Source organism: Apostichopus japonicus, chromosome 6 (genome assembly GCF_037975245.1).
Source record: "Apostichopus japonicus isolate 1M-3 chromosome 6, ASM3797524v1, whole genome shotgun sequence".
Classification (NCBI taxonomy): domain Eukaryota; kingdom Metazoa; phylum Echinodermata; class Holothuroidea; order Aspidochirotida; family Stichopodidae; genus Apostichopus; species Apostichopus japonicus.
Window position 1 is genome coordinate 14,480,078 of NC_092566.1, and position 72,089 is coordinate 14,552,166.

The 72,089-nt window shown below is 37.5% G+C and overlaps 2 protein-coding genes and 1 long non-coding RNA gene across 8 annotated transcripts in view; 2 read left to right on the top strand and 1 right to left on the bottom strand.

Annotated features, from left to right (window-relative positions):
• The first annotated feature begins 2,241 nt into the window (after positions 1–2,241).
• LOC139969064 (alpha-N-acetylneuraminide alpha-2,8-sialyltransferase-like) lies at positions 2,242–28,933 on the top strand. 2 transcript variants are annotated; one of them, XM_071973812.1, is made up of 7 exons: positions 2,242–2,471; positions 4,664–4,777; positions 9,594–9,741; positions 14,917–15,023; positions 24,713–24,802; positions 27,781–28,016; positions 28,255–28,933. In XM_071973812.1, exons 1-7 carry the CDS (start codon positions 2,245–2,247, stop codon positions 28,494–28,496), a joined length of 1,164 nt encoding a protein of 387 aa, XP_071829913.1. In that variant the 5' UTR covers positions 2,242–2,244; the 3' UTR covers positions 28,497–28,933. The 2 variants fall into 2 exon arrangements, with proteins under 2 accessions (XP_071829913.1, XP_071829915.1); XM_071973814.1 differs by having other exon boundaries at positions 28,271–28,933.
• On the top strand, positions 18,796–22,127 carry LOC139969070 (uncharacterized). The gene is made up of 3 exons (XR_011793644.1): positions 18,796–19,456; positions 20,101–20,328; positions 21,011–22,127. It is a non-coding gene; the product is annotated as an uncharacterized lncRNA (long non-coding RNA).
• An 11,672-nt stretch (positions 28,934–40,605) lies between the features above and the next one.
• The window catches only part of LOC139969062 (uncharacterized), a 115,656-nt gene continuing 84,172 nt past the window's right edge, over positions 40,606–72,089 (bottom strand). For 4 of the 5 annotated variants that reach the window (XM_071973807.1, XM_071973805.1, XM_071973806.1 and 1 more), the window contains 23 exons: positions 71,308–71,526; positions 69,760–69,996; positions 69,016–69,258; positions 67,337–67,564; positions 65,767–65,920; positions 65,118–65,279; positions 64,290–64,651; positions 63,130–63,326; positions 61,741–61,885; positions 61,163–61,283; positions 60,304–60,437; positions 59,102–59,330; positions 57,917–58,110; positions 56,678–56,845; positions 55,335–55,562; positions 53,022–53,192; positions 51,917–52,120; positions 50,005–50,180; positions 48,987–49,107; positions 43,765–43,956; positions 42,770–42,943; positions 41,935–42,064; positions 40,606–40,924 (listed from right to left, as the gene is read on the bottom strand). In XM_071973807.1, the coding sequence (XP_071829908.1) occupies positions 40,876–40,924; positions 41,935–42,064; positions 42,770–42,943; positions 43,765–43,956; positions 48,987–49,107; positions 50,005–50,180; positions 51,917–52,120; positions 53,022–53,192; positions 55,335–55,562; positions 56,678–56,845; positions 57,917–58,110; positions 59,102–59,330; positions 60,304–60,437; positions 61,163–61,283; positions 61,741–61,885; positions 63,130–63,326; positions 64,290–64,651; positions 65,118–65,279; positions 65,767–65,920; positions 67,337–67,564; positions 69,016–69,258; positions 69,760–69,996; positions 71,308–71,526 (4,238 nt within the window). In that variant the 3' untranslated portion in view covers positions 40,606–40,875. Of the gene's footprint in view, positions 40,925–41,934; positions 42,065–42,769; positions 42,944–43,764; positions 43,957–48,483; positions 48,591–48,986; positions 49,108–50,004; positions 50,181–51,916; positions 52,121–53,021; positions 53,193–55,334; positions 55,563–56,677; positions 56,846–57,916; positions 58,111–59,101; positions 59,331–60,303; positions 60,438–61,162; positions 61,284–61,740; positions 61,886–63,129; positions 63,327–64,289; positions 64,652–65,117; positions 65,280–65,766; positions 65,921–67,336; positions 67,565–69,015; positions 69,259–69,759; positions 69,997–71,307; positions 71,527–72,089 lie in introns of those variants that run through there. The other variant, XM_071973808.1, reaches the window with a different exon arrangement.

The window sequence follows — 72,089 nt, forward strand, 5'->3', positions numbered from 1 at the left end:
TATATATATATATATATATATATATATATATATGTATATATATATATATATATGTATATATATATATATATATATATATATATATATATATATATATATATATATATATATATATATATATATATATATATATATATATATATATAGATGCATCTCTTCCTTTTTAACGATTGTGAATAGGAATATTGCAGACGTATCGACTTCAAACTTAAGAGACTGCCTAAAATATCAATCGATAAGAAATTTACAAAAACAAAATATGGATTTGCATTGCGAAGTAAATATCGTCTGGTCATATGTATGTATATATGTATTTGTTCATCGAAGTAGATTTCTTTTTCTTTCCTTTTTTTTGTGTACCGATTTTAATCATGAAATAAATGCAGATACTCAGTCATATCCTCTCTGTTTACTTTTATTCTTGTCGTTAACTGGCCATACAAACATGGCCACACAGATACTCGTGATACCCTCTTGTTACAACTGTCAAGGTGATATACCACTACCAAATTATTGAACTGCTTCTCGCTCTGTTGGATAACATCATGTGATCATGTACACTATATAGATCGCTCGACAACCTTACACCCGACCATGTGCAGTGTCTTTCCCATTTCCAAGGGATTCATGATACTCAATTGACGTAAACCCATATGATAATACAGTTACAGCCTAGATGGTAGGGGACTGAGGGTTGAGCTGAAGGTGGGTCTAGTCGTTCGGAATTTTCTTTTGAAAAAAATTGATAAAGGTTTTATGGAATTAAATCCGCTACACTTAAAAGCGCACGTTAGTTGTGATTATTTACATTCAATTTGCAAATCCCAAATTTGTCTAAAATGGAGAAAGTTGGTCTTGCCTCCAAAAAATTACAGAACATATTTATACATTGGTATTTTTACTTGTCATATACGATTCAGGTGGACCTGCACCGAGGAGCTGACGTCATCGTCAATTGAGCCTTAAAGGAGCCTTCTAAATATTTAACATAGTTTACAGCTGAATATCCTGAAGGACCGAATAGCTATATATGATTGAAATGTAATAAGTTTTCCCTTACTCCTTGAGATTTGACATATCAGGAATGAAGTTACGCCTTGTGTCATCCTTTTGTTTTAATGACATAGTCTACTTGGGTATATGTTTGATACTCAAATATGATAGCTATTGACTAAAATTCATTCAGTCTCTAAATGAAACTTCATGGAAGAGCATTTTGGATTGTTTCTAGTTATCATCATCAAAATAATGATCACTATTTTGTATTGTTTGTACTAGACATATTAACCTCTGAAAGACTCAAGTACCCTGAAGCAATGGTTTAGGAGCAATTAATCACTTAAAATAGCACATTTTTTAGTGAAAAGTACAAAAAATATTTTGACACATTTAAGTTGACCTAACTCCACAAGACAATGTTTTTGTAGCCTAATTTTTATATTCATGTTCTATGGGACTCTATATATATCTGTAATAGAAAGGTAGTAGGATGTTTAATTGCTGATAAATGAGACCTCAAAAGTCAAGAAAATGCCAAAATGCCACGGTGGCGACAAATTGCGGAATTTCAAAGTGTGATAAATCGGCCAATTGTGAAGCAATGCAACTGAAATTTTCAGAATATGCTTATTGCATGGTGTTCCAATTATACAATAAATTGGGTATTTTTCAAAGATGTCGAACTACAACATACTCTAAAATTTGATGATTTGATATGGAATGACCCAAAGGTCAAATGGTCCCTAATGATAGATTATAAATTTGGTCTTAACATCATACTAACACATTATCCGAGTTTCAAAAGGGAGATGTGATATCCCCTCAATCCCTCATACCCCCTCAATCCACTCCTGCCCGTTGAAAACTTTTCTTCCTATACCGTTAAGATACTTTAGCGAACTTGGAAAGTTAAAACTTTAAGTCAACGGTTGTGGTGCGACACTTATGTTTTTTTATATTTGTTTCGTTTATATTAGATAAGTGAAACACACAGTTAAACATAAACAATGGCCGTCCTGGCTTTCAATAATACAATTTGTGAGACTGAGTTACAATTAGTAGTGTATATCATTCTATACGAACCATTAGTACATCAGACAGACATATTTTGTTCTGAATGGCGACTACCTTCTGCTTCATGGCTCTAATGAGCTGCCGTAATATATTTACATGACCATTATGTCAAGAGTAAGTAAGTCGAATAACAGATAACTTCATGTATGCTGATCAAGCAAAGTCGTGCATATGGAACACTACGTCATTGGAAGCATAGCAAACATGGGACGGAATTTTCGAATGAAAGGTATGAGATTTTATCTGACACTATCTCTTATTTCGGTTGTAGTCATCGGTTGGTTGTCCGTCAAACTTTACGTACGACCTCGTGTAAGTCCAATTTATTCTGACGATATACACATCCTGAACTTCATAGAAGAAAGCAACTTTCAACGCCAACATGCAGGCGAGGAAAGGTAAGAAAGAATCATAACGATGCAGTAGTTATTTCTGTTTTCTTTTCTTTTTCCTTATTCTTTGTCTATCTGCTTATATATATTTCCAAAGGGTCCCAAGGGAATTTGAAAAGAAATTGGCATGAAGGTTGTTTTTCTTTCTATAGTGAAGGTTGAAACGTACAGAAATGAAATAAAACAGAAAGATTAATCATATTGGTGTTCGTACAAACAAAAACATCTTTTCGTTTTCCATTACTGGTTGAAAGCCGTCTCTATCGCAATTACTACTGGAGTTTCGGTAAATAGTTTAGCCCTGTTTTAGTTTGATTATAAACACGGCTACTTGATTGAAGAGCACGGCCTTTGTTACCATCAGTAACAAATCACTTTTTAAGGACACAACTGTAATTGGCAGGTGTAGTTGGCTCATACATATATATACATATATTCATCAACTGACAAGTTAGACAATATGAAGGCAGTTGCGTGCGCAGGATCTGAAAGCCTTGTCGAGGGGGAGGGGATTCTAACTTTCCCCTACTGAGGTAGGTAACAGCATGAACCTTTAGGGTCCTATATATATATGTGTGTGGCCGAATGCAGATCAAGGATTTAAACAGGAGGGGCGTAGCTCTGTCGGGATGGTTGAAGCGGTCTCATACGAAGAAGCGTATGAGGTTCCTTTCCCAAAGTTAGACGTAACATGGTGGCATTCTGAAGCAAATGTAGACTATTAATTAAATTCATAATATACGTTTTTATACTCGTATTTGCTAATAAATACACTAGAAGCTTTGTGTGAGGTTGAAGAAGAGGGTGTGCACAAGACTGAATGTTTTTCGGGCCGAAAAGGGCAATGGAGGTAGCGACCATGGTCCTAGATGCCCAACGCCGCTCCTCTTGCTCTACGGTCTACCCTCTCTCTTGGCGCAAGCTACTGTGTGAAGATGGTTGGTAGTTACCAAAGTAAACATTTTTAGCGATATCAAAAGAAAGGATCTTGCAACAATGATCTTCACAATCTATTATTTACACTACATTGATTTACATTAATGTTGATAACAAACACTGTCGTTGCATCCCTGTTTGTACGTGATAATGACACATATTTCGTACGCAATCTGCCTACAACATGTAACATATAATTATTTCTGTCAGAATTAAATGAAATCTCAAAATGCTTTGTGCTTTATTTTAAATGTCTTTTCTTGCCCTCTTATCTAACGTCATGATCAGGGCAATTATATGATATTGAACAATCTTTTATTCAAACAATGTGTAAAGGGAATTTATTGGTCCAATCCTAAGATAAAGAAGATATTTGGCTTGATTTATGTTAATAATAATGTTTATTTTAACATCGTTTCAAGATATATTTCATCACGTTATTCCAGCAAACACAACAACAGGAAAAACTGATCACTGTTTGGCTTATATATATTAAAATGTGTTAGAGTTTCTCAAAAGTGCAGTTTGACCTTTTTTATGGGTAAAAATTAAACGGCACAGTATTTATTAGCAAACCCTTACCTTTAAACCTAATTACAGACCTAGTTTATAGTCTAAACATGCTCCAGAATGCAACATCATTGACGTGTGATTTTTCATTTTTGTTCTAGCGGTCAACCTATGCTACAACGACCCCTAATCCGGGCTCTCTCCTCTAGTAAAATATCTTAGGTTTGCCTCTGGTCTTATAGTCATAAGGGTTCATGCTCGTACCTAAATTAGTCAGGTGAAACTTTGAACCCTCTTCCGACACAATTGAGTTTTCTTGAAGTTTATAAGTAAGTCTAACCACCGATTTTCCTGAGTATATAATACATATATATTTATATATATATATATTAATAGAGAAAACCAGATAAATAAGTTATCACTCATAATTGACAAATAAGGAGTAATGATTTAGAAAATACTCCTTATTTGTCAATTATGAGTCATATCTTATTTCCCTGGTTTTCTACATTAATATTTTCTTTATATATATCTATGAAATTTCTATATATATAAATTTCTATAATATAAATTATATATATATATATATATATATATATATATATATATATATATAATTTATATTATAGAAATTTATATATATAGAAATTTCATAGATATATATATATATATATATATATATATATATATATATATATGTATATATATATATGCGAGTGTGAATGTTTCTTACATTTATGATTTTATTGTAGCAACATCTCGCGAAGACTCGCGGTCTCGAGTGACCTGAACGAAAGTCTGTTGCTCTACGGAAAGCTTTTGCAACTTGAACACTCTTTCAACGCAACAAATGTGGAATCATTCAGGTCAGTTAAACATAACTTTTATATATAAACATTATGTCAAATAAGAGGAATTATACCGTAAAATAACGTCACCAAAGGCGAAAAAAATGGCGAACAGGTTGAAAGTTGTTTCACTGTTCCTGATTTTCCAACTCTCTACGATTTCAATTATATATTTATTCATTTGCCATTGACGTTTACCGCAATTTCATTAACAAAGTGTGTTCAAAGTATATCTTTCGAGATCCGGCTTTAGGAATCACAAATGATTTCGAGTTGATTAGCATCATGTTTGATCTCTAGAGTAAGGCAAATATGTGACCAAAATATAACTAGTATTGTTCGATACAGGTGACGGGCGCCTGCGGTGGAGTTGTGGCCTTCTTTGTCGGTTTTGGGCCTCTGGACGTACGGTCAGCGTCCATAGCCTAGTGGTTAGGGTGTCCGCATATATGTAGGGCGGGGGGCCGGATTCGAATCCCGGTTGAGGCTGGAAGATTTTTCACTTTTCTGGATTTTCCAACTCACTACGATTTCTTATATATATATATAATATCAGTGTTCGATTTTTCCGGTATCGCATCGCAAAATGCGATCCAATACGACAAACTTGCGAGACGTTTCCAAATCAGCATCGCACATTGTGCCGATTTGTGCGATACAAATTCCTAGTCAGATTTGGGAGCAAACACTCAAACCTTAACTTACGAACTGTCGATCACAATGTAGAAGTTATAATTTATTGAGTTTATACTCAATGTACAACTTATTCACTTGACCGTATAGCGAAAAAAAAACCTGAAAAAATAATATCCTACCATAGTTAAGTGTAAAGCAAATAGCCTAACCACCTCGGCGGTTACGGATCTCACGTAACTAAAAGGTTCCCTGGCAACGTGCCAAAAAAATGTTAACAAACAGGTGTTACACAGGGGATGAGCTCACAGTTGTTGGGAAGGTACCTGGGCAAATTCGCAGCACATGTACCGTGGTACAGTAGTTGGGTATAGGGTTAAACACTGCAGTTGTAAAAATGTACGCATAGTGCACGCTATTCATTGTTAGGCAGTCTAGAAACGGGGCTTTGCTGAACGTTGTTTGTTTCATAATATCGGAAGTTTTGTAAGTTGCACTTTTTAAAGACTGAAAGACAGATTAAATCTCTTTTCATTTTATAACATAATATAGCTACTTTAACTTGTCATTTTAAAATTTTCATCAGTTTCGTGACAATTTAAATAAAAAAAGTTGTCAGTATTTTGCATCCTCAACTGCGAATTTTTTCATCGCCAGACATCGCAAAAAATGACAACAATTTTCGGGGGCTTTCGCCCCCAGGATCCCCACGAGGGGTTCTACCCCATGACCCCACCATAGCCCTAAGACGGGCCCCTGGACACCACGCCTTTATGCTCGCACGTTACGCGTGCTAGGCAGGCGAACACCGGCGGGAAATCGGATGTTCGCGGGAAATTGAACAAGGTTTTCCAACACTGCTGAACTGTGCAGTTACTGTATGCATCATGTTCAAGGTTTTCACGGAGGCCTTTGAGGAAATGAATAGTTAGTACAGTGTATATATGCTGCACTAATGCTGTGTGTAGGCCAAGGTTCACGAAAGTCATTGGTTATATTCGCGCGCCGTAGACGTGTTTTTAGATGTTACGGAGAGTCAGGTTTCCATGGATATTAATCGAAAATGAATCTGAGTTTAACTGACGCTAAAGAAATGGATCGTCTTGGGCAGATTAACAAATCATTGCAAGTATAAATAAGTACAGGTAGCTCTGCTGTTAAAAAGAAAAGTTCAATATCGGTTGCTGTTATCGGCAATTAGGCAAAATTTTACCGATACCGATATGCTGCCGATATTGCAAATATCGGCCGATACCGATATTGAAAACGATTATCGTAGCAACACTAGTATAAATAATAATAATAAACAAACATTTTCTAGTTAATACATTGATCGCCAACATTTGGTCCGTGTTGTGGTAATTTCAAAACTGCTATTCAATATTGGGGAACTGCTATGCAACAAAAATATTGTATAGCAATTGTCGAAATTTGTTGCTATGCAATTTTTTGGCCAAAAGTCGAACACTGTATATATATATATACATATATATATACATATATATATACATATATATATATATACATATATATATATATATATATATATATATATTTATATATATATAAGTTAAGTTTGAAGGACTGAGATTTTTTCAACAAGTACAGCACTCAGTAGGAAGTATGTTCATCAGCCATTGCCATATGGGGTCAACCATGGAGTTTGAACCATGCACTCTATAACACTGAGCAGTTTCACAAAGGGGCTAAGTATTAAGAAGAGATGTTCACACTTGAATTGAAGAATTTTGAACGCAATCATAGAACTGATGCATATTGATATTACCCAATATAATAATATATTGGTTTGGTCATATTTTAACAAACAGTTAAACATATTGGCAACCGTCGGCCTCTCTGTTCACCTAATATTTTTTCTATATGTGAAACTTTAAAAATGACAAACTTGTTTTGGTAACAAATCTGTCACCAACAGATTTTAAACAGCTTCATGTAACATTTTCTAACCGAAACAAAAATGGAAATTCATGCTTTTATGTGTCTTCATGTTACTAACGATTAAGTTAGTTTGAACAGACGTGTCAAGAAGTGTTCAATGTTATTGTTACATCAAGAAACACTACTATGTTACACAATTAGGCAAACATGTTATTACTGACACCGTGACACTCTGACAAATAACAACCTCATTTCACCTACAATATTCAAGCTGTTGTCTGACATAATGTAATGCTACGCATGATCAATTAGCTCTCTATTCTATAATCTATTGATAGAAACTGATGCAAATTACTGTTCACGTGCTTGTGTTTAACTTTTTCATTAAAAAATGTTGCTATTTTTAGAAAGGATACATTGTCACTGATAAATCTGGTTTCTCTTTCTCTCTCTCCGCCTCTCTCTCCACCCACCTCTCTGGCTTCACCTCCCTCTCTTTCTATTCCATTGTTTTGTTTCGGTTTCGTGGGGAGAGGGGGGTCTAAGATATATGCGTTCAAACTTCAAAATAGTGTAAAAGTTTTACTTCCTTGTTTTTTTTACAAGATGCAAGACCTTAGTTTTATTGTTAACTTGTTTCACTCAAAGATGTCTATTAATGTTGGATATTTCAAACCGCTTCAAACCCTACAAAAATATAAATAAATTAAGCTTTTTTTGAAGAAGCCTAGACGTTATCCGACTTACCTCTTAAACAGAGAAAATAATTTGCGTATGATCAAGGAAATCCATTAATATTATATGGATTGGTTTGTTTATAATCATTGCAATAACAAGATACCAAATGTTATTTCTGCTGTTGTGAGCCATTCTAATGTTTTTAATTACTCCATCATAACTCGTTATAGGAATTTATTTAAAGTAGCGTATCATCACAATCAGCACGGTAAATTGCTTATTAACAAAAACATTTACAATCTATGGCAGTCTCTGTCTCAATGTGTTAAATCTGCTAAGTTTCTAAAGTCGTTTCCATGTAAAATCAAGGATGATCTTCTCAACAAGTACATGTAAAGATGTTGACTTTAAACTTTGTTCTTTAAATACCATACTCTTTTCTTTCCTCTCTGAAGTTTCTTTCCTCTCTGAACTAAATTTTAAGTGTTTCTTTGTTTTTTATATCTACTTGGTCACTAGCTGAGATGTTTTGCTATAGTCCTTAATATGTGAAAATAATTTGCGTATGATCAAGGAAATCCATTACTATTATATGGATTGGTTTGTTATAATCATTGCAATAGCAAGTCCTTCATAACATATACTGTATGCTAAGAATACTCTCAGATATACATTTGCGTAGGTGATTGTTGTACGTCACTAATTTATCTATATGAAAATATTTTAGAAACTTTTTCATACTATTTTTCGCTTTGAGATCCAGCTATTGTAAGGTATAATTCCCTGAACACTTGGTCTTTAGCATAACTGATGAGACATTCTAGTCCAATATAATGGACACAAACTCAACCGTGCCAAGAACTTGTACTTCGACCAGCAGGACTCTAACGTGTCAATACTTTGTAATAGGTAATGTAATGAATGTTGTAGATTATAATATACACTGCACGGTCCAAACGTCGGCTGTTAACATACATATAGCTATAGGGCGTTTCTGGTCCAGCCCTTTTCTCTGGAATGGTAAACAAATACGTATGAAATATTTCACATGCAGTTTTGGGAAGTTAAAAAAGTTAATCGATTGCATAAGGTACGGCATAATTACTGTTCGTCCAGGGGGCCAATCGAATCGAGTTAATGCTATCACCGAGACAAACCATTTGCTGAAGGCCAGGGCTTTTTCTTACCATAGAACCGTTTTGAATGAGCCTCGGGATAGTGTAATTAATCTAGTGTTAGGCATGGTCAATTATTTACCTCTTCAACTTTAAAACTAACATATGCCTGCTGTACAAAAAGTTCTGTTCTAATATAGTAAATGTATTTTCTTAGCATAACCACAGAAGCTCCATGAGATTCGATTCCATGCACATGGTGATTGTATAAAACCTGTCTTTTTTTAACGCCATTTAAATTTGCTATGTGCACGGTTATGGTTATAGGCCGGGGCACGTGGGGTCTCCCACTATCAACTTCCTTTCGTTGCGCCGCTGTGAGTCGTACGGTACAATAGTGAGATAAAACAGTCACAGAACAATGAAATGGAGTATTTTATTGTTTTTACAGTTTCTCTGGTTTCGGTTTGAGATCTAATTCAACTATTTTTTATGATTACCTTTAACAGAACCGAAATCTACAAGGAGTTGGGCACAAATGTAACCAAATTATTGTATTTGACCAAAGAAAATTCTCCAAAAGGTCGTAAATTGAGATATTACGTATCTACGAAGGGATCCTTTGATACATCGTCAGTGTACGATAAACTACCAAAGGTAAGAGAAATAGACTGAGAGAAAAGACCTGGAAAAATATGATCAACAATCAACCCCTTCCATAACCAACGTTTTTTACCATAAATAATAATCATATACCCATACATCATCAACAGGTAGTAACTAGTCGCAGATTGTGGTATTAATGATTTTTGCAACAGGATATTATACACGGGAGCTGCTATGACCTGGAAATTGTTCACAATTTAATAGGTGTGGTAGTATGCTAGACTATATATTTAATGTGACCCTTAGTGATCCTTAGAATATCAATCGATGGATAATCAATGTCTCTAACTGATGTCTTCATGGTCTGATAAATATTTCTTCCTCTGCAATACCCTGAAGTCGGGCATGGGTACAAAGGATCGACAGACCATAAAATGTATCCTCTAAATTTAACAGTGTATGGTAGTAGGCCTGTAACGTACAGTAATTGGTAGATATTGGTAGATGTGGGTTCTGGCCACTTTCAGAATTGAAGCACTGACAATTAAGTTCTGCACTTGCAATGTTACTAGCTATGATGAAGAAGTAACACACTAGTCTGTTCGTTTGACTATCAACTTTCTTGTCAATATAAGTGTCATATTATATACCTTTGTAATATTTCTTTAAATTATGTGCCTGGAAAGTAACTTATATGTAAACTATTGCTTGACTTCTGTGTTCCTCGATCCTGGTACTCGAGTCGTGTGTAGGAAACTTCGAAGAGGTTTTGTGTTTAAACATGGTCATACATGGTCATGAGTATACGAAACTACCAAAGGTAACAGAAATATTTAAGGGATAGTCTAAGTAGATTTTAAAATATCGACAATCGGTTAAAACGAAGATTATGCACAAAATGTGCTGCACTTAGTCAACATTGATTATAATTTGTGAAGACTCTTTGCCATCCAGAAGAAATAAAAACAAGAGCATCAATGATGCAGTATCTCAATACTGGAAGTTTTAATTTTGATTCCTAATTTCAAATCTTTGCTCTGTCTCTACAATTATCAATATCAATCATGGTACAACAAATATATAACTTGCATTTTTGCTACTTTGCCACGAACAGTCTCTGCAGGTTACACTTTATCCTGCTAGTCTTGCCTTTAGCGCTCATTGCCTGTTAGTCGAAAGAACGACGTTGCAAGGTTTAGTAATGTCATAGAATATTTAAGAACTTGTTTTTCATGTGGTATCCTTCATCTTAGGTCAGTCTCTGTTGGACTTTTTGGTCATATAGTTGATGTCAATGACAACAGCCAAATTAGAAGAGGCGAACAACTCGACCATATTCTTGATGCCTGCCTTGAGAGCTAGGCCTATTGACCTACTGTATGTTACTGTAGACTGTAGTGGTGACTACCATCAAAACTGTGTCCACTTCTAGATATCAAAACAACCCACGTTTTTCCATCTCAATTTTTCGGACATGAAGATTTCATGGATTTATGACTTGGAAAAAATAATGTAAAAGAAGATTACAAGTTTTTATATGCAAGTGATGGGTGGCCTCCTCTTCCCCTAATAGCCACCTCAGTTCCTCTCCATTTTGTTATTTTATTTTAATTCTTTGTACATTTGATGTCAAACAGTACAGGTTCAAAAGAAAGCTAAACATACTTCTTATAACCTTATACATCTTAGGCCTATATCCTTATAAATAAAACATAACCTTATACAATTTTTATAGTCTTATCAAAGTTGTGATGCTATGGCCGGCTCCTCTTTTATACGTACCCATCAAACAAACTTACCCTGGTCCTTCCTAGGAAAAGCTGTCTGAACACCAGTACAATGCTAATGTGGCTATCACTGAAAGCCTAATAGGCCTAGTGGCCTATATATATATATATATATATATATATTTTTAAATTGCACTAGGCCTACAGTAAGTAGCCTTCAGAAATACAAGAATGTGTATACGTAATTATACAAAATACATGAAGGGCAATCAAACAAACTTATCATGGCCCTTGCTCTGAAAAGCTACCTGAACACCATTATAGTGTTCAACCGATTATGCATAACAGAAAATACCGATTACTGATTATTTTTTTCATAATCGTACCGATTCCGATTATTTGAAAATGAGAAAATATCCCGTTTATACGAAATCGGCAATAAAGTTTGACAGAAACAATTATTGTTGTGATTTTCCCCAGTTTCCTTTTGCTTCGTTGTTATACAAGGCTCTAAGGTATCATTTTGTATGTACCAAATTACCTCTGGAGTTTCTCGGAAAGAATTTTTTTTTTTTTTAAATTTCCAAAATACGGAGATATGACATCCTACCTAGTCAGCACTGTGCTAAGCGAATGGCCTAACCACCTCGACGTGAATGTCACCTGTTAATGGCTTGAAATGGGCTACGAATAGTTACTCAAAATATCCATCTCAAAAAGTATCTCAGACAAACCATCCATCTGCAATCTTTACCAAAGTGTAAATTTTAATGACATATTGCCTTCATTCCGACATTATTTTGCACTTATTTTCAGTATTATACCGTTTATGAACAAATAGAAATGTTACGAACTTGAAGTTAAACATACCTATTCGTTACCTATATAACTCCATTCAGGTTCAATTAGAATGTGTAAGCTTAGGCCAATCAAACTGAAAAGCAAATTGTACCATCGTAACTTGTTTAAAATTACTCTAAAATGTAATACCAGATTGATGTAAAGAAATAATAACAACTAGAAACTACTCCAATATAAAATATAACATTCCCTCTATAAGACATATCACTTACATTACCTTCCAAACAAATGCCGATTTCCAGAAAATTGAAAGTTATAAACTAAGCTACGCAATTTTTTTTTTTTTTTTTTGCAAACCGATGGTTAGGCTACATTTCCCATTGACTTAGTGTGGTTGTTAGGCTAACATGTGGTCGAAGATTGCAGTTTCCGTGGATATTTTTAGTTTTTATTTGCGACACAACTAGAGCGAATAAACAGATGTCAAGTTTAGATTTCCATGCAGTTGATTTAGTGTGAAGTAAGGCTACTATGTGGTCGGAGATTTGTGAGGATTTTAGGTTATTTTCGCTGGTACTGCAGGCCGTAATTTACCACGGGAAGTTCCCGGTGATTGTGCGCGACCCTCTCGCACTGCTTCAAATTTTGATGCGGGGTGAGAAAACTGTTTGCGCGATTCGCGATGCAACTGCAATTCCTAGCTAAAGCAAACGCATGTCACAATTAATTTTACACAGACACCTGATATAAAGAGGGCGATTTTTTTATATTTCATTTTTCTTTTTCGCACTCGTAATTGTGCTTTAGGAGGGCTTTTTAGCACTTGCGAGGGCGAATCGCCCGTTGCCCCCGCTTATTTCCTACCCTGTCCAGCACATTCCTGAATTCGCGAAATTGCTATTGCTGCTATGCTTACTGTGCCAAGAAATATGCAGCCAATAACCACGAAGGAAGCAAAATCGGCGACCCTGGCAGCCTAATTTGATGAAAGTATACACTGTGAAAGACGTATAGGGGGTGCCTTTTTTTAATATTTCGTAGTAAAAGAACAAACCTAATTCATCAGTTGATATTTTCAACTTCCATATGTTTTTGAATAATGATATTTTCACCTTCCATATGTTTTTGAATAATCGGTATGACATAACTGGTATTCCACGTAATTTTTACCGATTCCGATTATGTACCGATTATGCAATATTCGTACCGATTCCGATTCCGATTAGGTTAATCGGTTGAACACTACACCAGTACTATCCTTAAATGGATGTTACGTAGAATTCAGCAGTACAGAATGTAATTAGCATGCAATACACTAACACCTCGCGTACCTAACTACAGAACAGAAAATTGTTCGCGAGGGTAGCCATTTTCGTATATCTAACATGTAGCTGTTATGAGTCATAGCCAATCTGCTACAAAACAGACTTGGGGGCGGGGCTTAATCATCAAAAACGGACCTTTTTACTAAAAGTAGGGGCGGCAGCTCAGTGTTGTTTTAAGAAAGAAAAATCATTTAAACATCAAATAAAGCAAATAAAAGCCATTAAATGTCATATACATGTAGTAAAATTCTTATTAATACCTACCTGTAAACAACAAATGGAAGTTTAAAATTTTAATAAAATATATAATACATAGGACCCTATCTTAGACGATACCACTGTTGAAAGACAGTTCTATTCTATTCTCTTTCATAAAACATAAGTTTTGGAGCGTGTGCAAAACAGGTCTGCCAAAGTGTACGTGTTTTCAGTCCAAATTGGCCCGATTTGGACATAAATCGGTGAAAAAGTCACAGAATGAGATACAATTCTGGAATAAAAAATAGTAACTTTTGTTGGTCTATATGATATATTCTTGCTCTGGAAATTCCAGAGTAAAAGAACTTTGTTTGAAGACGCTGAAAAATTTTTAAGAGAAGAGAAAGTCCCACTTACTGTTACAATATCTCTATACATGTAATGTATTGAGATAAAAATTAATACAGCTGAATGTAATCTCCAGGACGGTATCCTCATGTGTCCTGCAATGCAATCAATTCGGTTAAAAGCGCAAAAGTCAACCTTTCAACGTACAGAGTGAAAACATCACCTTCTTAGACCCATATTTGAGGTAAATAGCAATTAGCAAATGTAGCTCTTTGATTTTAAGGTTCATTGAAATCCATTGTATATGTTTGTGTGCCTTCATATGATCTTAGTCAGATCTGGTTTTCGGATAACATTTAGTAACAGAAGTAAAGCACTTTTAGGCAAGACTTTTGACAGTTTTCTTGTCACCAAAGTAATGACCCAATTATAGTTCGGAGCACTTTGAAAGCGATTTAAATACAGGCCGTTATAAATACGGCTTGTACTGGTTCGAAACCAGAACTTGTCATATGCCCGTCGAAAATGAATAGATAACAACTGCATTTTATATATATACAATGTCATGTGATGCATTTTAATATGACGTATAATTAAATACCTTCATCGATCTTCAATTTAGTTAGCCCATCTTAACTGCAAAAAAAATATTTATCCCCTAATTCTTGTTCCAAACACCATCCCGTTTTGAATTAGATGTGTGTGTGTGTGTAGCATGTCTACACCATAGAAAGCTTTCATATATTCTTAATTCAGTAACTCAATATTTTATACTGTTTTTTTTATTGCTTCCATATCTGTATTCATATTATCTTTTTCATGTTTAGAACTCTACATTTGATAGACTAAACCGGTGTCACGTGATAGGAAACAGTGGTTCTCTCCTACATTCTAATTGTGGCAAACAAATCGACGACGCTGATTTCGTGTACAGGTAAGGTAGTTGGTATATATCTATATAAGCTAATTGTCAGTAGTACTCAAATGTAGTGACTACTCTGTGACCATTTCGCTATTATTCACATTGCTGACATCGGCGCTTTGGCTCAGCTGATCTAAAGAAAAACAGATAACAAGATAAAAAGAACAATAAGGAAGTATGGCCACAAACAAAAGTTAAAAATGGGAAAATTAAAGGGAAATTCCCGTTCCATTTTTGTAGAGGGGGGGGGGGGGATAATTAAAACATCACAGCAATCAATATGACACAATAAAGTTTAATTAATAAAAATTTGAGAAAGGAATTAGCACAAATTAGCACTGTTAACGTTTTAATGATGAAAGACGTAGTGATATTTCTTTCGTCTTGCCTGACGTTAATGTGACTATACCCGAATGAGATGTCAGTGCTTTAAGAAGCAATTCATAAAAGTTAGAAAGGAAGTTGACTGTGGATCCGATAAAATTCCTCGTTGGGCATTTAAATATTCTTCCAATGATTTAGCACCCATTTACACGATCATTGTTCCAAAAACGTTCCAAATGTGATACCCTGTCTGTAGCAAACTGCTTTAACTTCTCAAATTCTAATATATTCAGATGACTGATGATTTAAGATCAAACGAACACGTTTCTGTCTCAAAGTACATACTGATGATACTGTCATAAAGTGGAAATTGCTAAACATGATAATAATGAATTGAATTGAATTGATAATAATGAATTGAATTATAGTTTCATAATTATAGTTTCATAATTATAGTTTCAGATTATGAGCAATGAAAAGAATTTAATATGTTACTTTATTTGATATATCTCTTCAGCTCCGTTAAGCTACTACCGTAGTGCTCCCTGTTTGGTTGCAAATAAGTTGAAGTCCGTCTGTCTTCTGAAGATTTTGTAAAATATCTTAATTTCAAAATGTAATATTTAAATTCGTGAAAAGAACCGCACTCACATCAGGCTAAATATGTTTACTGTAGATTAGTATTCGATATATGTATATATATGGAATATATATATATATTATATATATATATATATATATATATATATGTATATATATATATATGTATATATATATATATTTATATATATATATATATATATATATATATATATATATGCGTGTGTGTGTGTATAGATGTAACCACACACATATATACACAAATATGCATAAAATATATTTGGTTCATTTTCCATCTCATTTATTGCTTAATCTTTTGGTGTTTTACCTCGAGATATCAATCAATTGTCTGAATTGACAAATATACATAATATACAAATTAGAAACCTCAACACCTTCACAAATGAAAATTCAAGATTCTAAACTAAAGCATATTAAATTACACAGTGAATGAACATTTGCTGGAAAGGTAAACTACGGAAGTCATCGTTTCGTTTACATAGAATATGTATGTGCGTGTGTGTGTGTGTGAGTATGTATTTTAGATCCCTTCTATATATCGAAAAATGGATGCGACAGTAAATTGTATTACTTAGTTTCTATTTGAAACTAAAATAGTTTGCATACAGTATGAAAAAGTTCTAGTTCTTAGTTTCATATAAAATCCAAATTCACATATTACAAATTAAGGTCAAAGTTGTTTCTAAAACATGTTACAGAAGTGGTTTGCCAAAAGATCTGAGTAACTGGACAGGACCAAAATATGTTAGAGGGCCTCATCCTCGGGATAACAAAATGTACACACGGGTTGTCTTTTAGTTTAATTTTATGTAAATAAAAAAGAGTTGGTACCAATAGTTCTATGAATAAATATTAAATGGCTTTCGTATCGCTAACAGCAAAAGGAAGCATGAACACATTCTTTCAGTTGCCATTGAAATTACCAGTTTGTTTCCACTTATAGAGACAACTCTGTAGAGCATACGTTTTGGTTTAAGAAGGACGTTATAAGTAACGTTAATAGGGGTGAGTTAATTATAAAAACGTATCAAACGATAAACCTTATCAGAACAGCTTTATTATGCATTACATGGTTTCCACTCCCTGTGGATTGCCGCTAAAATTTCATAATTAAAAGTATAACGGGAATTTCAAACTTTGTAGTGAATGCAGTATAGGTAACGGTATTACCATTAAAGAAATACTATATATAAGCTTTCGACATTAAAATATATCAGAAAATTATATCGTTATTACTTTTTATATATGAACTGTTCACATCATATTGATGAGAATAATGATCTGGAGGCCGACCAAGTACAGGATACCTGATAACTAACAGGTGTTTGAAATGTCAACATCATATTTTGAGAATTTGAGCCCTTTGAAAAGAAATTTAACTCCATATCTTTTTAAGGGCTACGTTATAAAGTGTTTCCCTGCTTCCCAACCTCTCAACTAAATAAAGTTTTACCCATTTACATTTTAGACTTTTTGAAAAAATAACCCTATGTCGACCATATTAAGTCCTTTATTGCAATGTTGGTTCAATAACACCGATCTTTTAATTTTATGGGCTTAATTGACCAAATAAATTTGTAGAAAAGAGTATCTAACTATATAAAAAAGATTTTGGGGGTCAGGTAATAACGACAATTAATAGACTAGCTGAGAAACCTTATCGATCGGTGTCAGATTTTTGGGAAGATTGGAGATTCAAAACATTTTAATACGAGAAATTTTCGCTAAGTAATTTAACGTAAAAAAGTCTTCTTGATGATGCGTAAATAATATTTCCTAGGTACGTATTAGGACCATCACTAATCCTTAAAAGAAAATTGCGAAAATAAGTGACAGGATTAGGGAGAAGAGGACCTCATGGCAAATCATAAGACTTATCTAGATTAACTATCATACCTGAGACTTTTGAATACCTATTGAATACTGAAATAACTTCATTTATCGAGTTTTTGGAACCATCAGTAATCATAACAGTATCATCAACGTAATCAATAATCTTTAAGGTTCGATCACTGATTGTAATACCTTGGATTAGTAGATGATCTATAGGCTGATTCATTCCCTGGTTCCTCATTAAGATACTTTTAATTAACGTGACCTGTATATAACCTTAAGTTAAGTATCACTCGTAGTTACAGTAATTGATTTTACCGAAACAATTAAAACTGTACAGAATGGTTTAAAGGTAGGTGATTGAACGAGAATTATATTTGATATAAACATGAAACGACGCTATTTTTCCATTTATCTACCTGGGTACAGAAGTTAATTTCATAATTTTGCTGTTGCCATTCCGTAAAAGGAAAATTGGGAGCCTATCCCGGAACGAACATCTCAGGCTCATTTTTAAATTATTTGAAGAAGGGGAATTACCTCTCACAGACAAAAATGATTGGCTCTATTTTATTACGCACTACTGTGTGGTATACAGTAGTACCCAAAGGTTACAATGGAATGTGAGGTAGATAGTTTCGTTCAGTCACCTGTGGAGTCTCTAAAACCTTTAAAACGGTCTGAGCTTGTACAACTGTGAGAATACTTAACAATTAAAGTAAAATCAGCGGACCGTAAAGCTACTGTAAGGAGAGTGTTGATTGGAACTCTGATTGACAAACACAATTTTTGAGTAATTTCTTTAAGAAAGTGCTCAATCTCTTTGTCTTGCTCAGGTTAATGCCGACCAAGACATCAAATAAATCTATTTAAGTTGGAATTTCCAGAGAAAGAGAAATAGAGATGCAACTTGAGATAGGCCTAGAACGTGAAATTTAATTCCGAAGAACTAGAATTGATGTGACAATCCTCCCCAAGATCGGCATTTGCCAAATTGAAGAGTTAGCCAATTTCCTATAGTGGCCTGCAGGTCAATGGGCCCTGTTCCTGCAGAATTCATTGACTGAACAGACTCAAGAAATGTATGTTCCCTTGTCAATATAACAGCCTTCTATCTATGCTGTGGTAAAAGAAACTATTCTTAGAGCATATCAGTTAGTTCCTGAAGCCTTTAAAGAGGTCGGGACACGGTCATACGTCAATCATTGGAATGAAATATTTGGACAATTTGATAGACAAATTCTTTTGTTAAAAAACCGTTATTTTCGTGTAGAAAATATCAAATGAAATAACAAACTATGACGCAATCTGAACCCGGAAGTGAGAAAAACATATTTTGCATGAACGACGCTACGCTGACATCATTATTCACTGTGTGTTAACGCGTTTTCATCAACTTGAAATCAATTACATAACTAAGCACAAAATTGATCAGAAATGTCTCAAAATTCCGACGAGAATTCAGAGGAAAAAGAATTGCGCCTGTCCTACTCTTCGTCGAGTTTTGATGAAAGCGAAAATAGCGATGATGAAGAAGAAGCATTTGGTTTGCAACCATACTAATTCGAGCCAGTGGCAGTTGCGAGAGGTGGTGCAGAAGGAGATTTGGGAGACAAAGCTCCGGCAGTTCCTGACATTGATAGGCTCCAAATTGACGTTAATGAATGGTCAGTACATGATTTAATGTATTTTGTTTAAATGTTCCACATTTATATGTTTCTTATGAAAAAAACCTCTTATCGAGTCGTTCCGTTAATTTCGTGCAACTACTAGAGACTACAAGTACTACATCTAGTAATCCATTACCGTACAACTTACAAGTTCTGTTTGATGTAGCTTAGGGCATATTCAATGAAATTATCATAGGACAAAGCAGTATCATTTTGATAGGAAATAAACGGATAGGAAAATTAGTTCAGGTAAAATATAACAAGTAATTTGACAATGCAAAAATATTTAATCAAACACTAACAGTGGGTCTAGGCTAGGCTCATACTGGAATTTTTGCACTCAATATTTTCTACATCATCTATTTCAGTTGCGCCCACCATACCCAGCAGAAAATAGGAATACTGGATTAATTGTCTTTTTGAAAAATGACTTTCAGTTCTTTCCCAATCTAAGGCTTACATTTTGTATGGGATTGTGGTACAAACCAATAAACATATTACATAGTGTCAATTATTGTCTATACCTAACCAGTTATTCAAAACTTGTTGATGCAGTTAAAAATGGTCTTATATTTGGTGTCGTATGAACTACATGAAAGCCATTTTTTTCTATGACATTTGTTTTCGACTGTAATTTGCAGGTGCACCTGTGAAAATTGTACTGCAATGCCAACAGCAGTAGAATGCAAGTGTTGCAGGGAGATTGAAGAAGTGAAAAACAAAGTGGACAGCCTAGAGGATGATAGTGTGTGGTGCATAATCCAACACCCAAGCTTTCAAAGTGTATGTCTGGACATTTATTTCATTGAAACAGCATATCATGACTACCGGCAACAATATGGAGAGCTGCAAGAAGAACATTCACTCATGTAAGTATAAGGTAGTGTACCTACATAATTATAAAACCTTTAATTAAAGTTGGGTACTAAAAGATATGTGAAGACAATATTTTAGCAGGATTTACAGAATGTAGAATTGCCAGATATGTCTGTAAATCAGATTGGAAATAATTTGTTTCATATTTATTTCAAATTTGTAATGTAATATGAAAAAAGGTGAATACTGAATACCATCAAACTATTAGGCCTATAAAGCCGGTGCTATTCCCTGGTTTCAATGACGCAAGTGATATAATGTTGTTTGTGCAAGGACAGAACACAGATGACTCAGACAATGAAGTAAACTCATAGCCTCTTGCTTGGAAGACCGACTCATCAACTCAATACAGTACCTACCTGTACCTGGAACAGGGAATAGCATATGCATACATGTAAGTGCAGAGAAAATGGGCCATTTCCCCACTCTTCAGTGTCTGCACCTTTGTCTGGGGAGTGTTTGAAAAACTCTACTAAGAAGTTAGAAATAAATCATGTTAAGAAGTGAAACACTCCATTTTGAGTTTTTTTTCACAATGCATGTTTTGTTTTCAAATCTTATTTACAGATTTTGGTTCGTTGCCAATTGGAAACATTCAATTCAATGGGCTTGATTCAGTGTTTTGTAATAATGCATTTTCTTATATTTTATTATTTCCTTTTTTTTTTCTGACAGGCATTACAGATATGTTGCTTACAGGCAACTAGTCAGGTGGTGTTGGAGGTATCTTGGCAAAAAACACAGGGTGACCATTCCTGCTTGTGCAGTTACAAAGATTAGGGAGTGCTTCCCTTCAGCTGGGTATGTGGGGTTCCAGTACCCAGAACTGGACTAATTACCGCTTGCCGACACAGGGACAAATATCGTCAGCATGAAGCATCGCTTAAATGGCATTCAGATTTGCTGGCTTTAATTTTGCATTGTTCCCATGAAAGGAATATTCACATTATTTCATTTGTATAAAAATTGATTGGTGAAAACCCCATGTTTGTATATTATACAACAAACTATATAAAAAATGAATGAATTAAAAATAATGAAGAAAATAAATTATTTCTTTGTCATTTTTCTTATTTGATTGATAAAAGTCATACACATTAAACATCCATTATTTCAAACTTTGTTACATTTCTGGTGATGGTAATAGTCTCTTTCTAAAGCACTCATTCCAATCTTCAACAAAAGTTTTATGAAGTGACTTTCATAATACATCCCAAACAGCCATGCATTCATCCTGAGACTAGATGCTGAAAAACCTATATGCAGGTGTAGCTGGCCAAAAACACAGTGACCAGGCAAAACTACATTTTTAGGTTTTGGAAAATGACAAGTGGCACCTTCCCATGAGGGTAGGGTCGGTTAACTCTGAGATCGTGGGGACAACTTGAAAAGGCGGGACGCTCACACAAAAAATAAACATATTAAGGCAAAATAATTGGTTTACTATGCACATGAATCGTGCATTAAAAGCAATGAGGTCACTTAAACAAGAGCTGTTACGTCTTGTAAGAAATCCACTGAATGTATAGGAAAATACGGTTCCTCTACTCTAACACTGTTGTTATTATAAGAAATTATGTTGATCTTGTGCACAACCATCTCAACTTATCCTTCCTCTGTTCTCCTCTTACTATGCAAACTTGGCTTATAGTATCTCCCCCTTAACTTTTTCCCCTACTATCATACCCTATTCATTCCATCCCATAATTCCTAAAATACATCCCATCATTATAAGAATACATCCCATATTGTAAGAAAACATCCCATATTTTAGTGTATGGAAACTCACTGAAAACCAATCAAACACAAAGTTTGATCATTGAATATTCATAAACCGTTTTTAAAGTCAGGTTTTTAAAGAGAAAGGTCACACAGGGCCACCTGACCTCAAACTGTTGCCCTGTAGCAGTTAGCCATGAAAGTGAAAATTTTGGGAAATCCTCAATCTACCAATGTAATACTTAATCATAGTCAAATGAATAAAACAAAGTAAGAAAATGAAAGGAAAAGATCAAATGAATAAAAACAAAAATAGGAAAGTGATAAACATTAACAACAACAAATCATAAAATAGGCTTTGCTCTGGTTACACAGGCAGTATCTTGCTTGTAAAGTATTGTGACCTCAGTTATCAAAATTTATATGCAACTGAATACTGAAATTTTACATTAAATAGAAAAGAAAAATGCATATCAACAACCCTTCCCTATTGTTGACTGGTTTTCTTGAACCTGGCTTTCTGCCTCTGTAGAGCATCTTGCTTGGTTGGTTTGCTGATACCGACTTGACTTGGCTGTAGGCATATGCCTAACGTCATGCTTAGGCCTAGTACTACTACTGCTAGGATCTTGGAGAGAAAATAACTGTAGCTTCGTATTTTTCGTGAAATTGGCTCTTGCCGTAGGCTGTCGTGGTGAAATCGTGTATTTCTTAGGGGTGTCCGAACTTCGCAGTGTTCCGAACTTCGCAATACTGACTATAGTACTTGTACTTGTAGCGCTTACGGATGGCTCCACTAGATCGGTCGTTTGTTTCCGTTTGATTGTGGGGTACTTTCCGGGCAAGAGTACCCTTCCCCTACTCTCGCCAAGTCAAAATCGTACCTTTGATTCATGCGTTGAATCGAAACGTTCTTACTTCTTAGTGGTTCAAAACGGTCACTATAGAGCTATAGTCTGAACACGCAAAGTCAGACCGACTGTTGTGCACAAACTGAGTCCATTTTCTACGGATTTTAGAATCTTTCGGATATCTATGAAGGCTGATTCCTGCTCTTTTGGCCTTTCTGCAACCACCAACAACACACCGAACCGGCATTTTTGCTCGCAAAATAGGTATAACTTAACAAAATTCAGTTTCGTAAAGACTAGCACTTGTTTACCTCTGAACGTATAGGCTTATCTACCGCGTCCCGACGCCGTGTACAGACAGTGCATGTCATACTAAACATCGTTCATGCAATGACGTCATTGAGTCTGAAGGTTAAAGTGCTTATTTTTCGAGCAACGGTGGGACGTTATTTTTTTCATTTGTACACGAAAATAACGGTTTTTAGCAAAAAAGTTATATATTTGTCTATCAAATGATCCAAATATTTCATTTCAATGATTGACATATACCCGTTTCATGACCTCTTTAAGCAAAATTTCATTCGTTAAGGCAAATAGTGCTTGTCGAAGAATTTCAAAAGAGTGCAACCCCCCCCCCCCCGCCCCCGAAATCAAACACATTTAGATTATTAAGCTTTAGATGAGCAAAAGGCTCCAACACTTGAAAACGTTGCTGTGTTTGCAGATGATTATTCTTTAACACATAAGAGGGTATTTAGTAAACTAAAGACATGAACTCCAAAATTTCAAGACAAAGCAAGTAAATATTACAATAGGGACCATGAAAACCAGGAAAGATCTCACTACGAGTCCCAATGAAAGAAAACGTAAGGACGCATCTTCAAGCCTTAAGTGTGGCTATTGTAAGAAAGTGGGTCATACTATGGCTGATTGTTGGAACCTCATGAAAGGGAAAAGAAAGTCCTAGACAAGGGAGTTCAACCACGCTAGCCCACGTGCGTCAACTGTCGAAGGGAAATATTACTGACGAAAAGTCCAAACCTAAAGAGCAAAACACTGAGCAAGTGGGAGAAGAATTTGAGCCCTTCATTTAAAAGTGTATCACTTCTAGGTGACAAGGGTACACCACAACCCATTACAATTTCAAGGGGGAAAGGGAGCAAGCCTCTCAGTAGTTATGGAGAGTGCACTACCATTCTCTACCGGAAGCTGTACAGGTTCCTATATTTCAGTTGCGGGTTAAAGAATGTAAGCCCATTATGTTCCCTTTCACAAATTGTATTTAGAGCTTGAAACTGGGCCAGTTGAGATAGGTGTTAGGCCTAATCTCTCTGCTAAAGGCGTTACACTATTGTTAAGCAATGACCTAAGGGGATCAAAAGTATTCCAAGAATTAGACTTTTGTGAAAAGCCGAGTGAACAAAATGAAACAGAGCTCATGGTACAAGAAATTTCAGGTTTATTTCCAGCCTGTGCTATCACTCGAGCTATGACTGAAAGACTAGAGGAAAAACATCTTCTGACTGCTACTTATATTTAAGTGACACCTTTATGGCTCACCTTGATGAAAGTGAAATGTCTCCAGGAATCAACCAGTAGAGGCTTACGCTGTCCACCAGAGAAAAAAAAAACGTGGAACAGTTTGACTAGCGATTGTTGCATGAATGCGATTGGGCATGGATGGACTCTGATCTCTGAACATGGCATTGAACAGGGCTTTTTCTATATTGACATTCCGTAACAATGGTTACATGTTCTAGCTCAGTATAACCCACCAATTCCATATTTCGATTATTCTGCTTTTCAGATGTAACGCAGCACCATTGAAACCTTTTGCCGCCGACGCAGGAAATAAAAGCAATATTACTTCATTTAACCCATCCATATTTGAACAAAGGTTTGTAAATTAGCCTATTTGGCACTTTGTTAAGGAAGTACAATTACGTTTCACTTGTATAAGCAGGTGCGTATCCAGGGGGGGGGCGTTGGGGGCGCGCGCCCCCCGGGTAAGAAAAAGAGGAGAGAAAAAAAAGAGAAGAAAAAAGGAAAAAAGAGGGGAAAAAGAGGAGGAGGAGAGGAAGGAAGGGAAAAGAAAAAGAAGAAAGAGAGAAGGAGAAAAGGAGGGAGTAAAAGAAAAACGCGAAGACACCGGGAAGAGAAAGAGGAACAGTGACATCATTACAGCGCTGAAGGGTAGCCAGTGTCGGATCAATGATTTCGTAAAAGTGTGCCTCACCCTACCCCTTACACCGATAACTCCATTTTTTTGACGTTTCCATTTTCCTCTCTCACTAATGATCTATATATATATATACTATATATGGTCTATCATAACGCGTGTGTAGAATTGTGCTATGAAACCAACTGTGGCTGGTCTCGAACTCGACCGTGTCGTCGGGGAACATGACGCATTTTGGGATGGGGGCGACCGCCCCCCCCCCCCATTCAGCATTTTTTTAAATGATATCGCTAAGTAATTTCAAAATAGAAAGTGCTTAGATGCAACTTACAAGGCCTGGGAAGTGTCATTTCCAGCGATCTGGGAGACATTTTCGACCAAAATTTGCTTGTACGCTTCGCGCTAACAAATGGTCCTGGGTAGTGCCATTTCCAGCGATCTGGGAGGCATTTTCGGCCAAAATTTTCTTGTACGCTTCGCGCCAACCTATGGTGGCGCTACGCTTAGATAATTTGCCTACAGGCTTCGCCCCTCCCTTGGCAAATTCCTCGCTACGCGCCTGTTCGAATTTGTAACGCAAACAGCAGATATCACATCATATCAGTGAGCATGAAAATGGCGTTCCGGGATGAAAAGCCTCAAAACTGTCCGACTTGCCTGAAAAAATAACCCAAAATTTTCGCGCGCGAAGCGCGCGTTCAACGTGTCAATGTCAATATCATATAAGCAAGCATCGGTTATTACATCTCATGCCATCATGTACCGTACGGTCCGTTCAAATTGCGCAGTATACCGCGGGATGCTAATGTAAACAACGACATGTCTCATGTAGATGTATAAAAAGCATGGAGGTCCAATTATGTCAAAACTCTCTTTTACATTAGTAATGGTGAATTAGGGGCTGCACCCCCGCCGCGCAGTGGCGGAGCGTCCATACGGTCAGGGGGCGGATGCCCCCCCCCCCTGACGGACTCAAATGGACTGCTGGCGCCTTTTTCAGCTCTTTACCACTTTTTACTTATTCTAGATTATTGACTTTTTTATTGCGCTCTCATCTTTGTCACATTTTGTTGGTGTAATTTGGCGATGACACCTTATTCTTCGTTTATCTGCAAATTAGCCAGGCCCGGAAAGGGTCATTTCCGGCGATCTAGGGAGTATCTTTACTCAAAAATTTTCTGTACGCTACGCGCCAACCAGTGGTGGCGCTCCGCTTAGATAGTGTCGAAAGCGCCCCTACAGACCATTCTCGCCCCTCCTGACCAATACCCCTAGCTCCGCCACTGCCGCCGCGCCTCCTACGCCTATGTGTGTAGTGTTCGCTCTCGGAAATATCTGCTATTTTTTCATTTCCTTCAACCAAGTTTTATAATAGCCGTTATAAGAGGTTTAATATTTGTACACCAATACATTAACTGTGTCTGAATTTTCGACAATTTCTGACCAACATTCTGCATCACACTTCCCTCTACTCGTGCAATTTTGACCGGTCTGTTAGGGGTTGAAGGAAGTTTTTCTATATTGGTTGTCCATAGATGAAATTTTGTACAACATTATGGGTATGTTTTGAAGTGAGTTTATTCACGAGAATTGTGAATTTTCAAATTCTGAACAAATTTGGGGCTTGGAACCTTGAAAAGTGGGGCTGACGGGTATTGTGGGCCGCGACGTAGAATCACCTACAAAAGCAAAGACCCACAGGAGATGCGATCAGGTCGAACATGACGTGTGCCGGGTTGACAATCTTCAAAAAGGTTATGGATGGAAAAAAATCTATTAGGAAATACTTGGTTCTCAGGCAAAAAGTGTACATCTGGTTGGTCATTTCAAGCCCGAGAAGTGCCGTTTCCGGTGATCTGGGGGGTATCAAAACCAGAAATTTTCTTGTACGCTGCGCGCCAACCGATGGTGGCGCTCCGCTTAGATAGTAATTCGCGCCCCCCGGGTTAGAAAATCCTGGATACGCGCCTGATAAGCATTCACTGATTACAGCTTTTGGCAGTAACTTCGCGTCCTAACCCAGTAAGTTTTTCCAATCATTATTTGTTCACTACATCTAACTTGTTGTAAAAAATATTGCTTGTTACTTTCGTCAATTTAAATGAATAATACTTCGACATCAGTCTTATTCGAGCGAAAAATATGCTAAACAGATAATATCTCAGTTAACTAGTTTTGTCCAAAACAGATCGAAACTTGTAAAATTAACACTTATATACATAGCTTTATCTTAATAAAGTTGACAAAGTGAAAAGGCCTGAGTGTATTATAATTAGCAGAAGACAAAAGAGGCATATGACACTTGCACGACTATTCAAAACGTATACGTAATTACGAATATTATGGGATCACCATGAAGTTATAAACCTATCAATATTACTTTTTCTAACGAGCTAGGTGGAACGTTACTTGCGTTTTAGTTTATAAAAACCTATCAATTACTTGTTCTAACGAGCTAGGTAGAACGTTACTTGGGTTTTAGGTTATACAAACCTATCAGTTACTTGTTCTAACGAGCTAGGTGGAACGTTACTTGAGTTTTAGGTTATACAAACCTTTCAGTTACTTGTTCTAACGAGCTAGGTGGAACATTACTTGGCGCGTTTTAGGTTATAAAAACCTATCAGTTACTTCTTTTAACGAGCAAGGTGGAACGTTACTTGCGTGTTCTTTTCCTCTTTTTGTACCTCTTGTAGATATCACGGCATATCTAACGAAACACACATCGGGAAGTTTTTAAAAGATATGAAACAGTACCACGGTTACTTGTGGGGAGCCTGCTTAAGTTTTGCGGGTTTTACAAAGGTGTGTAAAAAAGCAATGGACGCTTACAACATTACAGAGAACACTTTCATCCTAGGACATCCGGATCACTTCAAATACTTTAATGGCTTCTGGAAAAAACGAGGATACAAGGGTCGTCTGTCTACAGGTAAGCAGCTCTGCCATGTTAGAGAACTTGCCCCACACCACCCCGGAATTAACTCTACATTATCAGCACCTCAACACCATCTCCCCTTCCTTCATTCCTCCGCCTTCCATTACCCTTCCGCCAGTATATTTTAACCTATGTATGTTAAAACCATAATCTGCTTCTATAACTACAGTATACTGCTCAGTTAATAACCTCATATTTTGTCTCTCTTTTATCGTTTTTATTCAATATTTAGGTTTCTTTTACACTAGTGATGCTCTCAGTCGATGCAATGAAGTACATTTGTATGGATTTTGGCCGTTCAAGTCGATCTTTCAGAAGGATGGTCCTCGCAATATAAATTACCACTACTTCGATAATCTCCCCTTTCCCGGTACAACTAAAAAGTCTCCACATGCAATGAATGAGGAATTCTCTGTCCTTTTGCAACTTCATGCTTTTGGAATAATTAAACTACATTATGGTAAATGTGACTAATAAAGAGAAATTAAACCAAGATATAGTTTATCTAGTTGCAACCGTGATTGGAATCTTGAGCGACTGGGAACGGAGATCCGGTTGCCAATGGTTAAACCTTAAGTGTATGGGTCCCTTGGACAACTAGTTCAAACAGGATGACTTTTGGCAAACTGAGACACAATTCATCTAGCGAGAACACTTTCAATGCAAACCTCTCCAGCGTCCTCATGCCACTTTATTCACCTTACCAACCACCAACCACGATGGTCATGTGATGTGCTCCCTTGTAGCACTCAAATCGTATAGCACTCCTTGAGACCTTGAATGTGTATTCTATAACAACTAACGTCATGATCTCACAATTACCGCATTCTTTGTGAAGCTACGGGAATAGTGTATCTAGATAAGTCTTACATTTTTGTTTTTGAGGCGGTCAATAAACAAACATAAAAGCATATTCATATATCATTCGCCTTTTGTGGGCCGACGCTTTGGAACTCTGTTCCTATCGCTATATGTCTCTCTGTTTGTATGTACGTCAATCTATCTGTCTGTTGTATGTTTATCTACCTATATAACGTATTCTAGGTATACATCCAAAAACACCTTGCTATAGTTGTAATACAAGTGTGTGTGTTGAATGTGGAAAGCATATGACATGTTCTCAACAACATATACACCAACTGATATGAGATTGATACAAGAAGTTCAAGTAGACCATGAGGTAAGTGAAACTTCAAGGCTGATGGTACTTCAAAGTTAGTGTGGGTGTCTGAATATGGCGATCGATGTGCTTCTGGCGTTGTTAAGTGGGTGAAATGGATGGAATTATTAGGTTGTGACTTCGTCTAAACCGTAGAAATGAAACTAAAATAAACCATAATCCTACAGGGTAATTCCGACTGCTGCAGATAATAGTAAACTAAATGTTTTGTAAACTTAAGTCTTGCCCACACTGACCCCCATATTTGTAGGGCAGTCATGTGTGTGTGTGTGGGGGGGGGGGTCTTCTTCAAATTTGGTAATGTTTTGTAAATGCACACGGCAAAAGCTGAATAAATAATGTCTTCATGGCAATAAAGCTGTAGTTGCATTTTTCTACTTTAAAGTATAATACTAACTCAGTTATCAATAAAGGAGAACACTATTTCCACACACACAGAAAATCTTTAAATGAAATTATAATCAAAACACACAACAACTTTGCCATTTAACCACACATTGTAAATGCATTTCATTTCAAAGATGCAACAACGGGAATATTAGAACATAACGTTAATGTCTTCGAAGAGCAGATCTGTTGCGGTTACATCACTGGCCATGCACCTATATACAGTGAGCCACTCCTTGACAGAATCGAGGATCTCATGAGTAAAACAACAAATTTACATTCCATCAACCATATCTCGAGAAAACTTATTGCGATGGAGATTTCAACTAACAACTCAGATTATTGCTCTCTCGAAAGACAAGTGTTAATTATTTCTGCCAGAGGGAATAAACTTTTCATTGTGTGCGAGACTCGCTTGTACGCGTTGTTCATTCGATATCAACGATGCCTATATATGTATTCAACTGTTGGGATAACAATGAAATAAAAACAAGCGAGTCTGGTGTGTATGACTATTTAAACAGGAGAGGGTGAAGTGATCGAGCTACCGAATCTAGAACGCACACTATGGGATCAGTTCCCTACCCCACCCATTCCCCTTCACATTTAACAACTTGATCGACCAGTGGACCTGTGCGACTCGGCCATTATCGACTCAGCAGTGCAAACAGTAGGCTATTTTTTTGCTTCAATATATCATACATGATACATATGTTACACAAACGTCTTTCTTTAGACTCGTCGAGACGTTAGTACTATTACCAGTTGTCAGCAGGTGCACGCTTGTTTTTGGAGCTCCATAGCGGCTAACGGTCTCTGCAAGTGGCATCATGTACACCAAAGACCAGGAAAAAGAAACAATTTGTTTCATCGAATGAGTTCTTATTCACTTACATGGGAAGGCGTAATGTAGCGGTTAGAGTATCCCCCCTACCGTTCCTTAGGTTCCCGGTTCAAATCCTCACAAGGAACCATGCAGATTCTCTAGACAAAGGCTACTCAAACTTGTTGAGCGGAGTCTATCGTAGATTTGGTATTTCTGGATTTGAGAACAGAAAACTGGGGTTGTTTCTGTTCCTTCAATGACATTGAATTAACTTCAATGTCAATGTTACGTCAAGTGTGTGAGTGTGTCACAATCTCTTAGATACAACATGGACACAGTAGGGCTTCAAATGAGCATCTGTTGGCTTCCTACCAGTTGGGACATTCTATAATTAGACTACACTAAATATATTGTGAATTTGATAAAAGGATGTTGTCATTGACGAGGGCGTAGGAACCGGGGGGCTGGGGGGCGCCAGCCCCCCCCCCCCGTGAAAAATGTGGAGGGGCGGAAGTATCATTCCGCCCCCCCCCCCCCGCTTCGCAAGTCAGAAAACCCCTTTTTCATTTCCAAATGAGAAAAAAAATCTCATTTGGAGCACCAAATTGCATCTAAGGCCAGGTGAAAATACAAAAAATTCCAAAGGGGAGAGGGTGTCCCCCTTATACCCCTCCCCCAGGCCGGCCATCAGTCTTCAGCCCCCCCCCCACTCAAAAGTACCTTCCTACGCCACTGGTCATTGACATACATTAGAACAGACTATCAGAGCCAAAATTTAAATGACTTCCAGCTGGGAAATTTAACCGTTCATCCATCCCAAACCTGCTCCCAGACCCGCCGAAATGATTTTACTCCTTAATTCCTCAAATTATTTTACCTTTACTTTATCCATAGATCAATTCGACCTGAAGTTAGAATGTTAAACATTGTTTTGCCAGTGGATTTCCGTCTAAGGCCGGAAAGAATATTATCATTCCCATGAATGTTAGTATTTACTTATTTCTTCGCAACTTAGCGATTAATTTTTCTGAACACTCTGACTAATAAAATTACATAAAATCACATGAAACTAAACGTTTATATAATGACAAATTGGAGTTTATTGTACAGTCCTGTATTGAACCGTTTCATAACTTACACTGCTTTATACGTCACATTTCCTCAAATCATTTAGAGACAGATGCTAGTTCCAGAAAAGATCATAATTTTGAAGTAGAAGTACTGTAGGTTCGGCACCTCAGAACAATGACCATAAAGTCCATAATGCCGGTTGCAAATATTCTGAAGATAATGGTACAGATAAAATAGTCATGGAATATGATGTAGTTGATAATGTTCATGATAATGACATTAATGAAATTGTCGTGACTCTCCTACTGTAGCTACCCTTAGCTCATATGACAGTATACCATATGCAGCATTTATAATTACATTCCCAAGTTAGAGAGGTACTGAACACATTTGTGTTGCTGCTGAAGGAAACGACAGAAGCTAATTTGAAACAGTTGAAAGCTAAACTATCAAAACCATATATTACACACACAAACATGTAATATCTTTCCGGTTATTGATCCCGGTTATTGATTCCTACCAGTTGGGACATTCTATAATTAGACTACACTAAATATATTGTGAATTTGATAAAAGGATGTTGTCATTGACGAGGGCGTAGGAACCGGGGGGCTGGGGGGCGCCAGCCCCCCCCCCCCGTGAAAAATGTGGAGGGGCGGAAGTATCATTCCGCCCCCCCCCCCCCCCCCGCTTCGCAAGTCAGAAAACCCCTTTTTCATTTCCAAATGAGAAAAAAAATCTCATTTGGAGCACCAAATTGCATCTAAGGCCAGGTGAAAATACAAAAAATTCCAAAGGGGAGAGGGTGTCCCCTTATACCCCTCCCCCAGGCCGGCCATCAGTCTTCAGCCCCCCCCCCCCCCACTCAAAAGTACCTTCCTACGCCACTGGTCATTGACATACATTAGAACAGACTATCAGAGCCAAAATTTAAATGACTTCCAGCTGGGAAATTTAACCGTTCATCCATCCCAAACCTGCTCCCAGACCCGCCGAAATGATTTTACTCCTTAATTCCTCAAATTATTTTACCTTTACTTTATCCATAGATCAATTCGACCTGAAGTTAGAATGTTAAACATTGTTTTGCCAGTGGATTTCCGTCTAAGGCCGGAAAGAATATTATCATTCCCATGAATGTTAGTATTTACTTATTTCTTCGCAACTTAGCGATTAATTTTTCTGAACACTCTGACTAATAAAATTACATAAAATCACATGAAACTAAACGTTTATATAATGACAAATTGGAGTTTATTGTACAGTCCTGTATTGAACCGTTTCATAACTTACACTGCTTTATACGTCACATTTCCTCAAATCATTTAGAGACAGATGCTAGTTCCAGAAAAGATCATAATTTTGAAGTAGAAGTACTGTAGGTTCGGCACCTCAGAACAATGACCATAAAGTCCATAATGCCGGTTGCAAATATTCTGAAGATAATGGTACAGATAAAATAGTCATGGAATATGATGTAGTTGATAATGTTCATGATAATGACATTAATGAAATTGTCGTGACTCTCCTACTGTAGCTACCCTTAGCTCATATGACAGTATACCATATGCAGCATTTATAATTACATTCCCAAGTTAGAGAGGTACTGAACACATTTGTGTTGCTGCTGAAGGAAACGACAGAAGCTAATTTGAAACAGTTGAAAGCTAAACTATCAAAACCATATATTACACACACAAACATGTAATATCTTTCCGGTTATTGATCCCATTGAAAGTTTTTCTTGACCCTCTTTGCTCAAAGAAACCTCTACACAAATGATGTGCCTTTTTATGTGAATGTTTTGGATTTACCACGGCATCTTCAATCCCATTGACAAAGTCTACATTTACTTGCTGTCCATAAAATCCACATTTTTTCTCAAAGTATGGGATAGATACAATATTGTATCAGTTCAAAGAAGATTGAAAGCCCTGTATGAGAATGGCTTGCTGTTGGATTTCCCAGATTAACAAAGGAATTGTAAGACCACAACTATTTCAAGTTATTGATGATAACCTTGGAGTTCACAACCTGCTCCACTACAGTGGTAGTTTCTCGGCAAACTTTTACTACAGGTTTTGTAAAATACATCGTAGTACAGCAAAAATACTTTTACAGGAGGATTTCGGCCTTTTTAGAAACAAAACTAGCAATGAAGCAGATGTTGCACAGTGCAACTTGCGTGTCAAGATCCTCAGCTTGGAATCAATAACCATAGTATGATGTTTCCCAAAATTATTATGTGGATATAATGCATGAAAGTTTGAAGGCATAGCTCCTTCTGAAGTCAAGTTTTTTCTTCAGCATAAGAAACGGCTGTTTTACTCTTAATGCACTAAATGAGAGGAAATTTCCTCATTCATGGCTTCACCGATAACCGGAATTGCCAAGCTTTGACTCAGTCAATTGCTCTTGCAAATCCACAAGAGGCAAGTGGTTAGTGTGCTGCACAAATGAGGTGCCTTGTATTTCAATTCTACTTATCATACCTGTAGGTGATAAAGTTCCAGAGAATGATGTTTTTTGAATTACTGCTGATGTTGTTTGATATCAACAAAGTTGTTACGTCAAGAAGTACCAGTGAAGAGAAAACATCCTGTCCCAGTGCCTTTATCAGAGACCAACATGTATGGTCTATATCTGAAGTTGTTACCAGAAACGCATTTAATTCCAAAGCATCATTTCTAATACATTTTCCAAAGTTTATAAGAATTACCGTACTTTGAACGCTTCAACAATATAACTCAATAAGGTTCGAAGGCAAACACAAACTTTAATATAAAAAAAAACATGCCCAAAACTTGAGCATACAAGTCCCAAACCAGTGAAACCACACATGCTTTCGGTCTTCTCTTGAAGCCTCTTATCAGAGACATGAAATCAAGTCATAGAAATCTTGCGTCAGTCAATTGCAGATATAGAGTTGCATAAAATAGACAAATATTAACAAAATTGCCAGGAATTACAGGAAATCCTGATCGTGTTAATCTGTTATCAGTTGATTACATCAAAGTGCAATACCAAGACTTTAGGAAAGGTGCAGTTGTTCTTCTCTAAAAGACTCTGACCCAGAGTTTGTGCAAATTGAACAAGCTTTTCATTTCAAAGGGAAGTCTTGTTACTGGTACAAACATGAGGAACACAATACTTCTACAGGCATTACCATGCCATGCCAATGCCATTCTTCCAACCTACCATCAAGCATTATTACCATTTCGTTGCATTGAATTCCAATAACAATTACATTTAACAAGATAATAATACCAATGACGAGCTCTCTTACGTCTCAACACGTGGGGGACCCCTCTAGAGCTTGTGTGAAAGTATTATCATAACCATGGATATAACAGGACAAGCATCATCATGATATTGGGCTTAACTGAATGTCAATAATACTGTGAAAAAGTCCTAGAGTATGGGCCAAAGGTAAAAAAAAGGCCTCTAGTTTTTAAGTTTCGTGGTCCATATTTGTGTGTAAGATAAAAACAAAAATGTTTCCATGGTTTCCGTATCTAAATTTTGAGAAAATGCAATAAAGAAAATCAAAGAAAAATAATTACAATGTGCCTTAAACTAGCATGTTGGGTTAAACATCAGCTTACTGCAGTGCCTTATATTTCAAATTATATAGCTAATGTATTAATGGTGAATACAGAATTTTTGCAGGATGCTGATATACCAACAGGGTCATGAGGGGGGGGGGGGGCTTTGGGACTTGCCCCATCCCAAGATTTTGTCTCTATAAGCCACAAAATGACCAAATTCTATGTGAACTCTTTTAGCATAATTAGGCCAACATGCATTGATAGATACTCTACATTGATATGACACGGCACCCGTGGAATGTGTACGGTACCATTTAGAGCCTGGGGCACCCCCCCCCCCCCACATGTAGGCCACAAAATATGTTTATATAGAAAAAGATACACAAAAAGCCAACACTGGTGTGGTGTGTTGAAAAGTGTTAGAAGTTGAACCATAAACCCAAGCAAGCTGTAACTTTAGCTGAATTGTAAAGACAAAAATATCCCCCCCCCCAACTTCCCCAAATCTGTCCCTACTGTCCATTGGTATTTTGCACTACTAGCACAGTACAATGCTTTCACCTGTTTCCCATCAATTTTATTTGGGATAGGGACATTTAAGGAGGGGGGAAATATTTGACTAGGGATCCCTCCCCCATCTCACTGCTGTTAAGGGTTATGGACCGAGGCTTTTTCAACACCGCCCTGTCAGTGGCGTATTTCAGTAAGGGATATTGGGCCATGCCCCCTCCCTTGTTGATGCCGAAGAAAAGCTATATAATGCTCTGGCCAAAATAAGAAACCACGGTGTCCAACTGTCCATTAGCCACATTTGCCCTTTAAGAATATCCTGGCGACTGGTGTTTTTCTAGTTAATGCATGGGAAGTGGTTTTCCCAAATTTAATAACCTAAATTTAGCACCATTTTTAATATTTTTCCCCATACACAATTTCTGTTGATTTTGGCGCTATATAAATGTCTTCTGATTGACTGATTGAAAAATGTAACTTGTTGAACACAAATTTTACTTCAAAAGATACAAATGTAGTAAGGACACTTAATTTTTCAAGATGGCGACACCCTCTTAGACCCCTCCTTAATGGCACTCTAAAAGGTTTGGATCCCTCCCAGTGTTTGCCTAAAATAATGGATCCTTGCTTAAGGCTAGGACTGTTATGATTTAAACTTTTCCTGATAGTTTTCAAGTTACTGTTGGTATATTCATATAGACACTGCATAGGCTAGCGGGCCTAACCTAGGCATAGACTATTTCAGTACAATAATATAAGGTCGTGTCTATTGGCACGTGCACGTGCCAATAACAACCGCTATTGTTACGTTGACGTACCAATAAGCATCGATATTCGCACGAACATGCTCGTGCTTATATAGACAGTGACTACGCACACTAAGGCGTACCAATAAGGATTGTTATTCGCACAAAATTGTATGTGGGTATAAGTATGTATGTAGTGATTAGAAAAGCACTGCCAATAAACATTTATATTCGCACGAACGTGTTCGTATTGAGTAGGCGGGGAAGGTAAACCATGGCCCCAACACCAGTGTTGGGTGTGCACGGTCGATTTGCCCCCCTTGCCCCCTCCCCTCAAGATTTTGGTCGATGAAAATTTACTGATTCTCAAAAAATGGTTATCTTTTTCAAAATCAACAGCCAAATCTGTAAAATATGAGAGAAATCAGAGATGTGATCAATTCTGGGAAAATTCGGAGTAATAATTAAAGATTTTGTTGGAATATTTCAGAAAAGATTTGTTGCAAACTTTCTTAAAATGCGTACGGAATATGATGAATTTAATTCATCTAGTCGCTTGTTTGCTGCTTCAACGGTTTTGGAATCCTTTATTACAAAAATAGATAAAGTATCCCCAGATATCCTTTTGAAATCCCCATAGTTATCAAATTCCTGTTCCATTGTCATGCACTGCTGTGTTATTGTCCATCGATGTCCTGTTCACCCCTCCCGGCCAGCACATATCAGGACAGTTCATTGGTTACATCAACCACAAGCCCTGATTGATCAAGTTACATGTGTGCAAATAGTCAACTGTATTCGCACGATTACGTTCGTGCGAATAGCCACAACGATAATATAATTTCGCAGAACTATACCATACATATTTACAACTGTATACTTATTACCCTGATTCTTGCCAAATCAGTTGCTGTGAAACTAGAACTGACCTTTTATTTTCTGAGACTGCAGTTTCTTCTTAAATCGCTCTATCCTAGACACGTTTGTTAATTCTTGGTAGCATTGACGGTGAAATCCATCATAAGCGGGGTTCCAACGTGAATACGTCGTCAATTTCACAATCGTTAGGTCTACTCTATAGCCTACAGTAGGTCTCAACAATTCGGATCTGATTCTGAAAATGAGCAATATGTTTGGAATTTCCCCATGGTCTCTCTCGTGATTTTTCCAAAATTTTACACACTTCTATGAATTTTGACCACGATGTTTTGGCGAAATGCTGTAAATTGTCACATTCAACTGCTGTTGAAAAGTGCATCAAACACACATTTTCTCGAGTGTTTGCTGGTGTACCCATGGTCAATAGACTAGGCTAGGCTAAATTATAGCACTGTAAAGTCCCAGGTTGGTGACGTCACGCCATTTGCATGTTTTGATTGGCCTAATACATCATCATGAGATGTACATTTTCTAAGTTGAACGGCGTACAATCTAATTAATTTCTTCAGTTACATAAATAAAATATGGAAACATTTTTTATTATGAATAATGTTTATTATTTTCATACTTTATTGATGAGTTTAACCTATGTTATACACAAATCGGGACTACGAAACAACACGATAAGAGTCACTCGGCCCATAGTCTATCCATGCAACAAACAACATAAGGCTACACCTGAGTTGCAGAGAAGTAGGTGAGCTAGTGATAATTAAAGGTATTGAAGACTCGCCACAAACCGCGTGCGGCCATCTGGAAAAGTTAACTTTCCGTTGCTTGCAAGTGACGTTTTGTTCGTGTCGCTACAAAATGCAAGACAGTACTGTACAGTAATGAAACGTGATACCTTGTTATCTTTAGCTGGACCTGAGATCTCCATCGCTGTATTGTTTGTACACAGTGCTGTGGGTATTGACCGCAGCTGTATGTACTGACCACTGGTAGAGGTCAGTGGTACTGACTATACATAAGTGTCCAATTACCGATGGTAGTAAGCTGTGTGTGTATTTTCTACGTTCGATGGTGGTGTCTAACAGTTCTGTTACACCTCGAAACTAGGTCAGATTACCGGCATTAGACGTTTCATTTTGCGCGAGTCTTCACACCCATTAAGTTGAACTAGTTTTGACTTTTCTACTGTGAAACACTATGAAGTATCAGAAAACTTCCGATGTTGCAGTAATTTCAGTTGGGGTACTTTTGTACATCAATAGGTACAGGCTGTCCCTTTTAAAGTCTAATGTACTGTAGCAATCAGCCTACTACTCTCAAAGAGTGAGGACTCGTCGGCCATGATCAGTTACCTTTCCTAATCATTCCCCTGGATCAGCAACAACTGATCCTCTGTCTACGAGCCTACGAGGTGACAATTCCTTATCATAGTCTGGCACAACAAATTCTCCTTCAATAGACTTTCAACTACCGAACCTCGTCCGCCAAAGAGCAGGTCACTTTGTAAGTAGTACCTTCACAAATTTGACTTAATGTAATTAGTAAATCATATCTCTATAGAACCAAAATGATTCTTACCCTTACAAATGTACCACATGGCAAAAATGTTTTGTCAATTATTACTTGCATGTTGTCATTCCAGGATGTTCTTAGGCTGCTAGAGTCCAGTGCTGTCATCAAGAATGTACAAAAGGACACGTTATTGACTCTTCTAGATAAACATAATCATATATTTTTCAATTTGACGCGTTTGAGTTTTGGGCTGTCAAAGAGGATCTCTTTTGTACATCGGAGTAAAATAAATTAATATTGAGGATAGCTAGAACCCTGAAATTTGGCAAGTTGTAAGAACTTATAATCAAGGATACTGGAGCAATTAATTTACCACCAAAAATAGCCCATTATTCTGCAACAAAATACCACAATAGAATATTTGGCTCTTTTAAGTTGACCTATCTCCACAAGACAATGCATATCATTTTCCATTTCTATGGAATAGAATCTTGTTATTCTGTAATAGGAAGGTAGTAGGATGTTTGATGGCTGAGAAATCTGACCTCAAAAGTCACGAAAATGCCACGGCGATGACACATTGCGGAATTTCAAAGGGTGATAATCTGATGAATTTTGAAGCAATGCAACCGAAAATTTCAGAATATGCATATGCTACTCTACACAATGAAGGTGGTAACAATGGGCGGGATTACGGGGGGGGGGGGGCAAGAGGGGGCATTTTCCCCCCACTTTTTCCCAGACCGTAGTTCACTTTTTTGTCGTTTTTGCTGACAAATGTGCACAACCCTAATCGAAATTACCCCCCCCCCCCCAACAGCTCTATCAAATAGGTTTATTTGTTTCATATCTAAGTCGAATTTGTGTTTAACATCGTAACATGTAGCATGCAGAATAACTGGAGCTGGAGCTATAGCACATGGTTTGCAGCACAGGTTACGAATCCTGGAGCTAACACAATAGCGATTCAATTCTGCATGTGATGAATCCGCGACATGTGCTACAGTGCTAGCTTCAGGAATTGATTTTCAACGTTGCTGCTCTACTGAATGCGTTGAATAACTAAATCCAGAGAAACGATTTACAAAAGCCAGATTTGCATATTGGGTATATCAATAATTCAATTCAATACATTAACAGTAAGTAACATTCAAGTATTTATTATGCATTTCTATGTTGCCTGATAATCTGGCAATAGTTCAAACATAATGCTGATACTGCCAGGTAATAATTTCATTTTCAAAATCTCAGCCAGTACTATGATATGACCCGTAAATATTGCTCCATGTTGCACCTCGTCGCATTGTAAAATCCAAAAAGTCACCCAGCCTCGACTTCAGTGGCAACGGAACCGGTGGACTTGAGGGGCTGATCCCATGCAAAAGTGGGGGGGGGGTAAAGGTATGTTCAGCCCAAATATTTGCCAGGTGCTCCAAGAAGTGGGGACCGTGGGGAGAATTTCGAAGTGGGTGCTGAACATATTCTTGATCGGGTTTGCAAAGCCAAAAAATTTCTTGTACGCTTCGCGCCAACCGATGGTGACGCTCTGCTTAGATAGTCTTGCTGGCAGGTTTGCCCCAATCCCCCCCCCCTCACTTTCACAACTCAAATCCCGCCCCTAGTGGTAACTTTTGGAAGTGGATCCAGCAAAAGCCGTAAGTGATTTGACATGGAATGACTCTTTTAATGTTCATATTGATATTCAGCCAAGGTTATATCACCCCTGTTCATAGACAACAGGAAAGGCTTACTAAATGTTACCAAAAATGTACCTTTTTGTCAATTAAAGTGTGCCTTATTTCGGAAACCATTCATATACTGAAATTTGTATTACATAATGACCCAATAGGATGATATCTTTTACACATTATTACAAGCATTGAACCAAGAAATGTAAATCAAACAGAAAATGTTAAGAATATAATTGAATGAACTTTATTAGTCAACCAGATTCACCATTTGATCCGATACGAAACAGTACAGTACAGAGATGACAACTCAAACATTTACTTTAAATAACATAACTGATATAAACCAATTTAATAAAAACTGAAGGCTGTAGAGTGATAAGAGATATTACAAAATATGAAAGTTTCAATGAATATTTTTTTTTTGTTCACAGATATCCCTTTAACCATTATAGTTTTAATCAACTTGGTTCACTGCTATTAAGATCATTATCTTATGTGTTCACATCAAGCTTCTGCTGGAAATTCTTTGTTCTTTGAAACCTGAAGAGAGAAAGAAAGTTGACTTATATTTCATTACTTACAGCACTGCTTTAAGACTTACTCTATATAATTGTAAAAAATAATACCAAACGTGGATGCAACAAAATAGACACTTTATTTCATTCAAAGAAAAAAGAGATGTTTGTGTTTCACAACAATTTTAAGGATTCTTGCAAGCATCATAATTCTTTTCACAGTGTAGTCTTTCAAGTTCTTCTTTGGCAGTGGTATACGAAATTGTCACCCCCAACTTGGATTGCAATATATGAATACCTGCGATTCTTGTCAAAATTTGTGACAATCTCTACTGTGTTACAGCCAAGAACAAAATAAGTGCTCACATTTCTAATCTTTTGTGGTTACATGGAAATAACTTGACTATACATGACTACATGCTTGGCGTGATTCCGCTTAAATTCATTCGTCGAGATCGACTGTTATTATTGAAATATTACGATATAGTTTGAATAAAATTCAGTACAACAGCGATCTTCCCGCACTGGGCCATGTGACACATACTTTGTAGTGTGCGAGAGTAGTCATTGACATTACCCTTGTGAGTAGGTTGGGATTTGGGAACGCTCATCATTTACTGTGAATGGCACTTTTACATTCACTAAGCCTGTGCACTATAGTAAGCCTAGATTTTTCCATTGACCTCAGTGTGGTATTAGGCTACACACAATCACGGAATGTCAGTACATGTGAAAATAATGATATCGAGACCAATTGTGAGGCAATAAACCAAGGCACAATGAATGCGAACAATAGACCATTGATAAGTTGCGAAGGACTGTGCGAGTAAGCTCCTATTCATAAATTTGTCTCTCTTTCTTGTTGCTAAGAAAGCCTATTGTTACGTGTTCGTAGACCCAACCCACGGCTGCCTCATTAACTCGCCAAGTGAAGTACTGTGGTCAGTGGGCGGTGAAGAATATTCAGTAGCAGCACATTGGGCAGAAGATTTGCGCGGCACCAGGCGCTGACTAGATTTGGCTATGCTCCCTTACCTGACAATGACAAAGGCAGTAGCTAGGAGTAACACTACAACAACAACAGTCGCAATGCACCAGTAATAAAGATGGAGGTTGATCCCTGGCTCTCCCTCTAGACTCTTCCAGTAAGAATACTCCACTTCCCCTGATAATAAGAGAAATCAATAAAATTAAACAAATCTCAATAACTTTTCTGAAGTGTTTTGCAATCGAACCGAACGGAAGTCAATTTCACTGCAATAACTGAATAAACTTTGCTAAGATATAATGTATAAGCAGTACAAAAGACTGATAGTTTAACCAAGCATACAATGCAATACGGTCACCGTATTTAATGTTTAACCATTCTGTCATGTATTACACTATAATCTACCAACAATTTATCACACTAATTGGTGATCACCAGTCAAAGATAACATCAGTACGAAAAGGATCAGATACAAAGAGACACTCTTCCATATGACAGTAACTACGCTGTTATCTTACGGGCAGTTAAGACTGGTAGTAAAGAAAGGTCCTTTCACCCCAGAACAACACCCATCCCTTAAAAACATACCCCCCCCACTGCCCCGCCCAGGTATCTTGTTCATTTGGAACTAAAACAGTGATGTGAGTATAGAAAATCTTTGTTTCTCAAGTAAACTTTTAAACTGTTTAAGATTTCACCTAGGCAATCCTCCCTTATAATTACACCTCTCCTCTATCCTGCCTAGCCATATTTTTTTATTTGCAATTAAAAACAGCAATTATTGGCAATAAACTTCCAATAAGTTTTTGGTAGAATATCTTTCCAGCCATCCTTAAACAACTTCTTTCCTCAAGGGAACTTTTAAACCATTTAAGACCTCACCTAGGCAATCACTCAGTGATGTCGAGCCGTAGCCTATTGTTTTCCCACCGGTTGGACAAACCTTGCACGTATCTGTTGCTTCTTCATCCTGGTATGAATTCAGTGGGCAAAGCTGGCATTCAAAGTCTTCCTGGAGAGGATCGTAAGTACGGTAAGTACCTTCTGAACAGGGATCTGGTAGATAGAAAAGCAAAGCATAAACAATGTCGGACAATGAATTTCAATGCATCATCTGGGTAATTTCCTGTATCCAGTGGCGGAGCTAGGGGTATTGGTCAGAGGGGGTGAGAATGGTCTGTAGGGTGCTTTTGACACAATCTAAGCGTAGCGCCACCACAGGTTGGCGTGGAGCGTACATCATTTTTTTGAATAAAGATACTCCCTATAGATCGCCGGAAATGATCCTTTCCGGGCCTTGATAATTTGCAGATAAACTAAGACTAAATAGCCGTTAGAGCATTTTGTCAGAAAATTACATCAACAAAATGTGACAAATGTCAATAGGTAGATGGGAGCACAATAAAAAAGTCAATAATCGTGAATATGTAAAAAGTGGTTAACAGCTGAAAAGGGTGCCAGCAGTCCATTTGAGTCCTTCAGGGGGGCATCCGCCCCACTGACTGTATGGACGCTCCGCCACTGCCTACATCCTGTGTGTGGGCTTCACTAGAAGTATCAAAGAATTTAGAAGGGAAGTAGTTCTTTCATTTTCGTAACTTTTGTTGGGGGAGGAGGGTAGGGAACGGGAGGCGGTTCAAACAAAATTTGTCAAAGTCAAGTTAAAGTTTAAGAAAAAGAATAGATAAAAAGACAATTTTTAAAAGAGAAAATCCATAGCTCCCCATTCAAAAAGTAATTTATTTTGCACATCCATGCCTTTTTTGGCAAGTTAATTTTTTATAAGCTTGTCAACAATATCTTCCAGAACAGTGGAGCCATAGAGCAAGAAGGTTGTGAATTGACTTAAAGAGTGTGAGTAAGTCCATTATACTCACAACAAAAGTGATCCTGGTGTGATTCTATGGTTCCTGGAGGACATACATCCCATCCATCTACGAAAATTGTGGAGTTATCTTGAATGAGGATTTTGTCTGGCCTACCAAAGTCTAGCCCATGGGATGTGACTAGCTGTTTGATAGCATCTATAGATGCCTGCAAGTGTTGATCGGCATCATCTTCCGTAGTATCTGATGGTGATAAATAAAACAACAGCAAATGAAACAGATGCCTGCAAATTATGATCGGTGTCATCTTCTGTAGCATCTGATGGTGATAAATAAAGCAACAGCAAATAAAACAGATGCCTGCAAATGATGATCGGTGTCATCTTCCATAGTATCTGGTGGTGATAAATAAAACAACAGCAAATGAAACAGATGCCTGCAAATGATGATCGGTGTCATCTTCCCTAGCATCTGATGGTATAAATAAAACAACAGCAAATAAAACAGATGCCTGCAAATAATGATCGGTGTCATCTTCTATAGCATCTGATGGTGATAAATAAAACAACAGCAAATGAAACAGATGCCTGCAAATGATGATCGGTGTTATCTTCCATAGTATCTGATGGTGATAAATAAAACAACAGCAAATGAAACAGATGCCTGCAAATGATGATCGGTGTCATCTTCCATAGTATCTGATGGTGATAAATAAAGCAACAGCAAATAAAATAGATGCCTGCAAATGATGATGGGTATCATCTTCCGTAGTATCTGATGGTGATAAATAAAGCAACAGCAAATAAAACAGATGCCTGCAAATGATGATCGGTGTCATCTTCCGTAGTATCTGATGGTGATAAATAAAACAACAGCAAATAAAACAGATGCCTGCAAATGATGATCGGTGTCATCTTGCATAGTATCTGATGGTGATAAATAAAGCAACAGCAAATAAAATAGATGCCTGCAAATGATGATGGGTATCATCTTCCGTAGTATCTGATGGTGATAAATAAAGCAACAGCAAATAAAACAGATGCCTGCAAATGATGATCGGTGTCATCTTCCGTAGTATCTGATGGTGATAAATAAAACAACAGCAAATAAAACAGATGCCTGCAAATGATGATCGGTGTCATCTTCCGTAGTATCTGATGGTGATAAATAAAACAACAGCAAATAAAACAGATGCCTGCAAATGATAATGGGTATCATCTTCCGTAGTATCTGATGGTGATAAATAAACCAACAGCAAATAAAACAGATGAGCGCAAATGATGATCGGTGTCATCTTCTGTAGTATCTGATGGTGATAAATAAAACAACAGCAAATGAAACAGATGCCTGCAAATGATGATCGGTGTCATCTTCCCTAGCATCTGATGGTATAAATAAAACAACAGCAAATAAAACAGATGCCTGCAAATAATGATCGGTGTCATCTTCTATAGCATCTGATGGTGATAAATAAAACAACAGCAAATGAAACAGATGCCTGCAAATGATGATCGGTGTTATCTTCCATAGTATCTGATGGTGATAAATAAAACAACAGCAAATGAAACAGATGCCTGCAAATGATGATCGGTGTCATCTTCCATAGTATCTGATGGTGATAAATAAAGCAACAGCAAATAAAATAGATGCCTGCAAATGATGATGGGTATCATCTTCCGTAGTATCTGATGGTGATAAATAAAGCAACAGCAAATAAAACAGATGCCTGCAAATGATGATCGGTGTCATCTTCCGTAGTATCTGATGGTGATAAATAAAACAACAGCAAATAAAACAGATGCCTGCAAATGATGATCGGTGTCATCTTGCATAGTATCTGATGGTGATAAATAAAGCAACAGCAAATAAAATAGATGCCTGCAAATGATGATGGGTATCATCTTCCGTAGTATCTGATGGTGATAAATAAAGCAACAGCAAATAAAACAGATGCCTGCAAATGATGATCGGTGTCATCTTCCGTAGTATCTGATGGTGATAAATAAAACAACAGCAAATAAAACAGATGCCTGCAAATGATGATCGGTGTCATCTTCCGTAGTATCTGATGGTGATAAATAAAACAACAGCAAATAAAACAGATGCCTGCAAATGATAATGGGTATCATCTTCCGTAGTATCTGATGGTGATAAATAAACCAACAGCAAATAAAACAGATGAGCGCAAATGATGATCGGTGTCATCTTCTGTAGTATCTGATGGTGATAAATAAAGCAACAGCAAATAAAACAGATGCCTGCAAATGATAATGGGTATCATCTTCCATAGTATCTGATGGTGATAAATAAAGCAACAGCAAATAAAACAGATGCCTGCAAATGATAATGGGTATCATCTTCCATAGTATCTGATGGTGATAAATAAAGCAACAGCAAATAAAACAGATGCCTGCAAATGATGATCGGTGTCATCTTCCATAGTATCTGATGGTGATAAATAAAACAACAGCAAATAAAACAGATGCCTGCAAATGATGATCTGTGTCATCTTCCGTAGTATCTGATGGTGATAAATAAAGCAACAGCAAATAAAACAGATGCCTGCAAATGATGATCGGTGTTATCTTCCTTATTATCTGATGGTGATAAATAAAGCAACAGCAAATAAAACAGATGCCTGCAAATGATGATCGGTGTCATCTTCCGTAGTATCTGATGGTGATAAATAAAACAACAGCAAATAAAACAGATGCCTGCAAATGATGATCGGTGTTATCTTCCGTAGTATCTGATGGTGATAAATAAAGCAACAGCAAATAAAACAGATGCCTGCAAATGATGATCTGTGTCATCTTCCGTAGTATCTGATGGTGATAAATAAAACAACAGCAAATAAAACAGATGCCTGCAAATGATGATCGGTGTTATCTTCCTTATTATCTGATGGTGATAAATAAAGCAACAGCAAATAAAACAGATGCCTGCAAATGATGATCGGTGTTATCTTCCGTAGTATCTGATGGTGATAAATAAAACAACAGCAACTAAAACAGATGCCTGCAAATGATGATCGGTGTCATGTTCCGTAGTATCTGATGGTGATAAATAAAGCAACACCAAATAAAACAGATGCCTGCAAATGATGATCGGTTTCATCTTCCGTAGTATCTGATGGTGATAAATAAAACAACAGCAAATGAAACAGATGCCTGCAAATGATGATCGGTTTCATCTTCCGTAGTATCTGGTGGTGATAAATAAAACAACAGCAAATAAAACAGATGCCTGCAAATGATGATCGGTTTCATCTTCCGTACTATCTGATGGTGATAAATAAAACAACAGCAAATGAAACAGATGCCTGCAAATGATGATCGGTTTCATCTTCCGTAGTATCTGGTGGTGATAAATAAAACAACAGCAAATAAAACAGATGCCTGCAAATGATGATCGGTGTCATCTTCCATAGTATCTGATGGTGATAAATAAAGCAACAGCAAATAAAACAGATGCCTGCAAATGATGATCGGTTTCATCTTCCGTAGTATCTGGTGGTGATAAATAAAACAACAGCAAATAAAACAGATGCCTGCAAATGATGATCGGTGTCATCTTCCATAGTATCTGATGGTGATAAATAAAACAACAGCAAATAAAACGGATGCCTTCAAATGTTGATCGGTTTCATCTTCCGTACTATCTGATGGTGATAAATAAAACAACAGCAAATAAAACAGATGCCTGCAAATGATGATCGGTGTCATCTTCCATAGTATCTGATGGTGATAAATAAAGCAACAGCAAATAAAACAGATGCCTGCAAATGATGATCGGTTTCATCTTCCGTAGTATCTGATGGTGATAAATAAAACAACAGCAAATAAAACAGATGCCTGCAAATGTTGGTCGGTTTCATCTTCCGTAGTATCTGATGGTAATAAATTAAGCAACAGCAAATAAAACAGATGCCTGCAAATGATGATCGGTGTCATCTTCCATAGTATCTGATGGTGATAAATAAAGCAACAGCAAATAAAACAGATGCCTGCAAATGATGATCGGTTTCATCTTCCGTAGTATCTGATGGTGATAAATAAAACAACAGCAAATAAAACAGATGCCTGCAAATGTTGGTCGGTTTCATCTTCCGTAGTATCTGATGGTAATAAATTAAGCAACAGCAAATAAAACAGATGCCTGCAAATGATGATCGGTGTCATCTTCCATAGTATCTGATGGTGATAAATAAAGCAACAGCAAATAAAACAGATGCCTGCAAATGATGATCAGTGTCATCTTCCATAGTATCTGATGGTGATAAATAAAACAACAGCAAATAAAACAGATGCCTGCAAATGATGATCGGTGTCATCTTCCATAGTATCTGATGGTGATAAATAAAACAACAGCAAATAAAACAGATGCCTGCAAATGTTGGTCGGTGTCATCTTCCATAGTATCTGATGGTGATAAATAAAGCAACAGCAAATAAAACAGATGCCTGCAAATGATGATCAGTGTCATCTTCCATAGTATCTGATGGTGATAAATAAAACAACACCAAATAAAACAGATGCCTGCAAATGATGATCGGTGTCATCTTCCATAGTATCTGATGGTGATAAATAAAACAACAGCAAATAAAACGGATGCCTTCAAATGTTGATCGGTGTCATCTTCCATAGTATCTGGTGGTGATAAATAAAACAACAGCAAATAAAACAGATGCCTGCAAATGATGATCGGTGTCATCTTCTATAGTATCTGATGGTGATAAATAAAAAAACAGCAAATTAAACAGATGCCTGCAAATGATGATCGGTGTCATCTTCCATAGTATCTGATGGTGATAAATAAAACAACAGCAAATAAAACAGATGCCTTCAAATGTTGATCGGTGTCATCTTCCATAGTATCTGATGGTGATAAATAAAACAACAGCAAATAAAACAGATGCCTGCAAATGATGATCGCTGTCATCTTGCATAGTATCCGATGACCTACATCTTGAAGCCCCAAAGAGAAAAAGATGCCTGCAAATAATGATTGAGCTTGTCTTCCAAAGTATCTGATGGCCTTCAACAAACAGCAGCAAATGAAACAGCTGACTATAAGCAATGGTCGGTGTCATCTTCTGTAGTTTCTGATGACCTGCATCTTGAATCTTGCGCAATAGATTTGACTTTTATAAGAGATTTATTTATCATGAATTGTTAACCTACCATATAGTTACGTTGAAAGATTTTGCTGCAATTACTTATACTGGCATATAACAATTATTTTATATCAATCGGGATATTGAAAGTAAATACCTGTATTATCATCTCCCTGAGTATTATTAACATTCTGTACCAGAGAGATTACTGCTCTGGCAACATTTGCCTGGCTATGGAACAGCCTGGGGTAGGAGGTCTCTGGATGACAATTGGATACCTATCAACAGAGAAAAAAAGCAGATTACATATAAAGTAAAATTGTCAATTTACCTGCAACATCCATTGACTCATAAATTAGAATGTGCTAACATTGTGTTGCAAGAATTGTTGGTAATTTTTTTTTTTTAAATTGGTTAATATTAATCCATCCCATAAATCAAGGTGGCCCATTGCAATCTTTGTAGTAAACAGCATATTGTACTCCCACAAGGACAAATGAAGTTCTTGAAGTCACATGCATTTATTAATTTGAATTGTGTGCTTCAGTGTGTCACCAAATTACAAACCTTGACACAAAAGCCACAAAATTTCTTTGCTCTTTTCAATGCTTAGAACATCTCTTGAGATTCCTTCCCGTTAGCTTTCTCGGTTGTATGGAATGACATTGGGGTGTGATCCCTGCTTGCAATAAGCAAGCTACTGTGACTTCTGAGTGGCCCCTTATCCACCTCCTCACCTAGATATGGTCATATAAGGATGGGCAACAAATATTGTGTGGATAATTAAGATGGTACCAGGATGCAGGACTTAAAACCCTCAGGTCACTGCTTCAAAACCTATTCTAGCTGAAATTTCTTTGCCCTTTTTCAAGTCTGATTATTACTTCCCAATCAGTTTTCCATAGTTTATTTTATACTGACCAAATTACCGACTGATATCGTCTGTCTGGAAGTTAGTTTCACTGACATTTCCCTTGTAAGACACAATATTCTCAGGTTGAACATAAATCCAAAGGGACTAGATTTCGTTCCAACTAGACAAAAATAATTAACATTTCTTGGAGGAGTCCACCAGTCACTGATAACAAACCTTCAGATAAAAACTATTTCCTTTGTGCTTCTTAATTGTCAATCTGATGAGCAGCATTAACGTCGAACTTGTCAATTATACTTACGGCAACTTCTGAAATAATGCAGAGCTCCTGAAAGAGACAAGGGATCTCCTTTTTCCATTTCTGAAGCTGTAATGATAGCTGGTCTTCTGCCTCGAGCTGGTCTCTCTCGGACTCACAGGTGAGACCTGGTAGATGGATCTGGACTTCAATTTTAACAGCTGATCTTCTAATCCTTGCTGTTTGAACAATTAACATAAAACGAAAAACAAAATCAGAAAAACATCAGAAATCTTTTTGTCTTTTAAAGTGATCATAGATGCATTCAGTCCTTACGATCAAGCCAATCACTTCATTGAGTTACTTGCAGACTTCACTGTTCGACCACCTGTGTTGATCAACACAGGATTAGAGTTTGACCGTTAGCAAACCCCTCAATGGATGAATGCATTGTAACGACTGTTCAACGTCGTTCCAGTATCGCATCAAGCATAGGCGTAGGAGCCAGGCTTGGGGGAATCGTAATCAGTAATCGTAATCGATTACAATCGATTACATTTTTTGAAGTAATTGTAATCGTAATCGATTACTTTTGTGTAAATTACAAAGTAATCGTAATCGTAATCGATTACAAGGGCAAAGTAATCGTAATCGTATTACATTTATGATTACAGTGAAATTTGAATGAGAAGGGCAAAATTAGTAGAAATGATTAAAACTAATTCTTACTATTGGCTTTTAGTGTGACCAAAGAAGTGTTCCTGCTTCTAGAATTCTCTAGCACAATAAACTTATACTAAGAAGTACTGGGAAGTACATATTCAATATACCATACTGTAAATGCCCTTCCTTTTTCCCGGCAGAGAGTTATATTAAACAGATATGCAGAGGATTGTGCAAGTAACCACAATGTAATCCTGATTGTAATCACGATTACATTACAATGTAATCGTAATCGATTACTTCAACTTTAAGCTGTAATCGTAATCATAATCGTAATCATACATTCTCAAGTAATCGTAATCGTAATCGATTACATTCAGATGTAATCGCCCCAAGCCTGGTAGGAGCCCAATTTGATTTGGGGGGGCTGTAACGACTTGCCCGAAAAATATAACCGCATTTTTTTGCGTGCGCTGAACATGGTAATGTACATATCATATAGGCTTTTACATAAGTAATGTCCAATTTGTCAGGCAAGTTAACAACTTCATTTTAAATACCAAGGAGTTTTTTTTAACTATTGATTTACTTTAGCTTCATCATTACAATTTATTTTTCTTTCAGTAGGTGCCCGAAAAATTTTCAGCATATATATTGCCCGAATTTGTCACAAAAATATTTGGTTAGGGGGGCTGCACCCCCCAGCCTCTTCCTCCCCTCGCCTCCTACGCCTATGGCATCAAGTGAAGACGACCATGATATTTGCAGAAGGGTGCTTAAATGCAGCAGCTGTTTAATATTTTGCAACTTTTGACACATTTTATGTTCGAATTTGTTCTACTTGATGGCCCCAATTTTCACTTTCATCATCTATGTGACCTTCCAGTGGTGGATGTTTTGGCCTGGGGAAGGGTTTATGGGGAGGAGGGATCCCCTTTACCATCATATTTTATATCATTATGGGTCTTAAATGAAGACAGTGCTATATTTAGCGTTAAGTTTTGAAGAAATTTATATTCAAACTTTTCTGCTTGGCAAACCCAATTTTCATCTTGGCAACCCTCCAGTAGCAGATGCTACTGCCTGGGGTAGGGGGGTCTGAAGAAATAGAAATTGCCTTTTGTTTTATTCCAAATTAGTTGGCAACCCTCCAAAACCTTGCGGTGACCCTAACATGGATTGTGACCCCAGTACCATAAATGTAAGGCTTTTGAATTTAGTACCATTTTGTTTTAAAGTTTCTAAAATAGTTATACAACCATTGATCATGATGTACATATCAGCTTTTATTGTAATTTATCAATAATCTCACCCGTACAGCCAGGTAGTACAACATCATCACCAAATCTAGCACCATCGCTCCAAGAGAAATTGGTAGTTGGACCACAGGTATAGACATTAGCCGGAGGGGAAGTAAATGTGTACGGGGGCACACAGTATAGGCCACACTGCCTCTCCTCCCCTCTTTTCCTACAGTCTAGGGTACTGTGAGGGGGTAACACCATGTCAATACACCCTTAAGATGAAACCAAAAATATAGGAAAGATTATTAAAATACTGATTCCGAAAGCTGATAGAAATCTGTTTTACAAACATCTCCGATTTTCTACACAATCACAATTAATACCTAACATGGGGAAATACTAACTCCTACAGTCAAAGCTGTATTCATTGGTGAATTCTTGAGACTAATACATGTAAAGTAAGTCACTTAATTGCTATATGGAAAGTGAGTCAATAGTCTATTGGAGTTCTTTTAAAGTAACAAGGAGTGGGAATGTAATCTCATTCAATCAATATTGAATTTGACCTGTGGTAGTCTGTTTGCAATATATGTTTAGCTTTAATCCAAAGCAAAAAGGTGCAAGCTAAAATATCTCTGAACCCCTGTGCTCATTATATGTAGTTGTATAAGCAAGTGCAATAAATCAAGTCACTGTGCCTAATGCAGATGGTTTATATGACCACAACTGTTGAGTAGGGCTAAAATATTTACTTACTCAGGTTTTCGTCTGTCACAGGTCGAGTATAAATGTTTGAACATTTATTAATTATTACAGCCTTATTCAATACAGATGAATCATGTCACAGCAAAATTCCACCTAACTATATAACTGTGTAGCAGACAACTGATAATGAACATGCTTATTAGTTAAGTATGGAGTGTCAGCGGTTAACGCCTGTGCCTTCCAATCATAAGGTCCCCGGTTCGAGTTACTCCAAGATTAATGTATGTCGTCCAGTTACAGAGTTGTTGAAAATTGGCAATTCATAATCATGGACGTTAAATATGAATGTAAGAGACTGACTTCGGTTGGCTTGCGGCTTTGATAAGCCAATGAGGCTTCCTCATGAGTTCCTGCTTGCAGGAGGATCTAAAATACATAAATTAAGTTAAGTAATAGTTGTTCTCTCACCCGGGCAGGTACCATTATGACATGCTTTGACCTCGGATGATGGACCTTGGCAATCGGCTCCTCCGTTCGCAGGGATAGGATTATTGCAATGTCTCTCTCTGGTGTGAGTTCCATTTCCACATGTAACATTGCAGTCACTCCATAAAGACCAATCACTCCATCCCCCAGTCACTGTAAAACAAGAGGAACAGTATATCAGAAGATTGTAGAAAATGTGAGGAAATAGTGCTAGCTGTTTTACTGTAGTGTGAGAAGGCCTTAGACTAAAAACCTTCAACTTTTTAACACAGAGAGACTGGAACAGGAATCTAGGTTATAAAATCTCACAGAATACAACGTAGCATGGAGGAATAATAATGGGATGGGCTTCAAGTTGACAACGAGCCCCGAGTTAAAATAATTGGCATGATTTCATGCAGCCCAATGCAGTGTTGGTTTAATTTTCCAATATACAAAGAGTAGTCTTAACCCAATTTGTAACTTAATTTAATGTTTTGCCAAACAATTTGTGTAACATGTGGATGGCAAAAAATATTGGTCTTAAGAGGCCCACAACATCCAATAACAATTTATCTTGTATTATATGGTATAAATTCAAAATCAATGTTTAGCTACACAAATTTCAAGATGTTTACATAGCAGTTCATGCATTCTTATGTACAGTAAGAAACTTCATAAACCCAGGAACTTTGATGCAAACATTAAATATGTACTTGTGCATTTCAGGCATAGCCAGAGTTGCTAAGAAATGTTCCTCGCATCAAAACATCTAAGCGCAATGTGTTCTATATACAACAAACCAAGCTATAACATAACATTTTCGTTGAGATGTAATAATGTTTTCTTTTGAAAAAAACATATCTCATGCTGCATCACACATGTGGAAGTGGTCACTCTAAGGTATACTGCAACATGTGTCCCCCATTCCCCCCCCCCACCCTTCAATTGGTATCCATAAATATTCCATTGAATGCAGGACAAAATTTTAGGAAATATCTTTTTAGTCATCAGAACTGCAAATTTTGTTAGTTTTTCCAAAAAAAGTAATTATAATAATAATAACATTCAATTTTTATATAGGCCCTAGTCCTTTATACCAGCCATAGGTCTCAAAGGGCTTTACAGACGTTATATTAGCCCTGGTCAATGATAACCTGTCCCAGAGACAATCCCTCCAGGCGGCTGCAGTTATATACTGTGCCCAATGACAAGTTACATCACAGGTACCCATTTAACAACCCCTGGGTGGAGAGAGGCAAATGAGATAAAGCATCTTGCCCAAGGACACAACTTAATGAATAAGGCTGGAATCGAACCAGATAATTCCTTGGATCGCATGTACCTGTATGCATTTTCTTAACACTAGTAAGGTTAAAAAGTCTTAAACTTTTTTGTCAAATATTCAGCTGAAATTCCGGGATCAGATATCAAATAATCAATTCCAAACTGATCAGAACAGCATATATAATCAGTAGTGAAACATCCAAAACTCTCCAAGTAGTAATAATAATAATAATAATTAACAGTTATTATATAGCGCAACTTACAATAAAGTCTCGCCACGCTGTACTTAACCCTGGTCATTGGTAACTTGTCACACCTACACACCAAAGTGTGCACAATTCAAACAATCTCTCCTGGGGCACCACAGCACCCTTGGGGGAATTCCCATAGGGTGCAGCCACAAACCGGCGCACACAACTATATTTACAAGTCACCTCGCAAGTCCCCATTTATACACCTGGGTGAAGAGAGGCAATGGAGATAAAGTGCCTTGCCCAAGGACACAATGCAATGATCTGGCCAGGGCTCAAACCTGTAATACTTAGATCACAAGTCTACTGCCTTAACCACTTGACCACAACCCCCAAGTAAAATTAACTTTATTTCCAAAAACCTTTTTAAATCTTAAGGAGCTGATTAGAAGAGCTGGCGCTGCTAGCTATTTTTACTGTGTAGCAAAATCACAGAAAACAACCAATAAATACTCTGTAGGAGAATGTGTAGGTTGGTGAATAGAACATCAGCTTTGGCAAGTAAAACTCCCTTTCCGGTAGATCTCTTGCCTATCAGCTATATTTCAAATTTGATTTAAGAATCACAAAAGTCGTGAAGGGTGATACCAATTGATCATTTGACCTTTGACTTTGGTTGTCTGGACAGACCTTTGGTTGTCTTAGACATACCACTGAATATTTGCCCTGCATTGCCTCGTGGCAAAGGCTACTCCAAAATCGTGAAATATGACAACTTTGAAACGGACCGCTATTTCTAACGTAAGTAAATTCTGGAATGAAGGATTCAAACACTCACCGATTGGAATTTCACAGATGGGACCAGTGAAGTGGTCAGGACATAGGCATGTGAAGTTGTTTGCGGTGCTAACGCACGATGCATCATTCTGACAGTAATGTTCCAGGCAGAAATCTATCCAGTATTCACAGAGATCCCCCGTGTATCCCTCAGGGCAGATACAATAGTAACCATCCAATGTATCAACGCATGTCCCTCCACAGGGGTTCTCCTGACAACTGTTAACATCTGCAAGAAGAAGAACGGATGATCATGATAAAACGTGCAAAGCTATTCTAATGGCAATATGATTGTTGAAATAAGTCTATCTTGCTTAGCAAACTTTTGAGATCTGACATATCATATGTACAAGAGTTTGACCGTACATCGCAATGCGACACATCATGATGGGACATTTTACCTATGTAACATTTCACACATGTACATAATCATGTGTCACAATCATGTGTCACAATCATGTTACAGGTCACATGTCAAAGTGTGAACTACTTTATGGACAGGTCCTCATGATTAAGGAGGTAACACTGACCTAAGACATGTACAAACGAATGCACGCAGCAGGGTAAGTCTGAATTTAGTTAATACTGAGCATGCCATACACATAACGTGATCATGCAACCCTTTGATAATGAAGTGAAGGTCAACTACTATGGTCAGTAGTGATAGTGCAAGGATGTAGAGTGTGGCATATTATATTTCAGAATTGATTTCTGTTGTGTTTTGCTCTATTCGTCTGAAAGGGATTAATTAAAGAGGAATACACAGATCAGGCATCTAATAGGGTCTATGAGAAGAAACATCAACAGTGTGCACCACTCGCTCTCCCATTTCTTACAATAACCTTTACGCAACATTTTCTAGTTGTTCTTCTCTTTTTGATGTTTAGGTTTTCGGAGTCACTATTTATTTGTCCTGATTCAGTTATACCTTGATTATCTGCTACGTGGGAATGTTTATTATATATTTCGAGTCATATTAATCTAATACAATTGGTTAATCGATCACTTTAATTTTCACAATTATGGTCGCTATTTAAGAAATAGCTATTGATTATTTACCAAAATGGAAATACAAAATTGTACATTGAATTCAAAGTTTGAATAAAAGATGGCAAAAAAAAAAAAAAAAAAATGTGCACTATAGGGAACTTCAATAATCATCACAGTAATCTGTGTTTGCTACTGAGCTTTGTGTCAAAGATGTAAATCACTGTTTCTGAAATTTGATTCTTTTCTTGATTCTGGATGGAAAGCACTGTCCAGCATCATAACAGAAAAGTGAGCCTGCTAAGGTTGTTAGGCCAGAGAGGGACAAAATATTATGTAAATGTGATCAATCTATACCGTCACACACTGACGGTGTTAACGGGAGTCTAGCATTGCCTCTCTGAGACATGGCTAGTATTTGTTCCCAGGCCAGCACATCTCCCGAATCATCAGGCTGACATTGGGTGAAGGTCTCTCCAACTTCGTAACTCCAGAGGTGAGCTCCAGAAACAAGAACTTCTGCAACTGTAGAATTGAACATGAGCAAGGAATATTGCCAAATATATGAGAGAATCCAGACAAGACCATATGAAGGTCACGCCATATAATTCAAAAGTAACAACATAGCAAAACAACATCTGTTTATTTCATCAGCCTATGAGTGAGAAGTGGCAGGAGGCACTAGCCAATGCAATTTGACTTCTACTGTGATTCTAATGAGGGCGACATGTACAAATTTTGAAAGTTATGTGTCTTGCGAGGTCCTAATGTTTAACAGAATTCTAAAACAAAACTGACATTTACAATTGACATTTCCAAATTGACATTCAAATTGACATTTCAAACAAGGGAAGTGACAACATCATAGTTTCCTAGCCAAGGGTACCCGTTATTTACGATGAACAGTTCATTTGTCATCGCAAACTGAGTGCTTAAATTGAACCTTCAGTTCCTGAACATATTAAACCCATAGGTGTCACAGCTGTTTGTCATGCTGCAGCTTATTTCATTTTATTTACTTGACAAGTCAAAGGAATATTGATCACAAGGAGAGGTTCACAAGTTATGTTCTAAAACAAAACAGCTAATTCTCTTCAGAAGCAATGAAACCCAGCATCTGTCCAAGAGGTTTGAAGCCAGCTGACCAGCTAATGTGAGGTGGGGTGTTTTCAGCCGGGAAAAATCTTCCATATGGCAACAAAAACCCCAAATGAGCTAAAACTGTAAATCGGATAGCTACCTGATGCGAGGTCTAGACTATAATAAGTTACCAGACTATAATAAGTCTGTAATAAGTCTGTGATAAGTCTGTAATAAGTCTGTAATAAGTCTATAATAAGTTACCAGACATTTACCCTTCTCCCACATTGCTGCTTACCCTACCTAAATCAAATACCTGCCTTCAAGGCCACTGCTGTTATGGATCAATAATCTTCTCTCACTGCCCCATACTTGATCCACTCATTGAGGACATCTTCATCACCTTACTATAAAGCATAGTGAAAGGCAAAGTGATGCAAAGGTCTCCTAATAATCATTGTAACAATCTTGTGAACATTGTTAGAATTTCATGAAAAATAGATAAGAGCCTCATACCATTTTCACCCTCTGTGAATCCTATTCGGGCACTTCCTCCTAGCTGAAAGTAAATCCCAGCTACGGGCAAGGTCCTGTTTTCTACAAACTCCCCGTCGAGAGAGATTTCAATCTTCTCATCTGGGAAAGCTGTCACCACCAGGTTATGCCACTGGCCATCACTTAGATCTCGATCAAGTTCAAACGTCTCGTTTCTGGAAGAATGAAAAGTGAATCTTTGAGATGCTACCACACAGATACAGACCTAAATGTCGGAATGTGGCAGTACATTAGCAAGACTTCAACTAGATGCCTTATGTCTCTGACGATTTCTTGAGATACAAATATGGTACCTCAAATGACAAACTTTCACATGGATAAAATGTAACTGTAATGGAGATTGAAAGTATATGGAATTCAACAGATAGACATTTTCATCTTTCAATGATCTGTCAGTTTTTTTAAGTTTTGCTCTAGTAGCATTCATTTACGCGCATGGAATTTCCGGAGATCCAAAGAATACGATAACAGGCGTGGGAAATATTATTTTTTCTTCCTTCACAAGGAGCATACACATAATGAATTTGAAAAAAACCTGGAATGTCTTATAGGGTCACTTCATATCAGATCCTATAGCCATGCAGCTCAACATGAAAGTAAAAGTAAGGTTTACTAACCAACGCCATGTGAGAGGAAAAGATAATTATTGTACGGACAAATTTTTGTAGAATGTCCGATCATCTTCACGTACAGGAAGAAAGTAGAAAACTAAAGGCTGAATTGAATTCCATTTCTGATCGAAGCGAGACCAAATGCACAAACTAGGAATCTGTAACTAGTCCAGATTAGGGGATAACAATTTAGCATACACCCAAACCATTCCACTACTACTACTACTACTACAACTATTGAGAGGATAATTTGATTTGATTTATTTGATTTTCCAAAGATAATAAATATATAAATGTGGAGGGAAGTCCTCTAAAAAGCCAATACAGGCTTAACAAGGTAAAGGACTCCCAAAGAAAAAAAAAAACATATATACATAAATGAAAATATAATTAATGTCTTAATAAGGAATAATTAATAACATACAATATAAACGATGTATCAATGCTGAGAAATTACTTCTTTGTTTTAGCGTTTTTCTAAATATTACTTTAGATGGTTAGATGGTACTTTAGATGGTTTTACTGGCAATCTCACCCAAACAATTCCACCTTTATATGTGAGACATTGTATACTTTCAAGTCCGCTTCAGTTGCATTGATAGGTGTATACTCAAAGAGTACAAAGTCTCCGGCGTGGCCGGTCGCTCTGAACCAGTAGCCCAGTTTGAGAAAAGTGAAGTCGAATTCTTCATAGATACCGTCGAGAAACAACATATCCGCTCCTCCAGATGTCTCGAATTTCAGGTCTGCATCTCCAGGTAGTTCTGAATTAAGATAAATCAGATTTATCATTTAAAGTACGATTATAAACAACTCTTCAAGATATTTCAGGTAGTTCTGAATTAAGAGAAATCAGATTTATCATTTAAAGTACGATTATAAACAACTCTTCAAGATATTTCAGGTAGTTCTGAATTAAGAGAAAATCAGATTTATTATTCAAAGTACGATTATAAACAACGCTTCAAGATATTTTGTTATTGCTATTTCAATCAGTGTGATACTGGGACACCATTAATTAATTTATTAATTTATTTATCAATTAATTACTTGCCATTTATCCCACTGTGAAATGCAAAGCATGTATCTAGATAGTATAGAAATAGTATTGTCCATGTCCATAAGTTGTTGAACTAAAATCAGCTTCATTTGTGTGGTTATGAAAGAGACCAAAAATATTTGGATTTGAAATCTTGTCACAAAAAGGAATGCCCTGTACCCTAACAAAAGATGCCATCAAGATCTATTTTGGGACCAGTTTATACATGGTGACAATTTTATCTCGTAGGTTTGTTACTTGGATGAGAATCCTGCAAGCTTTTGCAAAGCATTTTAGTATCGAATACAAAGAAACCTTTGGCGATGATAGAATTAAACCAGGGCCTGGGAAGAAAAACGATGGGATTGATCTCACTCCAGCTCGTCAGTCACAATACAAATAACTTAAATAATGATCCTCGAGAGAATTATTATGAAAGCCATTTTAGCCAATTTTTTGGGAAAAGCGTAGATTACAATTTTCTTATTACACTTGTATTCACCTAGTTTAATCCTAAATAGTCCCCTCAACATCATCAAACACCAGGACAAATTGTGGGCTGTCAATCTCCCATCCATCTCTTTTCTTTGCACAACTGGTCCTTCCTCGATCCCACCTGACCCCCGTCCCCCACCCCCCCAATAAAATTACTGATAACCATGGATTTGTCAACAATGCAACCTCATCTGTAAACTCACTGGTCTGGCAGTCTGTTCCTGTAAATGCCGGAAGACACAGGCACTCATAGCCATCAACGTGGTCAACACAGAATCCAGAATTTTGACAGGGAGAACTTTGACATTCGTTGGTCTCATGCTCACAACGGTCGCCACTGAAAATCAAGGAGTCAAGTGTTGTAAAATGAAAAAGAACTGCTTACGATCATAGTGGTAGGTATATAGGACATGTCTGCCTTTGGTTAGACTAGAGAGCTTTGTGCATGGACGATACGAGTTTCAAGATTTGATGATTGCCTGCATGGCAGTGTCTTTTAGCAATGTAGGCCAATAACTTGCTTTTGACTCATTTTTGTAAAAATCTTAACTTTCTTCCCCCATGTACCCATGTGTATTGACCTGAAGCAACAGTTACTCAATAGAACTGACTGGAAACAATGACTGACAATTTACTGGCATCAGATATCATGCAAGCTGCCCACAGACCCCCCCCCTCCTTCCACCACACCCCAACTCCTTAATTGTACCAATATACTGAACTTCGGAAGAGCTTCCTAGTATCCAGGAGTGCACAAAAGAGCAAGACTTAAATACCATCCGAATCCAATCTTTCCACATCATATGATTGTACGACCTAAGCAGCTGGTACTTCCTGGTCAACAGTTAAAGAGCCTTCAATTCTCCCCTCAACCCCAAACTTCCCAGTCACATTATCTCATTCTATCCCTGCATTGCCCTGAAATAACAAATTCTTCCTAGCATCCAAGGGGAAAATCCCGAAGCCTACCACCCGCCCCCCCCCCCCGATCAAATCCACACTGCCCACATTATCTTAATATATCCTTCTTAATGATGACCTGCAAGGATGGTTATTACTTACTAGAATCCGGCTCGGCATTCACAAACTGAAGTAAGACCAAAGTTGTAGCAGGAGCCACCGTTACGGCAGGGCTGCACTTCACACGGATTTATAAATTCTTCACAAAGTTCTCCAGAAAAGGCTGGAAACAGAAATGTTGGTTTCGATAGAGATATGAGCCAGTGATCATACTGCTTTTTATCGTCGTAGCAATAGGCTGGGATAAAGTGTGCAGGGGTCATCTGCTAGGCGATGTGATTCATTGGAACGCACAGATGAATGGGTTAGTAATTAATGAATTAATAACAGTTTTATTTCATTTTCAATGATTCTTTCATTTAGCTTTTCTGGTCATATTTACAGTACAATATTCACACTCAATAAGTATATTGCATGGAATTTTCAAAATTGTACTTGAACTCTGTGTGATATAAACCGTGTCTAGTGAAACTACACAATTCACATATTTATGGGATTTTAATTCCAATGATGTCGAAACATTTTTGGTAATGTCTTAATCAACTCATGACAGGATCCAGACTGGTATTATCGTCAACCTGTACTGATTCTTTTAGTAGAATTGTCCCATTTGCACTAACCTGGAGGGCAGAGGCAGGCAAAGGACGCCAGACCGTCGACACACGTTGCGTGATTATAACACGGTTCATCTACACAGTCGTCTCCATCCATTTCACAGTGGTCGCCGGAGAAACCTTCTCTGCATTCACAAAAGTAATCGTTGACCTGTAAATAAGTCCAGAAATATCAGCACTTTCTTCAATTTATCATAGTTATTGTTTCAAAGGGTAATGAATTGACAATGGATAGTTACAATTTCTCCTCCTTTCTTTAATTTATACCGACTTGGGCTCAGTCATCACAAACCAAATTACCACCACAACTTCAGGGCAAAGTTGTAGTCCGATGAAATTTGGACGACTTAAATTAGATTTGGTAGTCGTCCGGCACACAACTTTTTGTTGACATCAAGGTCAGATTGCATTGTAGCTGTAAATACCCTTAAATAGGTAAAAATGTTAAACTGGTGTCAATTTCCTATCACTTTGGAGATCCTAAAATAAAACAAATCTAGTTGCTGGCCTATGATATCCAAGAGAAGGCGAGTGTTAAATGTCCGAACGCTGGTGTCTGTTCAGCAAACCTACACATCTCTCCTTCAGTTTACATATTGCTGTTATATTCACCAACCCCACACATCTCTCCTAAATTGTGCATAGTGGTCAATCTTTTGTTATTTTGATCATTTTTTTCTCCAACAACCACATATGCCATTCAGACAACAACAAAAATAACTTTTGGTTGTCAGACAGACAACCAGCAAAAAATCCATAAAAATCTGCCCTGCAACTTGTTGTGACAAGGTTATCATTTTCAACATCTGCAGACTTCAAAGCTCTTATTAATACCAATCACCAATCCATTTTAATCCTGTGTTCTACAGAAAGGATGAAATTCCAGATTGAAAAATTAAACTTTCCCCCCACAATGGTCAAGCCTGCCTATAGAATAACAGTCCTCCTCGAATTCACTCGAGCACTTAATGGTTGATACTTGATAGCATAAACTACCCCAAATTCCATTATTAGAATCCATCCTTGAGCACACCTAATTAATTGACCAGCCACCGTATGATTGTAAACACAAGTGCTCTAATGGCCAGCACTACTTTCCTGTGTGAAGACAAATTTGGCTGGACCACTGAAATAGTACACTGTGTGTTTAATGATGAACATGCACAGAGGAGTGGCTAGCATTACCAACTCGGGTAGATATTCAATCTCCCCTGTTTTTGGCCAAAAACAGGGGACTCGGGTGGTATTTGCTGTAGGCAGGGAAGATCGTAATGCCCCTCATTGTTTGGAAACACTGCAGATTTGATGATGTAGCTTTTATGACGACTACATTTAAATTTAAGCACTAATTTCATGAACTGATGCATTCTTCAGACCGGATGAAATGAGACTTACCAAGTCAATGCATTCACCTCCATTCTCACATCTCGCTGACCCGATACAGTCATCAATGTTTTCTTCGCAGAGTGAACCGGAGAAACCGAGAAGACAAGAGCAGTAACGGATACCTCCATCTTCTCCACAAACTCCGCCGTTATTGCAAGGATTCCTCTGACATGGAATGAACTCTTCACAAAACTGCCCCATCCAATCTATGGAGTGAATTCAACCAACTTTTAATACACAATGTCACAAACATTGCTGAATTGCATTCAGTTACCGAAAACATGTCAAAGTCCCTGGAAATACCAGGGTATTTCATTTATTTATTTCATTTATTTATTTTGTATGAAAAATTTTGATTTTGAAACAGAATGACATGGATGTGCCAGTTTTTGCCCCTCGTCACACATAGCCACAGGTTGTAACTGGGAAACACAGGTTGACTCAGGAACCTGTGCTAAGAAATTCAGTGTGTGAGAACATGCGAACTAATTGCCACTATGCAGTACTGTACTATTCTTGGGTTGGGTTAATATCTGTTGTTTGCAGCAGGGTGGAAACACATATTTACCAACCCTGTCACAAGTGTCAAAATCTACAGGTTTCCATACATTTTAGATATGTGTAAAATATGTGATTTTACATGTGAAATTGGTTTCTCACTCAAGTTCACGAGTGCTTAGTTGTTTTGTTTCTACTGTGATCCTGTGTGATCGCATATACTAATTGACAGAGGTATTATTTGTCAGTCTAAGTAAGGGTTAACATGGACAGGGCTGGACCACTTCTACAGTAGAAGTCACATCTTATTTCTCACTACAGTGATCTAACAGTTCTAACGCTACAAAGTACTCCTCACCTACAAAGGAATATTAAAGCAGCTACATAGTGCTAAACAATGGGCATTTTTTCCGTGAATCTTATATACAAACAGAAATTGCTAGAATATTCTATGAGGACCTGAAGTGGTCAGCTATGCTCAAGCTGATCATATTCCTTCAATTCAAAACGCTTTATGTATCTTTCATCGTAGAAACAATTAATGCTGTTTATTACATCCTTCATGTCTTCCAACAATCTGAATCATCTTTAAATAGATCAAATATTATCAACATGGTTGTCTTAGACCCTAAAACGTAGAGAAAACCCAGATTTGAGACATAATCTCTTACCCTGAGAGCAGTTACAGTGATAGCTGGCAACACCATCGACGCAGCTTGCTCCGTTGATGCAACTGTGATCCGAGCAATCATCGATATTCTCTTCGCATAATGTCCCCGAGTAGCCCTCCGGACACTGACATGTGTAACCGTTTACCAGGTCAACACAGCTGCCACCATGATGACAAGGCTGGGTGTGACAATCGTCGAGGTCAGTTTGACAGTGGAGACCGATATAACCGATTGTACACAAACAACGGTACCCTGCAGCTACACCGTCAACGCATGTGGAGCCATGTTGGCAGGGACTGCCCAGACATCTGTCTACGTTTTCTTCGCATAGATCTCCAGTCAACCAATCGGGACACAAACAGCTGTGGGGAGAGAAGTCGGCTATAAAATCGAGCACACGATCATCGCCATCGTTGCCAGGAAATAACGAATACTGTCAGTGATAATTTAATTTAATTTAATTTTGTTAACTTAATTTTAATCAATTTTTTAATTTAATTTTAATCAATTGGCCACCACACTCTGGTACCTGTGAGGTAACTTGTCATTGGGCGCAGTATAATATTTTATTGACCAGGGGTAATATAACATCTGTAAAGCGCTTTGAGACCTATCGCTGGTATAAAGCACTATATAAAAAGCAAATAGAAATATAAACAAAAAAAATTAACATTAAAAAATTTACCTTAAAAGTAGAAAAATTTATCATTGTCGACAACGTTCTTGCAAACAGACCAGACAGAGTGTGTATGATACCAAAAAAAAGTACATTTTCTCTTCTCCCACTGTTGCATGACAGTTTCAATTGAGAGTTAATTGTAAACTCACCTAAATCCACCTATCCGAGCCAGACAAGAACTCCCTTCTGCACACGGATTAGACGCACAGTAGTCTGTCACGACATCGCACAGTTCCCCCTCGTGACCAAACACACACTCACAGGCGTATCGATTGAGGAGATCAATGCAAGTGGCACCATTCTCACAACGGCTGAAAAGGGAAAAAGATTGCGCTTGCAAGATTTAATTGAAGCCGTTCATGTTCTTATTATGGAATTGTTATGGATCTCGTCCTATTTTACATTTGACTAAAGAACAAATTTAATATTCAGATCCATTTCATTTTCCTTGTGGTTAAATATCGCTGATTCCCTGTTGTCTTTTTTTTAATGGTGTATTTTATTTCGGTGCAATTAATTTCATTTTTAAGTTTGCTCATTCCATTGCTTATAACATATTGTTTTATAGTACAACTTTGAAAACTCACAACAACTTCTACAAAATATAAGTTCACTCTTGGACAAAATTAAGACTTTGCAAGGACTAGATGTTATCCAGACATTACCCAGGCCTGTATACAGCTTTCTTTACCCCCCCCCCCCAAAAAAAAAATTGAAAATAGTCTCAACAGGTATGCTTGCAGACTAGAACATTTAAGTGTTTGACATGGTCTTATATAAGATGAAAGGTGTTCTTACTGGTCTTCACATTCATCGATTTCGACTTCACAGTTCGTTCCTGTGTAACCAGGTTGACAGATACATGCATATGATGCCACAGCATCCACACAGCTGGCTTGGTTCAAGCATGGATTCGGTAGACACTCATTTATGTCAATTTCACAATTTATGCCTGTCAAAGACAAAACCAAACATAACTGTCACTGTTGTATGACGTCACCGTTCTACATTATTACCATAATCTTAGCATGACGCTGTACGACGGCTGGAAAATGAATTGTGAATGCTGATAGCAGTGCATTCTGCCATCCCCCTCTCCCCACCCCCACCCCTTGTGACTATTTTACCATACTTCATAGAAAGAGCGTGTGTTCCTACAGCCCATCATAACTTGCTCATAAATGTGTACCAGATGGTTGGTTTAGAGTGGGTGTACACTTACTGCAGCTTTTCATTCACACTTACTTCTTCTCAAATTAAGTCATCATTATTTTCTGGTTGAAGCAACTACCGGTAACTTCTCGTCAACAGGTGCTTTTCTCAGAAATTATCACTGGAATCATGTAGAAATGTTTCAGTAATATAATGTGTTCATAAAAAACACAAACCACAAGAACAGACTGGAATTTCAGTCAGAAGAAAAGAATAAAGTTGCAATTATGAACCTACGTATTGCTGTATATTGTGTTTTTACTGTCTCCGCTACTGGTAATACAAACGCAATAACAGTCACTGCTTGCGTGTGTGGTGGGTATTGTTTTTAATTCTATTCCATTGTTAGTAGGTAGCCAGAATTAGTAAAGTTTCCCTAAAACTTCCTTCCTCTCTGGTTTCTTTCATTTCAGTGAAAAAGTGAATATTTCTGTCTTCTTATACATGCTATGTTTTCTATAATAATAAATGATATGACTTCCGTTAAAATACTCATCACCTTACTCATAAAGCACCACTGATTTGATAAATACATGAAGTATAAATAATAATAAATAAGAATGATAAATCATCAATTGAATTTGTACTGAATTTAAGTGATGGTTCATTTCTAAAGGTTTACTATCTTCAATACCCCCCCCCCCCAACCCCACCTTGTCCAGTTTAAATTGATAGTCATCCCAAATGATTCTTGGATTACATAACGGTCAAGCCCGCCTATAGAAGAACAGTCCTCCTCAAATTCACTCGAGCATTAATAATTTGTTACTTGATAGCATAAACTACCCCAAATACTGCCATAAGGATTCATCCTTGAGCGCACCTATTTACTTGACCAGTCACCTGTATGATTGTAAACACAAGTGCTCTAATGGCTAACACTACTTTCCTATGTGTAAAGACAAGTTTGGCTTGACCACTGAAATAATACACTGTGTGTTTAATCATGAATTTTCAGCGGAGCGTTCCGGTATGGCTAGCATTACCAACTCGGGTAAATATTCAATCTGCCCTGTTTTGAGCCAAGAACAGGGGCCTCGGGAGGTACGGTATTTGCTATAGGCAGGGAAGATCGTAATGTAAAGTGACAAATGTTGTAATCCGAGAATGGTTCACATTGAAGAGAGAGTCGTATAACCCCTAATATCATATTTACCTGAATAACCATCAAAACACATGCACAGATATCCAAGCTCCTGGTTGATGCAGGAAGCCCCGTGTAAGCAGGTTGCGTTTCTGCAGTAGTCTATGCTATCGACACAGAGTGGTCCAGTCTTGCCCGGTCGACACAAACATCTGAACCCATCGATTTCGTCCAAGCAAGTCGAGCCGCTTGCACAAGGTCCTGGCTCGCACTCATCGATTTCTGTTTCACAATGGACGCCTGAAATGTGCAACGCAGGTTATTCCCGTTAAAGAAAAATATTCTGAAACTTAAATCTTTCGAAAGTCGGTTTAATTTTTTTGAAAAACTGGCAATGAAAACAAGATAGCAATCCACTGACAAGGTGAGAAGGGTTGAAAACAAATTAATGTAACTGATATATGCATATTGAATTGATACCTCTCAACGTTTGACACAGACACACTGATACAGAGACTAAACCTGAGACTTGGCAGAGAACACAGCCAAACCAGAGGAGGAGGAGGAGGAGGAGGAGGAGGAGGAGGAGGAGGAGGAGGAGGAGGAGGAGGAGGAGGAGGAGGAGGAGGAGGAGGAGGAGGAGGAGGAGGAGGAGGAGGAGAAGGAGGAGAAGGAGGAGGAGAAGGAGGAGAAGGAGGAGAAGAAGGAGGAGGAGGAGAAGGAGGAGAAGGAGAAGGAGAAGGAGAAGGAGAAGGAGAAGGAGAAGGAGAAGAAGAAGAAGGAGAAGGAGCATAATCTTCACACAAAGTTATCAATTAATAAATAAATAAAAAATCTGGTACCCTCAGAGGACTTACAGACGGTAACTTCAATACAACCAAAGCTATACCTGAGGAACTGTTTTAAAATCACCCTGCTGGATTCAGATGTGTAAATTTGTTCGCAATTGATCCCCTCATGAATATTCAGTCTGCTGTTGTCGTCAACACTTTATGCCTACTTTCAAGGATTTATTCTATAGAAAGTGCATTTCCATGAACAAAAGAACTCACTTCCTTACCCACTTCCTTACCCATATATACCCATATATAGCTTTCAAGGATTTATTCTATAGAAAGTGCATTTCCATGAACAAAAGAACTCACTTCCTTACCCATATATCCTTCAGAAACAAATACATTATTTCTTGTGGATGTTTCCCCTAGCAAGGTTGTGGGTTAATTGTGTCCAGTGAACATACATGCCCTTGCTACTGAATAAACATTTTTTATGAACTCATAAACAGTGATAATATCAAGACACACAAAAAGACCCTCCCCTACTCACTAATCTTAACATACATTTTCTACTGGAGTACAGTAATAATAAGAATCAACCAAGGTCATTTTGACATTGAACACAACCTAACACTAACCTCTCACACTCACACCTGGATTCATTTACTAACACTAACCTACATATCCACTGTGGCACTAACACCTGTACTCATTTACTAACACTGACCTTCATATCCACCGTGGCACTCACACCTGTACTCATTTACTAATACTAACCATCATATCCACCGTGGCACTAACACCTGTATTCATTACTAACACTACCTACATATCCACCGCGAGACTAACACCTGTATTCATTTCCTAACACTAACCTACATATCCACCTTGGCACTCACACCTGTTTTCATTTACTAACACTAACCTTCATATCCACCGTGGCACTCACACCTGTACTCATTTACCAACACTAACCTTCATATCCACCGTGGCACTCACACCTGTATTCATTTACTGAATCCAGGCAATCAGCGTGGATTGAGCATGGTGCGGAAGCACACTCGTCTAGGTTTGTCTCGCAGTGTCGGCCAGTGAAACCCGGTACACAATCACATGCATATTCATTTCTTTGGCCAGCTATCTCTAAGAGGTTGCAAGTAGCTCCATTCTCACATCTCTCATCATCACAAATGGTTCTCCTATGACCACAAGTTTCTCCTGAGGATAGAAGAAAAGAATACAATTGCAGCATAATGCAGGGGGGGCAGAAATTGATATTTAAGCCTTTTTAAGTACATCATTTAATCCATAAGACACTTCTGGGCGATTAATTTGTAAAATGATCTTAACGATTAGAGAAAACCCAGTTTCCATTATGAAGGGTATGGGGGGACCTGTCTCTCTTCTTCACATCAACAACTAAAGCAGTGCAATTACATAAGCGATGCAATAATGGACAGAAAAGTATATATTAGCTTGATTATACTTGATAACATTACCAGTGGGTGGATAAACTCAATAAACTCAATGGCCCCCTTTAATACCAATATCACTTCATAGCTGTCTTGAGGATTTATGAAGCAAAGCAATTCGTTCCTGTCAGTGTGGCATGATGTTACTAAATGTCATCATATCAGTAGTAGGTAGGGGGCCGCTAAACTGGCTGAGATTCATGGCAATTAAAGATGTGCTAACTAGATTGAACTCCCGATGACCAACCTGCATATTCAATGGGACAGATACATGTTGCTCCTCCTCTAGTCTGTGAGCAGGTTCCACCATTATCACAGAGCAATTCATCGCAGTAGTCAATTTTGTCCTCACAATGTTGCCCAGTGAATCCAGTGTAACAGTTACACCGGTAGCTGTCTCCTTCTGTATCGACGCAGTCACCGTTGTTGCAAGGGTTTCTACTGCAGGCTGGTACTCTGCTGGTACAGTTTATGCCTGTAAAACCTGTCCAGAACAAGGTATTAGAAATCGAAAAAAGAGAAACATAGCATTAATTTAAAGAAGACATGGACTTTTTAAGAATTTTCATTTGGAATAACTAAAACTTTCTACATTGTTTAAAATGTTTAATCATTTCCTACTTTCTGCCATACATTCATCTTAAGATTTGAACAACCACCAAAGATTTTTTAAAACACTTTCAATGAAATTTTCCAAACCTGATGAACAAATTCAATGTTAATAAGAAGATTCTTCCTCTGTTGTTATTTGTGGGGTAAGGAAATGGAATTTGGTATCAAGGTTTGTGAATGCAAGTAAGGAAGATAAACATCATATTGAAGCCAAAGTTAGAAAGGCAAATCGTGTGATTGGTGTAATTCAGCCAACATAGGCCTCGTCCTATACCGACAGCTTCTAGAAGTTTAAATAGACAAGATGATGCGTCTTCTCTTCTCTTTTCCTATCTTGTCTTCTCTTATCTTGTAATACCTTCTCTTTTCTTGCCCTACCTTGTCTTCTCTTGTCTTGTCCTATCTTGTCTTCTCTAACCTTGTCTTATCCTTTTTGGTTTTACAGTACCTTGTCTTATCCTTTTTGGTCTTACAGGACCTTGTCTTATCCTTTTTGGTCTTGCAGTACCTTGTCTTTTCCTACCTTGTCTTCTGTCTTATCCTATCTTGCCTTATCTTTTCTTTTCCTATTTTGTCTTGTCTTTTCCTATCTTGTCTTCCCTTGTCTTGTCCTATCTTGTATTCTCTTACCTTGTCTTATCCTTTTTCGTCTTACCGTACCTTGTCTTATCCTATCTTGTCTTATCTTTCTTATATTCTCTTTCCTTGTCTTTTCTGTTCTCTTATCTTCTCTTTCCTATCTTGGCTTTCCTTATCTCCTTATCTTATCTTCTCTTGTCTTTTCCTACCTTGTCTTCCCTTGTCTTTTCTTTTCCTATCTTGTCTTATCATGTCATGTCTCGTCTCATCCGGTTAGTCTGTCTGTCTTGTCTTTTCCTATCTTGTCTGTTCTTTTCCTATCTTGTCTTATCTTGTGTTATCTTTTCTTGTTTTGTCTTTCCTTATCTTTTCTATTCCTATGCCTTATCTTATCTTTCTATTCCTATGCCTTATCTTATCTTTTCCTATCTTGTCTTATCTTTTCCCATCTTATCTTGTCTTTTCTTGTCTTCTCGTATCTTTCCATCTGTCTGTCATCTCTCACCTGCCATACAAACTATATATTACCTTCTATCGACACGCTGACTTTTCAAGTATTTTAATTGACATTCTCCCGACCTTTCCCTGTGGTGTTATCTCTCACCTGTGGCACAACGACATTGATATTCGTGACCTGCCGCCTCACAAGAACCTCCATTATGGCACGGTTGATGACTGCACGGGTCTCTCTCTGTCTCACAGAGGTTACCCTCAAATCCAGGTTGGCAATAGCAGACAAACGAAGACAAGCCATCTTGACATGTCCCTCCATTTAGACAAGGATTCTGCTCACAATCGTTGATGTCGACGGAGCAGTCTGGCCCTAAGAAGATGAACAAAGTAGAACCATGTATAGTTATCAGTAAACAGGGATCGATGTGCCCACGCTTGGCGGCACTGGGCCGCCACGCCCAGCACTAAAAATTACTTACTTTTTTCATCTAAAATCCCGACATTCCTAACAATATATTCAACATAAATTGGGCCTAGCCTATGCCAAAATCATACAGACTAATAATGCATCAGTTACGCATGCGAGAAACATTACTTACGGCTCTCAATCGGTCCCTTGTAAAATCTCTTTTTAACAAGCTAATAACTTTTACCAGGTATGCAATATATTTCACTAAAAAAAAAATTAAAAAATGTAAATTGTTAGCAAAACTAGTACTTGTGCATAAAAAGCTACACAAGTGCCAACATTAAGCATCTGAGCACCTTCAAAAATTTCTCAAAGAGGAGGGGAACACCCCCTCCCCCTAAGACCCCTCCCCCAGGACGGCGATCAGTATACTTGACACTCAGGAAATCCTGGGCACATCCCTGAGTACATATGCCAATTGTAATACCATGAATAATTTTGAAATGAATCCTTTCGACAAAAAA

Excerpts from the sequence above, each read along its gene's own strand:
- LOC139969064 (XM_071973812.1), top strand. The coding sequence starts at position 2,245 with ATGGAACACTACGTCATTGGAAGCATAGCAAACATGGGACGGAATTTT. Across the intron at positions 9,742-14,916 it reads TGTACGATAAACTACCAAAG|AACTCTACATTTGATAGACT; the intron begins GTAAGAGAAATA and ends TTTCATGTTTAG. Across the intron at positions 15,024-24,712 it reads GACGCTGATTTCGTGTACAG|ATGTAACGCAGCACCATTGA; the intron begins GTAAGGTAGTTG and ends TCTGCTTTTCAG.